Source organism: Zootoca vivipara, chromosome 10 (genome assembly GCF_965207765.1).
Source record: "Zootoca vivipara chromosome 10, rZooViv2.hap1.1, whole genome shotgun sequence".
Classification (NCBI taxonomy): Eukaryota; Metazoa; Chordata; class Lepidosauria; order Squamata; family Lacertidae; genus Zootoca; species Zootoca vivipara.
The window spans coordinates 40,030,977-40,103,065 of record NC_142593.1 but is presented as its reverse complement, the minus strand read 5'-3'; the positions used below and the strand labels follow the sequence as shown (position 1 = coordinate 40,103,065).

Here is a 72,089-nt window from a genome sequence, read left to right as displayed (position 1 = left end):
TCACTGTATCTGAAGAAGTGTGCATGCACACGAAAGCTCATACCAAAACAAAAACTTAGTTGGTCTTTAAGGTGCTACTGAAGGAATTTTTTTATTTTACTTTTTCCCTTTGTTATTTCCATCTTCTAAAGAGCATTCCTATAGTGTACAGCTTCATGATTTCCCCACATTGTGTTTTTTTACATAGCATACACACGCATCGTGATTCACAACATACCATCATGTTAAATATTATGAACCCATTAGCATGATGTGGACTTCAAACCAATTTTGGACAATGTATCGATACATTGACCACCCACTCTTAGGAAAATAGCAAGAATCCTCCAATTCCCACCAATGATATTCACAATGATAGATGTTATGAACTGTATACCATAACATGAATTGCATGTTACTTAGAGCTGAGTCCAAACTACTCAGAAGACCCTTTTTGGAGAATATCCCCCAGATATTTACTACTTGTGCCACCCTAGAAAAGGAGGCCACTTTACAGATTTTTTCTAATACTTTCCCCCACACCATTCCTACCCTGCTCCTTTAATACTCACAAGCAACACTAGATCTGGTGCATTGTGGGGGATGCAAAATGGCTTCCAGGCTGCCAAAGCAGCTGCAGTTGTTGCTATTTCAAGCACCATCAGCAACACACACAAAAACCTTAGTGCTTGGGATGTGGATTAAAGCACTCGTGCCAGTATTTATGGTGAACCCCTCATCCCCAAGAACCAGTGGATAACTTCTTCTAACCCTGAAGAAATTCAGTGAAATGGTCTTGCCCACAATTTCTCTGCCCAGAAACAGGGTGCAGACTTTCAGGATGCCATTTGTGAATTGTTCTATATGTTACATTGCACAGATTCTGGGCGCAGTGGAACCACTGAAACTCAGTTTTCTTACTTTGCACATGTGTTCTGTGCCTACATCTCTGTGATGATCTGACTATCAACAAGGATTTGCTTTGCCTGGATGAGAATCCATAGAAACATATGAATGTAAAGTAATAATCATCCCTATATTTAAATGCATGTACCTGCATGAATTGCACCAACCTGCATTTAAGAATCCATTTATGTTTCACTATGGTTTCTTCCTGCGTCATAGGCATGGTACATTTGTATCTGTAAGTCACTTTGAGTCATTACCATTAGTAATGTGACAAATTATTATTATTATTAATACTACTACTACTACTACTACTAGAATAATATATCTCTTTTCTAGCCCTTTGAAAGGAAATAATAAACAAAGCCACTGGTAAGATTAGAGGGATCAGAAAAGTCTATAAAGACATAATTCCTGGCTCTGTTATGTAGGAAACTCTTTCAATGTTAACCAAAGGTCATTTTCAGGACTGTAAGGGGCTGATAAGACTGGAGTTATATACCTGCGACATTTGCTGTCTCAAAACGTAACGTAATATCAGCAGTTGTGTACAGTTTGTTGAAGTAGGCTTTTTACGGGGATTCCCTAGAGTTGGTTGATTGATATAAGTACAGTCACAAATCACAGCACAGAAAAACCACCTTTGATCCAGCAAGAACAGCAATTAAAATGAGAGAAGGATGCTGCCCCTTTTAATTAACATAAAAATATATTTTCCCCCTTCAAACCTGGCTAATTAATTTATTTGACTTTTTTAATGGATTGAAATGTCAGGAATTTTTTTAAAAAAGAACTTATATTGTATGCACAGCGCAATTTTTTAAAATATATATTAAAAACACTCACACAAGCCTTCTGCCCACCATCTTCATATACCCCCCCTTCCACTCAGAAACACTGCCTTATCACATAGGTGACGTTAAGGTCAGCTTGCAGGCTGCTAGGCAGCAGAATATGGAAAGGGTAGCATGTTTGCACAGTGGAAAATGTAGTACAGGATCTGATCTGTTGACATGGTGAGGGTAAGCGCTGGAATGTAATCCTTTCTCTCTTCCTCCTACCCGTCACAGTTGTCCCAATAGAAAGCAACTGAGATTGATACTGCACATAGAGGAAGAATGTGTTTTCTTGTGATAAGAACCAGAGTTTGAACTATGGTCTATTGGTGGGTCAAAGCAAAACAACTACAACCACTTCTTTCCAACACTCCTGACAAACACACTTCATTCCACAGGGGCCAGGTCACACATTAAATTCTCTAACACCGTCATTCAGTGCATGTCTGCTCAGAAATACGACACATGGACTTCATTAGAGTGTACTCCCAGGAAATATTGCCCCCTTTATAATCTACATCCCAGTTAAGCCTTTCCAGCGTTCCTCATGTTTTTATTCTATTTTATATCCGCCTTTCAGTGCCATTTAAAATGTTGGTGCATTCTTAGCAGTCTGCGACTCGGGAAGCTTCGCAGGCTTTCCAAGCTGGAAGACAATTTACATAATCGTGTTGCAGATCTTCAAACATCACCCAGACAAACACGTTAGGATTCGATCATGATCACGGTGAATAGTCACTCAATATGAAGAGCAAGTTTCAACTCCATGTTTGAAACCAAGGAACCTCAACTGCCCATCAGGACCAGGCTCATGTGGAAGCATTTTACAGTATGTGAGAAAACTTGCGACTTGTATCCTGCAAAGATTTAGTGTTAGAAAAAGAAGAAGGGTATATGCATGTTCACTATTAATTGGTACTATGATGATCAATATTTCTTTGTACGGTAGTTGAAAAAAGTAAATTCCATTCATGGACGTTTCAGAGTAGTGAAATTAATACTGGAAAAATGAGAAACTGAGAGAAACCGAGCCCATCGCTACCTCTGACATATATCAGTTTATAAAGCGCTGGACCATAAAGAAGGCTGATCGACGAAGAATTGATGCTTTTGAATTCTGGTGCTGGAGGAGAACTCTTGAGAGTCCCATGGACTGCAAGATGATCAAACCTATCCATTCTGAAGGAAATCAGCCCTGAGTGCTCACTGGAAGGACAGATCCTGAAGCTGAGGCTCCAATACTTTGGCCACCTCATGAGAAGAGAAGACTCCCTGGAAAAGACCCTGATGTTGGGAAAGATTGAGGGCACAAGGAGAAGGGGATGACAGAGGACGAGATGGTTGGACAGTGTTCTTGAAGCCACCAACATGAGTCTGACCAAACTGCGGGAGGGAGTGGAAGAGAGTGCCTGGCGTGCTCTGGTCCATGGGGTCACGAAGAGTTGGACACGACTAAACAACAACAACAAAAGTGCTGAGATTCAAGAATGTGCTTATTATCACCCATAGGACTTAATAGAGTGGTAATGGGGCAAAGCTTTTCAGCAAGTATTTGGTTTAACACCCACCTTCCAGGGAAATGCTATGAGCATACTGATCCTAGCAGGCTCTTTTAATATCAAAGCAGGGCAACTTTTAGCTCTTGATAAATAATTCCCTGCTGTTGACTTTTAAAGAAATGAACAGCTAGCGAGTGAAAGGGAAACAAACGACGGACGTAAGTGAATAGAAAGCTGTTGGCACCCAGGCTCCCCTGTTGTATATCACTTGATAGTGTTATCAGCATGGAAGTGTTGGGGGAAATTTCTGCACAGTTCTCTCTTCCGCTTATGGCTACAGTAAACTTCCTTGCACAAATGGCATATGTGTGGCTTTTCCACCTGAGATTCCAGTAGAGACAAATTAAACAAGACTTGTGTTGCGATTTCAGTGCACAATAGCGGTTGTGACCCATCAAGCCAAATGCAATCTGGCAGGTATGTATGATGGTGCACAATGGGGGTTGATAAATCTCATAAGAATCCTCCCATTCAAGCATCCTCTTTTGGGCAATAGCCAACTGGGTGCTTGTGGGATGGGAGGGCAAAAGACCCTCTCTTAAAGCTGCTCCCCCGAAAGTGGTTTCCAGCAGCAAACTACCTCAGAACATGAAGCTTCCATATGACCATCATGGCTCCTACAGTCAATCTGCATGACAGTGGTGGGTGTAGCCAAAGGCAAAAGTGGGTGGAGCAACATATACGATTCTTACCTTGGTACAGTAGGTTGTACTCCATCCCTAGAAAAGTTAGAAGTTTCTGCAAACTCCATATACATCTTTCCATCATGCACCTCAGCAAGTAAGACTCTAGATGGGCACAGAATAAGATTGGTGAGGGGTGTGGACTGGGGAGAGTCTCAAGGCCCCCCAGAAGTAGCCTGGAGAGCTGCTTCCCCATCCATGATCTATTCCTAGCTGTCACCACACTTTACGGCAGTGACTCTGACAAGTGAAATATGTGCAGTATGAGTCATAGAATAGTAGAGTTGGAAGGGACTCTCAGGATCATCTAGTCCAACCCCCTGCAATGCAGGAATATGCAGCTGTCCCATACCAGGATCAAACCTGCAACCTTGGCGTTATCAGCACCATCCTCTAACCAACTGAGCTCTACCTTTCTGTCCTGAATGTCCCACTAACAACATTTATATTCCACTCATTAAAATAGTTCATTGGGCAGTTTACAACGTTGCCAGTCAATTTCATTAGACCAGGGGTAGGCAACCTAAGGCCCGTGGGCCGGATGCGGCCCAATTGCCTTCTCAATCTGGCTCGCGGACGGTCCGGGAATCAGCGTGTTTTTACATGAGTAGAATGTTTCCTTTTATTTAAAATGCATCTCTGGGTTTTTTGTGGGGCCTGCCTGGTGTTTGACGTAAGTAGAATGTGTGTGCTTTTATTTAAAATACATCTCTGGGTTATTTGTGGGGCATAGGAATTCATTCCATTTCCCCCCAAAATATAATCTGGCCCACCACATGGCCTGAGGTACAGTGGACCAGCCCACGGCTGAAAAAGGTTGCTGATCCCTGCATTAGACGACCCATCATTCTAGTATTATGAGACAGGAAGATAGAATGCTTAATTGTATCCAGTACTTTTCCCCCTCTAAAAATCGTTTAGGGGTACTCTCATTTTTATCGTTCAAATTGGGAAAAATAAATACAGTAAACGGACAAAATACAAAGATTCACAAAATGTTTAGGGGTATGCACCCCCCTGTGTCCCCCCCGAAAAAAGCACTGATTATATCTACTTCTATCTTGTCATCTTCACCAATATTTGCTCCCCTTTCTTTAACACATATTAGCTTTTCCTTGTAGGGAAAGTGCTCCAGCCTTTAGATAATTATCCTTGCCATTTTAAACCTCCTGCTTTTGCAGGGTTGCTCTTTTTGGGCATACATCAGGGCACAATATATGGTTGTTGGGCTGAGTTCAACTTGCCAGGCCATACCATACCATGCCCACATCTGCAATACACCATAGCACTGAGACATTATCACGCCTGTTTCATTCCTTGCTTGTCAACTTCATCAGACAACTGAATCAGTCTTAAGTACCACTTGCAACTGGATAAAGGATTTTCTCTGCAATGGAAATGACACGGTTCACGGTTTTTGCTGCCCTTCTTCAAACCCTTGCTTTGATTTCTCCTGTGTTCAATTGTTTCATCTTTTCTCCCTTTCCCCGAAGTCTGGCTTTGTAATTTCCCAGCCACAGAAATGCCTCCATAAATCTATTTCCAATATTCTTCCTTTCCCCTTCACTACAAAACACACAGATACACAAATGGTTATTCAGTCCAATAAATCTCTACACCTCATTATGAAGAAGCAAATAATCTCAGAAAGCAATCTAAGCCTCAACTGAGGCATCTTTAGGGCCCAAAGTGAGGATGGTATTCAGTGAAGTTTTATTCAGAGTAGAGTTATTGAAATTAATGGACCAGGATCAAACCATGGGTTCACTAACTCGAGTTAAACCACAGTTTCCCAAGTTGAGATGCCATGGGGAACTGTGACTTGTTTAACAGAAGAAGCTCTTTATGTCCTCTGCTGGCATGCAGAAGAGGAGGGGAGGGGAAACTAATGCAAGGTCCCAAGATACATCCTCATGATACAGGAAGCCCTTTGAATTTCTGGGAAAGTCCCTCCAGAAGAGCAGCAGCAAGCCTTATGAGGAACAGCTGATGAAGTTTGGTATGTTTAGCCTTAGTCTGGAAAAGAGGAGACAGAGAGGAGATAGGATAGCCACCTTCAGTTATCTCAAGGGCTGTTACATAGAAAATGGAGCAAGCTTGTTTTCTCCTGCTCTGGAAGGCAGAATTAGAACCAATGGATTCAAGTTACATGAAAGGAGATTCCAATTAAATATCAGGAAGAACTTTCTGATAGTAAGAGCTGTTCAACAGTGGAAAGGACTCCCTCAGGAGGTGGTGGAATCTCATTCCTTGGAGGTTTCCAAGCAGAAGTTGGATGACCATCTGTCATGGATGCTTTAGTTGAGATTCCTGCATTGCAGGGGATTTGACTAGATGACCCTTGGGATCCCTTCCAACTCTACGATTCTATGATAACCCCACAAATCACTGGCCCGTTCCCCCAGATCACCCTCCTCACCCCCCTTTCCTTTGCCCACACATCCCCTCGCTCCTTGGTCTCTTGAGAGGCCCCAACACGGGCTCACAACGTAAAAAGACATGACAGACAAGGAAAAAGGAGTAGGAGGGAGGGTGGGAAACCTAGCTCAAGCACTTGCTCCCCACAAGGTGAATGCAGCCAATTTAAGTAAAAGCGCAGGACACGTGGTGATTGCTAAACTGTGGTAGCTTGAGTACTTCTGAGGATGGGCCTCTTGTTTGGTTATTTTCCTGTGGTGCCGTTTGAAAACCCTGGTGTCTTCCATTGGTTTGGGCCTACTTCTCCCAACACCTCCAGCCAGAAAAGTTGTGCTGGCTGGAACTGACGGGGGTTGTAGGCCAAACCATCTGGAGGGAATCACATCGGGGTAGGATGCCCTAAGCAAATGCTCTCTGTAGCGAAATGCTCTGCTTCACAGAACGCCTCTCAGAATTCCCTGCTTGAAATGTCAGCCAAAAAGACTCTAATCACGAGAAAGCGTTATTTGGGCTTCTTTCGCATCCTGTTCTTAGTCAGCCTTGTGCTCTGGTATTCTTCAAGTCACTTCCCTTTATGGTCTGCTGCCCCTCTGTTCAATTTCCCAAATGTTCCTGCTGCATTCTTCTGTGTTCTGGCATTCAGGAGAGTTTGGAACAGTCTGCGATGCATTTTATTTCCTCCATTGTTTTCTGAAGGAATAGCTTTTAAAACTACTCCGCTTCTATCAACGATGCCCAAAATATTGCCTAAACAGAGGCAATTGAGGCTGTGAAATGTTGGCTTTAGGCTCCTTCATCTGGGCACTTCTAACAAGAGACAATTACCGGTAGTGGAATACAAGACACTGAAATCAATAAGTTTAGCCATTTTTAAATTCCCCCTCCTTTGGCCCATTTTTCAGAATTTCTTGCTAAAATGTAACATATAACCAGTGCTTTTTTTCCTGGTGGTTCGCAGGGGTACGCATACCCCTAAACATTTTGTGAATCTAAGTTTGGCCTCATTGAGGGGCAGTACTTCAATATGAGTAGGAAAATGTGAGTATCCCTAAACATTTTTAAAAGAAAAAAAGCACTGCATATAACTTTACATTTCCTTCAGGGACATAGTCATATCTGCTCAGTCAGGGCCATTTTAAGCGCCCCTGGCGCCGTGGAGCGACAGATCCCTCCGGCGCCCCCCCGCCCCGTTTCCCAGCGCAGTGGGTGGGCGGGCGGGCGCAGTGCGGCTGCTACAGGCGCTGCTGCGCGGCAGGCGGGCAGGCACAGCGGGGTTGCCGTGGGCGCAGCTGCGCGGTGGACTGGCCGGTCAGCGGGCTGGTGCCGTGGTGCCCTGCGCCACCCAGCCTGGCCGTAGGGCCGGCCCTGTGCTCAGTTCATATTTGATTTATGGACTTATTTGACATCATCATGTCAGACGAAGTCACCTGAGGTCATCTCATTGGCTACTTAATCCCTGGATGGGCGTGATGTGACTATTGTAATACAGAAATAAGGAAGAAAATGCAACAGCCAAGGGAAATAATAATACTGAATAAGGTTTTTGTTTTTAAAAGGGGGATATATTTGAAAAAACACACAGATGTTTTTCTTTCTCAGAAAAAAAATCCTGCTGAAATGGTTACTTTAAGGATCAGAATTAACACTGCAGAATATGCAGTGCACTTCTAATTCTCACGAGCAAGCCACTTTCCCAGGGGATGTGTCACGAACTTACACTGCATAAATTGATTACATCATTTTTGGCTTTTGAATCAAGGGAGAGCAGAATCTTGCTGCTACTGGTGAAGAGCCTTCAGCAACATGGAACAGTGGAGGGGATGGGGCTCACAAGGCGATTCTTGTTATGAAAATAGGGAAAAGGTGGGAAAGAGGATGTGGCCTGAGCAGCAGCACCCCACAGGCCACTTTGACAGGTGAGCGGGCTGCAACCTTGCCTGACACCACTCCCACTCCCAATGCTGCCTTTTCTTCCTTTGCGGCCACGGCTTGGAAGGTGGACGTGGCTGGGGGAAATGGTCTCATGTGCCAAATAAGGAAATCTGGCAGGCCTGATTTGGCCCATGGTCTAGAGCAGGCATCCCCCAACTTCGGCCCTCCAGATGTTTTGGACTACAGTTCCCATCTTCCCCGACTACTGGTCCTGTTAGCTAGGGATCATGGGAGTTGTAGGCCAAAACATCTGGAGGGCTGCAGTTTGGGGATGCCTGGTCTAGAGCTTTCTGATGCCTGGAACAGGGGGTCTCCCATCAAGCTGCTATTAGGAAGGCAAGCCTCTCTGTCTTTCCCTTGCTTGCTTTCTGCTATTACCTTGTAGCATCCATTTCATCAACAGAAGTATAGTGTCTAGATCAAGGGAAGTCATAGTCCTGCTTTATTATGCCTTGGTCAGACCATACCTAGAGTTCTGTGTCCAGTTCTGGGCACCACAGTTTAAGAAGGATATTGACAAGCTGGAACGTGTGCAGAGGAGGGTGACCAAGATGATCAAGGGTCTGGAAACCAAGCCTTATGAAGAATGGTTGAAGGAACTAGGTATGTTTAGCCTGGAAAAGATGAGCCTGAGATACGATCTTGTTTTCTTCTGCTCTGGAGGGTAGGACCCAAACCACTGGTTTCAAGTTACAAGAAAGGAGATTCTGACTAAACATCAGGAAGAATTTTCTGACAGCAAGAGCTGTTCAGCAGCAGAACAGTCTCCCTTGAGAGGTTATGGACTCTCCTTCCTTGGATATTTTTAAGCAAAGGTTGGAGGACCATCTGTCAAGTATGATCTAGTTGAGATTCCTGCATTGCAGGGGGGTTGGACAAGATTACCTTTGGGTCCCTTCCAAACTCTACAATTCACCCGGCTTAAGAACAGAGGGAGAGAACAGAAGCAGGGCTACTCCATGACCTCTGCAGCCTTATCCTGTTCCAGGGGATGCAGCTCCTGAATAGGCATTTAGGGGAAAAAGCATTTGCCAATTTCTTCTCAGGTATTGGAGGTAATGGTTGGGTTGGGAGAGCAAGGTGCAGGGCCAGGTGCTGAGGTATGGCCCCACCCCTTACTGCCTCCTTGGCAGTTGTCTTCTCAGCTCCCACCCTGCATCTCTGCTACTCTTCACAGGCTTTTAGCTAAGGGGTGAGGAAGGGGAAGACTATAGTTCAGTAGGGAAGAGGAACCTCCGAGATGCTGGTGGACTGCAGCTCCCACCATCCCTGACCATTAGCCATTCTGGCTGAATCTGAGGGGACTTGGATTCCACCAATGTCTAGAAGTCGGTAGGATCTCTGTCCTTGCTAGCTGATCACTCATAATCTTGAGGACTCTGTGACATCCTTCCCAGGGCCGTCTTAAGCATGTCGGACGCCCTGGTGCCGTGGTGCGGAGATCGCTCCAGTGCCCCTGCCCCGCCCCGTTTCTTGCCGCGGCTGGTGGGCGGGCACAGCACGCAGTGCGGCTGCCGCGCGGCGCCCCCTAGCGCCCTGGCTCCCCGCGCCACCCAGCCTTCCCCTAGAGCCGGCCCTGATCCTTCCTGCCCCAACCAATTCACAGAAGGAAACAGTTTCTCCTGCACTTTGGTTTACGGCAAAGCAATCCCTTTTGTATCCTCCAACTTTCCATATAAAATTCCCATCCTGGGCACTCAATTATCATAAGTATTATTATTATTTTCATTTACAAAGGAGGTCTCACATTGCATAGCAAGCCCTAACTGCAGTAACCAAAGAGCTCCAGGTTATCCATTTGTTTCCGTTCGTAGAATCCACAGGGAGGCCGAGAGCAGCGTGCATTTATTCTGGAGACAAAACATCTTGTAAAAGGAGCAGCCAGCCACCCCCTCCCCCCCACAGAAAGGCTGTCATTTATGGCAATGTGTTTTCTTATAAAACTCCAGTGCTGTTGATTTATTGGAGAGTAGTTTGTTTTATTAATGGCATCGGCTTGCAGAAACGTTGCAGTAATTTCATATCCTTTTAAAATGGCAAAAGAAATATGGAAGCTCATCAGTTCCAGGCAAGGGACTCTCTCTAAGCGAACAATCAGTCTGATATAGCATTTTCCAGACATGATATTATTCACTAACATTTGGTATTGGCTAGGTTATACCTGGGTATTTAATAATGACTAGTTTGGTTTGTCTGACTGCACCCTTATAAAGAGCTAAGATTACAAAGCGTAATTAATGGCTCCATTCCAGTAGGAATGTTGGAGAATTCCATCAGAAATGGAAACAGGAGCAGAAATGGCCACAATGCGCTTGCTTGTCAGAGGTCAGGAACAGGAATCATACAAGCAAATACAAGCAGCATTTGCTATGGTCGCTTTTCTTTTTAATCTTCAGGCATTATGTTAATAATTACTGTATTTTTCCATGTATAAGATGCCCCCTAATTTTTGACATTATTTTTTAGGACAAAAACCTAGTCTTATACACGGAAAAATACGGTATGTTGTTTCTTACCTTCCAAGTCCCGGACTGCAGAATTCGGGACCGGCAGCCGTGTGATACCGGAAGTTGCGTCGACGTAACTACCGGTGTCACTTTGCCCTTCTATGGGCACCAAAAATGGCTGAAAGTCGCTTGTACGCATGTCAGGAAGTGCGTTGACGCAACTTCCGGTGTCGCTCCGCCCATCTATGGGCACCAAAAATGGCCGCCACCGACACCGGAATTCGCGTCTATGCACTTCCGGACATGCGTAGATGCGACTTTTGAAGCCGGCGGCAGCCATTTTTTGTGCCCATAGAAGGGCAAATCGGAAAGAAAAAAATGGCCGCCGGCAGGAGAAAATAACGGAGAGAAACGGGAGACGAAGTGATACGGGGGACCACTGGGAAAAGGTAAGTAAAATTGGGGTTTTCCCAGAGAAAACGGGGTACTTGGCAGCTATGGTTGTTTTCTGCACCGAGTTTTATGTTTCCCTTCCATTAAAATTCATTATGTAATTAATCAGAGAATTAATTATGTTTGCTTTGTACATAGGCAACAGTGAGATGAACAATGTAGGGTTTAGTGAAAGCTGAACTATGGGCTCATCTCATACCCGCCAACATTTAACTGATGAAAATAGGATCAAATCAGAAAATCGGGTGGCTTCTGTATATCTGGGACTCATCCCTTTTCAATTCCCTTCTGGTTCTGGGAGACAGTGGTGCAGGAGAGGGCGGGGAAGCACCTGGCCTTTCAATTACCTGGCCTGCTTCTTCCTCCAGCTCTGAAATGTCCCTTGCCTTTGATTCTTGCCTCCTGGCTGGTACAGGTTCCCACCGCTCCACTCTCCCGAGTCAAGCAGAACATGACACAGCGCTCGCTCCACTTGCTGTGAGCAGCAATTGGTATTCAGGGGTAGCCTCCCTCACAGGGCCCCCGAGACCACATAACACCAGTCCCGAAAGACCTACATTGGCTCCCAGTATGTTTCCAAGCACAATTCAAAGTGTTGGTGCTGACCTTTAAAGCCCTAAATGGCCTCGGCCCAGTATACCTGAAGGAGCGTCTCCACCCCCATTGTTCTACCCGGACACTGAGGTCCAGCGCTGAGGGCCTTCTGGTGGTTCCCTCGTTGTGAGGTTACAGGGGACCAGGCAGAGGGCCTTCACGGTAGTGGCTCCCACCCTGTGGAACACCCTTCCATCAGATGTCAAGGAAATAAACAACTATCTGACTTTTAGAAGACACCTGAAGGCAGCCCTGTTTAGGGAAGTTTTTAATGTTTAAAGTTTTATTCTGTTTAATATTCTGTTGGGAGCTGTCCAGAGTGGCTGGGGAAACCCAGCCAAATGGGTGGAGTATAAATAATAAAATTACTACTACTACTACTACTACTACTACTACTACTACTACTACTACTGTAAGGATTAAAAAAGCGATGACTCTAATGTATTTTCTTTGGGGGAAAGGAAGGCTACCAAGATGTTAATCAGATGTGTTCTGGGGCGCTGTGCAAACACTCCCTTGGTATATGGAGGTCGTTTTCTTCCCCTGTTAGCACCCGCCCATCCATTAAGGCATTTCATCCCTCAATAATCTCTTGTGCAGATTCACTTCTGGCAATTGCAAGCGCTCCAGTGCCTATCCGAAAGATGAATTTCTTGTACCTGTCTTTGACAGCTGGAGTTTTTGCTCCTAAAGATGGGCAGAAGTCCAAATTCCTGTTTCTCTGGAAAGTTAATTAATGTGCTGTGAAACTGAAAGTCAAGCCTCTAGAGGTCACTGATGTATAAGAGCTTAAGCACAAAAAGGGAACAATGAAAATGCAGCGCATGTGTGGTATGCGAAAGTGAAATGATCGCAAATGGCCATTTTTCAATGGATTTGCCCCCCCAGTTTCAGAATACCTTGACTAAATCCAAGCGTAAGTTTCCCCCACAGCTAGCAAGTAGTCTACAAAGTCAATACAATAAGATAAAATAAAAAGGCAGCTGTTAGCTTGAAAGGTAGGCCAATCAGTAAAACAAATCTAACATGAATGTCAGATTAGAAAACTATGCTCTATGTCTTACTACCTCTGGTTCATATCCAAGATGTAAAACTATATTGTAGCTGCTGTTGCTACAATGAATTCTTAGTGTTGACTTTTTAATGCAATGCTGGTTTTTTGTTTTAAAAAAAACACATAGTTTTTTTTTAAAGTTTTGTATGTTAACCTTTTATGTTAATACGTCCATGCAAAGTGAGGTAGGATTGTACTCAATCAACAAGCCAAATGAATGAATGATAGATAAATAAACAAATAAATAAAACAAAGTTCATTCATATTCATATGAAGGCTGGTAATCCATTTGGCCAGCTGAGTTCCAGATCAGCTGAATTTGTTACTGCCAATTCTCAATGAATTACTGGCGGGGCCGGCTCTATGGGAAGGCTGGGTGGCGCGGGGCGCCAGGGCACCGGGCGGCACGCTGCGTCCACCCACCAGCAGCGGCAAGAAACGGGGCGGGGGTGCCGGAGCAATCTCCGCACCACGGTTCCCGGGCGCCTGACATGCTTAAGACGGCCCTGATTACTGGTATGTTGAATGTGTGTCTGTGCGTATGTGGGGGGGAGACATAAAGTAGCTAGAGATAAATCCTTCAATTTGGATTGCAAGCTTTTGTGGGCAGGGACCTCTTTCTCTGCTGCGTATGCAGGCAATGGAGGTAAGAGGGAAAGAAGCAGGAAAGGAATGTATATTGAGCCTTGCATTGGGGGGGGTCACCATTTGGGGCTCTGCTGAAGACCCCCCCCCCCAAAGGTCTTAGGCTTGCAGCAAAACGTCGCAACCAATTCCCTAAGGCAAATCAACCTCCCCGAGGTGCTTTTAACATACAGCATAGCATATATTAACAGGCAGGCATGATATGTGTGGGTGTTGAAATGGTCTCTCCTCTGTGGCAAATAGCAACCTTGGGGAGGGATTTGAAATTTGCATGAGAGATTCAGTCTGGGGAGAAGGGTTAAGCTGCGTCCCCCATCCATGCCCTCAATCCTCCCCAGAGCTGCTTTTAAAAGAAGAAAAATACATTGAATCCAATCATGGATTTCTCAGGTAGCAGTTGGGCTGGGGACCAGCAGCAGATTGATATCAGTCGAGTCATGGTAACAGACTTTCCTGGCTCATCTTGTGGGCCACTGGAGAAAACAGTGCAGAACTAGATTGACCTGCAACTTGACTCAGAATGGCTATGATGTTTCATAATCGTTTCCCCAAAGTTTGCATCGTTGACCCACTGCATCAAGGATTCCAGAGCAGGGTGTTTCCTCCTTCTCTTCCATTTTGAATTCATCTGTCCCTCCAATAGCAATCTCAGCCTACTAAGTGCTGGTAGGACTGTTGACAAAACACAGCCACCGAGAAACAAGAGTGTGCTTGGTGTGGGGAGAAGCTGCAGGATTTGCAGAAAAGAACTTCAACAGAACTGAGCATGCTCTGTTGCCACAGAATGCCGAGTGTCTGTTGGGCACAGGGCCATAGCTGCCAAGTTTTCCCTTTTCTCGCGAGGAAGCCTATTCAGCATAAGGGAAAATCCCTTTAAAAAAGGGATAACTTGGCAGCTATGCACAGGGCAGGAAATTGTTGGGCTGGGAAGAATGGAATGGAACATCATGGAAGAGGGTGAGTCTGGCTGGCTGGCTGGCTAACTGGAAAAAAGCGCTCACTCCACACTGCAGCCGTTGATTGCAGGTCCCACTTGTTTCTTGGACATGTTAGTCTTATATAATGACATCCCACACCTCTGTGAGTCTCTGTGTCTGTCTGTCTGATTTCTCCTGAATCACTGTGGTGGTGTGGGAGGAAGAGGTATCACCTGAAAACAGAGAGGGAGGCAGAGATAATAGGCTGGGGTGGGGTGGGTGGTGTGTGTCAGGTGACCTGTGACCTGGGGGTTCTGTGTTTGGAAGTCCCCATATCTTTTTAGTTTTTTTATAATTATTTTTATTAAAGATTTTCTTAGGTTACAAGTAGTGCAATGTCTCATTTTTTCATGCATCATTTTTACACATCAATTTTACTTGTTGAGACATTATAAGGAAGGGGGGAACCATATCTTTTTAGTTAAACAACAACAACAGGTGTGGTTTGTGTGCATGATTGGGATCTGAGCTGCAGTGTGTGTGTGTGTGGGGAGGGGAAACTCTTACCTTTAAGTTTCCCTCTCAGCGTTGGGATGGAGGTGATATTGATCAGGGTCAAGTTATTGGGGCATACGGTTAGGCTCACGTTGCAATCTCAATCCAAATCAGCTATCCCTTGTGAAATCAAGGCTTTTTAAAGATCAACCAGAAATAAACTGCAAGTGAAGAGACATGACCAGCTGAAGAAAGAAGGAGAAGGAGAGAACAAATTTTTAGCACTCTTGCACTAAAGCCAACAAAGCATTGTGCTAATATACAACAGTTTCCAGCATTGCTTCATGTTGAAAGAAATAGCAGTTTCCCCACAGCTGCTTTTTGTAGGAGGAGAAAATGTTGGGAGTTCCACTCTCCGGAATTCCCACACCATACATAGTCTGTTGTGATGCGTTGACATAATGTTCAATTGCTTTTGGGGAACCTACAACTTGAGCCTTGCAAATTTCCCTTCCCCAAAAGGAATGATGTAGAGGAAAAGCTTTGCTGTCTCCTTCTTGGGGAGGCACCCACTGGTTTCACTCCAGTCCCTCCCCTCAGACCTATTTGCATGTCCAGCACCCCAAACATTTCTCACTGGGGGAGGGGGGGGTAAAGAATGACCGACCTAAAGGAGATCTGGAAGCAAAAGACCAAGAATGAATGTGGGCATCAAAAGGTGAGCAATAACCAACAACATTAGTGCTTGAAACCACAGCAAGTGACTGTTGCATTACTTGGAGAATCAAGGGCAGTGGTGAAGGCCCCATGGGCCAGAGAGAGGAAGGGAACAGAGGCCAAGAGAAGGAAAGATGGGGGCAATACTAGCATTGAAGAGGAAGCTGGCGTTGGCCCTTGTCCGCTTGCTCAGTTGCTACAGCCCAAGATTATTATATTTCCATTCACATTCCCATCATTTGGCACTCACATCCCCGGTTTTATAATAAATTCGGTTTTAGGAGAATAATAATGAGGCATTTCATCGCAAAATTGCAGATTATTGAAAAAGCAGATATGTTTAAAACAAATGTGGAACGATTACGCCTGCCTTTCTCTCTCTCTCTCTCTCCCCCCCCCCCCGTCTCTGCTGACCTGGGCGTTTCCAGCTGGGTTTTCACAGAATTGTTCCTCTTCCAGTTTTGAGTTGTGTAAGAGAGGAATTCCTGCCTCCTGATTTTCCCACTGTTGAAATGGAATCTGCAGCTGATCAGTCAGGAACTCCCCCTTTCCCCTTGCCTCTTCCTGACAGCTCCTCCAAGAAAGGAAGCCCATCATTTTCAATCTAACAGGATTTTCTAAAGCAAAAAAAGAACAGAGCACATTTATGATTGATGCTGACATGTAAGTAACAGTGCTTACTTGTGTGGAATTCTAGGTCCATACATGTTCCATGTACCAGTGGACAAACAAAGGCCAATCCAGGCATGATGGCAGCAAAACACTGTTGTTCTCCTAGTACCCTCTAGATGTTTTGCTCTACAACTTCCATCATCCCCAGGCAGCACTGCTGAGATGTCCCTTGCCCTGGTGCCCATCCATATCACCACAATATGAAACCTGAAATCATCCTCTGACGTGGACCAACCTTATCAGGTTAGACCTGGTAATGAAAGACTCTGATAGGCTTTACTCTAAGTTGGGGCTGTTAACATGGTGCCCTGCAGATGGTAGACTACAGTTGCCACCATCCTTGACCAATGGCCACGTTGGCAGGGGCTGATGGGAGTTGGAATCCAGCAACTTCTGAAGGGTAGCACGTCAGCTGTCCATACTCAGTTGTATTATTACTGTTTTTCTGTTCTAACAGCATAGGGGCATAAGAACCCTGATGGATCAGGCCAATGACCCATCTAGTCCAGCATCCTGTTCTCACAGTAGCTGACTAGATGCCTTTGGAAAACCTGCAAACAGGACCCAAGCACAAGATGAGTCACTGCCACCAACCATGGAGCAGAGCCATCATGGCTAGTAGAGATCAATAGCCTTCTCCTCTATGAATTTGACTAATTCTTTCTTAAAGCCATCTAAGCTGTTTAAGCTTGCCTGGACATGCCAGCGCTAAGTCCCCGAAGGGTTTTGCACATTCCTATGTGCACTGACTTAGGAGGAAGTCCCACTGAATGCTACGAAACCAACTTTTGAATAAATAGGGATCAAATTCGGCTGCTTCATATGCTCGTGGTGGAAGCTCGGGTTCTGCACAGGTCTCTCTATATTGATTGCCTCACTTTACAACATCAGTTTTCTCTTGAAAACAAAACAAAACACAACACTGGGTGCACACCCTTCCTCACTGCTGCTGTTAGCCTTCTGAATAAGACTCTGCATTCTGTCTTTGCGGCATGTGCATCTATAAGCTGTGCTTTTGTGTGCGTTTTGTTTTGTTTTAAATAACTGCTTGTCTAGAGAAAGGAGGCTGATTCATATTCCTATGAGAAGTAGGGGCTCTGTGGTATCGTTGTAGGTGAACTGAATCCTGGGATTTGTAGTTAAGGTTCTGGGAGAAATAGGAATGAAAGGGTGGGGTTGAAGGGCTTGGAGAAGGGTGGAGGTTGGTGTTAGTTTCAGTTCCAAATGAGTCGCTGGAATAAAAACGATTGCAACATTTGTCCCTGGAATTTTGGATTTCTTACTTTGCAGTGAACCCTCCGGCTGCAATCCTAGACCCCAATTACTCATGGCTGGGGGGTGGTGGCAGCTAGCATGCAGTGCATTTGCCTCTCCAGTGCCCTCTACTTAGGTGCGCCAGTTCCAGGGGGCTGAGCCCTTTTGCCCCCTATTTTTTGGGGTTGGGGCTGGGCCCCCCAATGTTCCAAAAGCGCAGAGGTGAAGCACAGAGTTGACCGCAATGTGGCTCCAATGGCTGGCTCTTCCTCCTCCTCTGGCCATTGAAGCTGCAGGGCCACCTTGTTTAGCTCCTCCCCAGCTCCTCCCACCATCCTGACATCATGCGTGTGACTTTGCATCCCCCCTTGCCCTTGTAAGCTGGTGCCTCTGCCTGTGGAGAGGAGTGCTGCTGTTAGGACTGATGGGAGTTGGAGTTGTGAAACATCTGGAGAGCTCAGGTTCCCTACCCTTGTTCTAGAGACATCATCTGAAGACAAAATGATCTCTTTATGTGAAAGATTGATTGCTTGTTGCTCAAAACATGATTAAGCAATGTCATTAGGTAATGCTCCCACATTGACAAGTAAAGGATGTGCATGGGAAATTCAAAGAACACAGAAGTATTTATGTGGATCAGATAATGTATACTTAAAGTGCAGTAATGACAGCTTCCTTTTTATGGGTTCCCAGCCCATCTAGGCTGCTGAGGCCCAGACATTCAGCAAGGTCCAAGAGAGACTAGCTGTGCATTTTGCAGTGATTTACAAGACTGCTTCCTTGAAATCATAGTTTAGTTAATATGGCCATATTTTTTTGACCCAGATTTGTATCATATTGACCACACAATATCACTGCAATAGCAGTTTTACTTAGCAGACTTGAAAGTATCTGGCATCTGACCAGCGTACATGAAGCAATTTCCTTTCTTTCTTTAAAAAATGAGACTGTATGCTTGTGTGGTCATAAGTCTGTGTGGCATTCGGAGGAAGTTTGCAGATGAAACAGTGAGAAGGATTTTGGAGAGGCAGAAGCTGCCCTGTTCCGACAATGGCATGGCCATTCTGACAGTGCGCAAATAGGATGGTAGGTATCATAAATTAGCACTGTGGGGATTAAAAGTATATTTATACTCATACAAAGATCATGTCCACACATATGCAGAGTTGTGCTGTGCCTATTTTGCACCCTCATGGTCTGCATTCCAGCGGCTGGGGGCTCAAAAAGGCAGCTCCGATGTCAAAGGCTCATCCTTGTGGATTGCTGAATTTGGCTTGAATTGACGCGGCTGCTGTTACACGTTGGCAGTTTCTAGCAGTCACAAGCGAGAGCTGAGTGGGGACCAAAGGTGGACAAACTACCCCAGGAGGAGGACGGTGTGTTCCACACCTCCCCCAACACCCCATATACACCAACTATGTGTTACTAGCAATATATTGGAGTAAAAATCCCGCTATGCAATTCTGGCAGGCAATGAAATAATCAGAGCACTGTTGCATGATACAGATAGTTGGCAACATTGTGCAGTAAGGACAGACACCCCTTTCCTCCTCTTTGTTTCCTCTCAATAATGACATCATATATCAACATCTGATTGTCTGCGTGGGATCATCAAGTTCCCCCAAAATTATGTGAAAGGCAACAGCATAATTGGAGCTTTGGAGAGACATGAAATTGCCAGATACCATTATGAGAGGAAGGACTGCTAAAAACTTCCCTTTTTGTGTTAGAGAGTCAAACTGCACTTCCTGGTTCTGATCCCCCATCACTACCTCTGTTGGTAAGGCAGGGAAATTCTCAATGCAGTGATCTGAGTCAGGACACACATATATTTCGCCCTAGACATTATGGAGGAGGGATTAAGATTGTTGCAATAAGTGTCAGCTGTAGTTCGATTCGGATGTTTTATTCATACATTAGACCAGTGTGTGACTGGGGCTGTGCCAAGTAGCTACCCACCCACAATATCACATGCGCCAGCTATCTCTGCCCATTGGTGCCCATGTCTATAGCACAAATGTATTCAAGAAGGGATCCTTCAGGTGTACAGCTGCATCCTTGCTGATGTTTGTGCTGTTGATGCACATAATGTAGATGTGGTGACTCCACACTGCCCCATTCATGTATTGGTTTACAATAGGAGTAAAACGTCTTAGTGGGATTTGTGCGTTCTTAACGCATGTTATCCCATAGTCTTTGCCTTTGCCAAGCTAATGCAGCCCCGCTTCTAGGACATGTTTCATCTTTAAAAATGCCGACTTTACATAAAAAGGTTCAGCCAGGAGAGAGACGTCTGTTTGGTGTCTGGCTCTCAGAACTGCAGATGGATGGCTTTGCTGGGTTGCAAGCTCCCATGGCTGAGAATTAGTTTGCTTTCCAGAGGCAATGCCTTCAGCTAATTCATCATTGTAGGACATTAGTGCAAGCTGTTGAATACTATTACATGGAGACTTCAAACACAAATAAATAAATGGCAAGTGTCTGGCTAATGTACACCAGCCTAGGAGGGCCCCCCACTCTCTTGGGTTTTTCTGATTTGCTCCAAGGCTCCCTTGCTCTCTCTACCACATTTCGATAATTCGTTAAGCATGTGTGTGCATTACAGTAACATGTTGCAAAAGCAGAAGGGGATGTCTGTCACATCATGTAATGTATACCCGTTTCATCATGTAATCCCCACCCCACCCCGTGTTTCTATACTTTTTAGTGCCCCTCAAAGCACAATGCTACTACTGGTATACTTCCAACTGTTATTCATTGCATGAATATGATTTGATTCCCAGAAGCTGCATGGTTCATAGATTTACATCTGTGTGGTTCACCTACAAGGGAAAAAGTCAGGAGATTCTATTACTTGTCTGGGTGACTTTTTATTAGTCTGCCTATAGGTTCCTCTTGCAAGTGCCATCATTATGTGTGCTGCTGTTGACTTCTGGGGATATCCTTGTTAATTTACTTCCCCTTATTTGTACAGGAGAGGACACATGGCCAGCACAACCTTCTTTGAGAAACATTATCTTTGCCCGAGATGGGACAAGGGAGGATTTAAAGTCAATATTAATCCAGCTGCATTACCTCTCAAGGGGTTGTATGGCTGATACATTACAGGATTTCAAGATGCATTGAAAGCCTTGAGTCTTAAAGCATGTCAGTCTTAAAGGATATTAGAGGACTCGAATGAAAAAGGCTATTGGATTCCAGAATTCACTGTGCCTTGAACTTTCAGAGGGCCTTCTTTTTTTACTGTGACAAAGTAGAAGATTGAGAAATTCACAAATATCTCTGGATTTTTCAGACTCATTTTTTCTCTGCTTCAATGTATGTATATGGTGCTCAGGTTCGTTTTAAGGCTCCCTGAGAACGCCTGGAGCTGAACATCCATTTGAGCTCCTCAATTTCTTATTGCAATGTAATTCCTATCCCCCCGTTGCAACTAGGAGTGAATCTGTCAATTTTGGTTTCTCTCAGTTTCTCATTTTTCCATTCTTAAGTTCCACACATTGCCATGTCAATTTGTAATCTTTTTTTAAAAAAATTTTTATTAAAGATTTCTTAATTTACAAAAAATCGTGCATTGTCTCTTTTTTCATGTTGCGTTTTCTACAGATTTCATTCATTGTGAGACATTCATGTTACCTACAGTGCTAGTTTAGGAAGAAAAGGGGGAGGGGAGATGGTGGGTGGGGTGGGGTGGCAATGCTTCTATTAATTTGTAATCTTTTTAAATAAAAAAAGTTCTCATGAGAATTCACCAGCATTTTAGAGAGAATTGATCCAAATATACACAGTTTTGCCTTACTGTATATGATCCAAATATACACAGTTTTGCCTTACTGTATATGATTTTCCAAAGCAATTTCCCCTAATATAATGCTTTTTGGTATGTTATTTTCACGAATATATACATTTTAATGCATACTTTGACCTGGTAGATGCATTTTTGTACACATTACTTGGCAGGCGAACTGCATTGCAAAATTCAAAGGATGGCTGTGGTTTGGAACACATATTGTTTCAGAAAGGGCAAACTGGGCATGTTCACCTTTAAATGCAAAAGGAATTCAATTTCTCCCTCATCCTTAATTGGAATACATAGCTTAGTGAGTTGTGTGAACCAGGCTAAATGTTCCTCCCCCTGACCTTTTTGCAGCTGCGCTTCACTGAGCTAAGTTAGGGTTCTTCATCAAGTGCATAGCATAAAGGAGTGATCTAGAGGAAGCTTCTGTGTACAACATGGAACAATAATGCACATTTAATGGAGATGTGATCGGCACTTCCGGTTTTCGCCGCAGCCGCGATCGGACGCGCTCCGGGAGGTCTCCGACCCCCGGGGTATTTTGCTGGAAAAAAAAGGGGTAGCGGAAGGCTCAACGCACCCCCAAGAGAAGGGTCGGGAGGCGATCTCGACCTGAAAGCGTCGGTGGTGTTTGGAGGAGTCTCGGCACCCCTCGCCCTCCCGCTGGAGGAGCAGAGGTGGGGGAGAACCCAGAGCACTAAGACGACACGATCGACTTTTCCAGCAAGAAGCTGCGTCTCCGACGCGTTCCTGACGGTAAAATTTCATTACATTGTTACCTTGCCTTAACCCAGGGGCGTGAAATTAAGAAGGGAGAGAGACTGGAAAATCCCCCCCATCTGAACTGTGAGCTAAAACAGCGATAGAAACAGAGTTACTCGCTGAAGGGGGAGGACGGAAGTGCGGATACAAAAAAACCTTTTTTAACACTTTAAGAGACGCCGCCTGGAAAACAAAAGGAATGAGATAAAAGACATTAAATTAAGGACTTTATTTTTGAAACCATCCGCATTCTGATAAAAACAATACGCATACAATAAATTGCGCCTGTGATAAAAGATTAACTACTTGAGCAACCGCTTATGCGCTGCGACAGAGAGTCGAAGGGAAGAGACTAATTTTACCAATTAAACGCAAACCCGGTGAACGGCAGAACGATTTTAAAAACGGAGTGGGAGAGGGTGGAAGAGAGTAGGGCTATCTAAAATGGCGGGCACCCCCACCACAGAAATGATGAAGCAAAAATCCGAATGAAGAAGCCGGAAGTAAGGAGAGAAACATAGATAAAAGAAGCGAGTAAAGAGGGATCCAAGTCCGACGCAGAGGGAAAGAAGGACATCTAGTGGCAAAATAAAATACGGTTATAAGTCTACTCGAAATCTAGTGCAGCGCCATCGTGTGGTGAAGAAAAGATCCTGCAGCTCGGGAATACAACTGAATATAACTGACAACCATGAATGAGAGATTGAAAAGGACAGGGACAGGGAGTTCCCAGCAAAGAAGGAACTCCGCAATAGAAGAAATGGACTTAAAAGAACTTATTTGGAGTCTGAAAGGTGACATTGGGGAAGTAAAGAAAGAGCTGTCAGAGATTAAAAAAGAAATGAGCGATAGAGTGAAAAGAGTGGAAGACAAGATGGATAATATAGAGGAGAGGGTAGAGACTGGTGAGAAAGAAAGGAATGAAATGAAAACCCAGCTGGGGGAAATGGATGAAAGAAGTAAAGCAGCAGAATTGGAAATACAAGAAATGAAGGAAAAAATCCAGATGCTGGAAAACAACCTCAAAAAAGCAGCCAAGGAAAAAAGGGAAGAGAAAAAGGAAATGGATAGAATGAAAAAAGAATTAGAAGAACAAAGAATAATGCAAGAGGTGGCCCTTGATGCCCTCGCCATGTTACAACTTAAACTCCGGGAAAAGACGTTGAGGTTCCGGAACATTCCAGAAAAAGATAATGAAGATATAGAAAAATGGCTAATGGATGAATTAGCAAGATGGCTAGAGATGGAACCTGAAGAAATAGAAGGAGGAGTCGAAAAAATCTTTAGAGTAAATTCGAAAAAGGCGAGAGAAAACAACTGGCCTGGAGACTGCATAGTGAGCTTCAATACAAGCTGGCTGGTAGAGAAGATACTACAGACAAAAGGAAAAAAGAAATTGAGGATAGAAGGAGTAGAGATTTTCATATTAAAAGAAGTGCCACCAAGACTGATAAAAAAAAGACAGAGATATGGATTTCTTACTAAAATTCTAAATGCTAAAAAAATCCCCTTCCGCTGGGAATACCCAGAAGGCTTGTCTTTTTTCTATAAAGGGAGACGGAGGAAAATCGAGAACTTAGGCCAGGCTGATATATTTTGGAGAAAGTATTGGCAGGAACTGGGTGGTGAAAAAGTCCGGCCGATAGACGAACCACAGGACAGCAATCAAGAAGAAAACGATGACATTGATTTGGAAGAGAAAGAAGACGAGGAAAAAGAAGATCAAGATGTAGTAACAACATAAGAACTTTAAGTTAAACAAGGTGTAAATAAGGTTATAAGGGATAGACAGTGATTGTGATAGGAATGGGGTTATAGGATCTAAATGCTTCAATATGATTAGACAAAATGAAAAAGGACTCTCTCCTGAAACAGGCTTCCGATGTTCAGACACACCATATTTAGATTGTTTTTGTTTTGTTTTGTTTTGCAGTTGTGTATGATTAAAAATTCCTTTTTAAAAAGAAAACAAAATTCCTAATAAATTACAAATAAATCAAAATGAAATTAAAGATTATATCATGGAATGTGAATGGATTAAACAATAAGAAAAAAAGAAATAAATTAGGACACATTTTGAAAAAATCAAATTGGGATATAATTTGCCTTCAGGAAACCCATATAAATAATAAACATGAAAGAGTCTTAAAAAATGATAGATTGGGGAAAGAGTTTATATCTGCAGGTAAAAAGAAGAAGAGAGGAGTGGTGGTATATGTCAAAGGGAAATGGGAACCAAAGCTAATCTGGAAAGATACAGAGGGAAGGATAATGATGGTTGAAATAAAGGTGGAAGGAGAGTCGTGGTTACTTGTGGGGATATATGCGCCTAATGGGAGTAAAATGGAATTTTTTAAGGAATTAGAAGGAAAATTATTAGAACATATAGATAAGCAAATTTTAGTAATGGGAGATTTAAATGGAGTCTTAAACCCAGAATTAGATAAATCAGTAATTAGGAAGAATGAAAAGGGTCGCAAATTACCAAAAAGTTTTGAAGAGATGGTGGGAAATTTAGAATTGATTGACATTTGGAGATATAAACATCCGATACAAAAAGAATATACATTTTATTCTTCCATACATAAATCGGCCACTAGAATAGATGGAATTTGGATCTCAAAAAATTTGATAATAAGAACAGGGAAAACGGAAATACTACCCAGAACAATGACTGATCATAATCCCGTAATGTTAAACATAGAAAAAAAAGAACAGGATATAAAGAGAAGATGGAGAATGAATATATTTCTATTGAAAAATAAAAAAATCCTACAGGGGGCTCGCAAAATGGTACAAGAATATTTTGAACAAAATGATAATGGGGAGGTAGACCAAAAAACAGTGTGGGATGCGGGGAAGGCTGTGACAAGAGGATATTTTCTACAACAAAATAAGATCGATAAAATGGCCAAAGAGAAAAAGAAAAAACAGTTGGAAGACGAAATTAAGAGGAAGGAGAAGCTATTATATAAAACCAAGAAAGAGGAACTCAATAAAGAGATTAAAATTTTAAGGGGCGAATATGAGAGAATGGTGGAAGAAGAAATGGAAAGGGAGACCCGATTCTGGAAATATAAGAATTTCGAGTGGGCGAATAAGCCGGGAAAGATGCTAGCCTGGCAATTAAAAAAAAGGAAAAATGAGAGGTGGATAAATAGATTAAAAGTAGAAGGAAAATTGATTGAAAAACCTAAAGAAATTAGAGGAATATTTGAAAAATTTTATGCAAATTTATATCGAAATAAAGGGGAAAAAGAAGAAGAGATAGAGAATTTTTTAAATAAATATAAGTTACCCAGAATTTCGGATGATAAAATTACAGCATTAAATGAGATGATAACAGATAGAGAAATAAGAGAGGTAATACAAAAGATGAAAATTGGCAAATCGCCAGGCCCAGATGGGATCCCCATAGAGTTTTATAAAAGTATGGAAGATCTATTGTTAGCCCCATTGAAAAAAGTTATGAATGGAATATTAATGGGAGGAATGGTACCAGATTCTTGGAGAGAGGCCACAATAACCCTTTTACCTAAACAAGATGCCGACCCAGATCAACCCACAAATTACAGACCCATCTCCTTATTAAATTGTGATTATAAAATTTTCGCTGGCGTTTTGGCAAATAGATTCAATTAGTTCCTAAAAGAAATAATACATGAAAATCAATCTGGATTCGTTAAAGGGCGACAACTAAAAGATAACATAAGAAACATAATATATATAATTGAATGTCTTGAAAATAATAGAGGGAAGGAGGCAGCACTTCTGTCAATTGATGCCGAGAAGGCCTTCGACAATGTGTCGTGGGCCTTCTTGAAAAAAAACATTGCAACATCTAGAGATTGGAGAAAAAATGAATAGAGCAATCGAATCGATATATAGTAAACAAAAAGCTAAAATAATAATTAATGGAATAACAACAGAAGAAATTAATATAGAAAAAGGTACGAGACAGGGCTGCCCCCTGTCCCCTCTATTATTTATAATAGTATTAGAGATCCTGCTTAAAAATATTAGAGAGGATAAGGAAATCGAAGGGATAAAGATAGGGACCACAAGATATAAAGTCAGAGCCTTCGCTGACGATGTTATGATCACGACAGAAAACCCATTAAAAAGTGTTCCAAGAGCATTAGAAAGAATAAACGAATTTGGGAAATTAGCAGGGTTCAATTTAAATTATAAAAAAAGTAGTTTGTTAGTAAGAAATTTAGAAGAAAGAGATAAAAGAGAATTACAAGAAAAAACTGGTATTGAAATTAGAAAGAAAATAAAGTATTTGGGCATACAATTGACAAATAAAAACATTGACCTGTACCAAGAAAATTATGAAAAAAAGTGGAAGGAAATTAAACATAAATTGGAAATTTGGAAAAAACTAAAAATCTCTTTTATGGGTAGGATCTCAGTGATAAAAATGAGTGTCCTCCCAAAAATGATTTTTTTGTTTCAAAGCATTCCGATCTTGGGAGGTTCAAATTGTTTTGATTTATGGAGAAAAGACATAATGAAATTCATCTGGGATGATAAGAAGCCAAGAATCAAACACAAACTACTAATTGAAAAAAAAGAGAGAGGGGGGTTTAGTTTACCTGATCTTGAATTGTACCACGATGCGGCGGCCCTGTCATGGTTAAAAGACTGGATTGAATTGAAAAATATTGAAATTTTAGATTTAGAGGGATTTGGAATAGGGTTTGGTTGGCACCACTACTTAATGAAAGAAAAACCGGGGAAGCACAGCACCTTCTGGAACAGCATCGTGAGGAAATCCTTAATTAAAACATGGAAAAAACACCAGGGCGTCTTGGAACCAAAAGTACCATGGTGGTTGTCACCTAAAGAAGCAATAGCAGTCAAAAGGGTTAATATGGATAAAGATTGGCCGACATATAAAGATTTATTAAAAGAAGAAAATGGAAATTTAAAATTGAAAGAATATAATGAAGTCAAAAAGTATTGCAATGTCTGGTTGCAATACTTCCAAATAAATCAAAAATTCAGTGAAGATAAAAAAATTGGCTTCGAAAGAGAGATATCCAAATTCGGGAAAATATTATTGGAGGGGGAAAATAAATTTATTCGAAATTTGTATGAATTACTGTTGGATTGGGCTACAAAAGATGAATTAACCAAAGCTGTCATGATAAAGTGGGCACAAGATTTGGGAAAAACAATTACGGTTGAAAATTGGGAAAGTTTATGGATTAGAGACTCAAATTATATTTCAAATTATGATTTAAAAGAAAACGTGCTCAAGATGCAATTTAGGTGGCATCTCACGCCCTCGAAACTAGCTAAGATGTACGGAGGGGTCAGTAACACTTGTTGGAGGTGCAAGGAAGAAGTAGGTACTTTCCTACATATTTGGTGGTGCTGCAAATAAATTAAGAAGTTCTGGGACGAGATATATAAAGAATTAAAAAAAATAGTGAGATACTCCTTTAAAAAAGAGCCGGAAATCTTCCTCCTAAGCATGTTGAAGGAAGACATTAAACCAAGGGACAGATGCGTGCTAATGCACGCGACAACAGCGGGTAGACTCTTAATCGCTAAAAATTGGAAGAGTAAAAAAGTTCCAAATAAAGAAGAGTGGTTGACCAAATTAATAAATTATCAGAATTTAGCAATTAGAGTTGGAATATCTAAAGGTTTAAGTGAAGAAAAAGCAGGAGAAGAATGGAAACCGCTCAAGATTTATCTACAAAAACAAGTGGAAAAGGCGCAGTTAATAGCGGATTCATGAGGGGCACAATATTAAGAAAATAAATTAAACTAGAGAAAGGTATGCGGCATATCAGTGAAACCAAAATCAGAATACAGGAGTGGTTGGAAGTCTTAATACGGTGGAGGGGGGAAAGGGTGGGGGGACAGTAGGTTTTAGTAAGTGTAAATGCTAAAGTGTTTGAAATATATATGTTTTTCTTTGTTCGTTCTCTCCTTTTCTTCTCCTTTTTTTCTTTCTTTTCCTTAAATTGCATTTGTTAAGATATGTTGAGATTATATAAGTTATATTAGGTCATGCTAAATATTGTTATATGTTATGTTACGTTATGTTATGTTATGTTATGTTAGGTTTTTTAAGTTAAGTTTTTTTTTTCTTCCCCTTTTCTTTTCCTTTCCTTTCATTTCAAGTAATTTTGAATTGACATTGATTTCTGTTTGGTTATGTCTGTCATATTTGCTATTTATACTTTATTCTTTCTATATGTTGAATTTTAAAGATTTTCAATAAAGATTGTTTTTAAAACTAAAAAAAAAAATGGAGATGTGATCATTCCATTGCTACAGTGGTCTGGTAGTGGTCGACTTCACAGATGAGGTCATTGTGAATAAAACAAACCTGAATGTCAAATGAATAATTACATTACATGCTGGAAAAGGAAGTTGTGTTCCAACCTTGAAGAATCAAGTGGCTGCCAACATCTACCTAGTACAAATCCCGAACTGCCAGTAACGGTGCAGATGAGGAGATGAATCATACTTTTGCCTGTGAACTTCCCCGGGATGTTTTGCTGAATGATGAAATCAAGCACCGGATCAAATGGGCCTTTAGCTTGATCCAGCAAGGCAATTCTTCATATATTCTTATGACTGTCTTGGCTCGTCTTGCCTCCTGGACCAGCCTGCTCACATTCACAGTGACCGTGCTGCATGTCCAGTGTGAGTTTTCCTTCCCACACATCTGGTGGATTATGAAATCATTTCCTTTGGTAAGGAAATCTTGATTGATGGTGGATGTATGGGAAAGGTGGCAAGAGCAGCTGCAGCCAGTCAAGATATGATAAGTAAATATAATCAAGGCTTCCTATATAGGGATTGGGAAAAGTGTCTCTCTAGCCATCATTATAGTATCGCGTTCCTTGGAGGAAACAGGAGTATTAAAAATAGAAATGCAATAAAGCAAGTAATTGGGGAGTGGGGGATTAAATAGAAATCTGAAAGTGAACTGGAGAGTAACAACTATCTGAGCTCAAACATGTTTCTTTGTAATTCCTTTCCCACTCCACAAGGTTCCTAATTACAGTCATGTTAGGAAACAGATTCTGTCTGATGCCTTGAGGCCCAGCAGAACCTGAAGCATTGTGGGAATATGGCCTATACAGGCCAGAGGCCAAATCGCAGAAAGCTAACAGCTTTGCTTATAATGTAGTAGCATCTATAAGCCCAAGCCATACATAACATCAGAAACAAACTTAGCCATTGGTTTCGTGTCTTCTGCAGCCTGGAAAACCCGAGAAACAGTTGTGGGCTCCACAAAAATGGCCCTTTTTAAGAAGAAAAATGGGAGATGCACGAAAAACCTCCTTTTCCAGAACCCCCCTCCAAAATGAATAAAATATAGACGAAAGAGCAATTAAGCACCCATCAAAGAGGCAACAGCCCTCACCAAACAAAAGAAAAAGCAAGCAAAATATGTGGATTGGGATATGTGTGGATGGAAAAACCTGAGGTTCTTGCATTGCTGGCATGTGGCCTAATGTGAAAGTCATTGCTCCGCCCACTTTTTCCTCTGGCCCTGCCCACCCAAATGGCCCCTGATATGTTGCTCATGAGGGAATGTGGCCCCTGGGAAAACACCCACACCCTTGCCCTATGGCTTCTGCTTACCAAGGAGGAGTTGGGAGTTGGGGTGGAAAAGGGAAGATACTAGAAGATGTGCTCTCAGGATCCCTGGGTCCTAAAACAGATTTGCAGTCAGGCCCCTGCAGAGAGGGGTAGGCAGCTGGCTACACTTGCCCCAGGCCTTGGAGGGCTAAACTGGCCAGAGAGCCCTTTTTTTGTTGAAGTTCATAACCTTATTCTAACAAGACTCCTGCCCTGGGCTTCAGACAAGCTCTGCATGGGCCTGTCACATACCAATCCAATTAAGCTTTTCCTTCTCTCTTCCTACCAGACTTCTGATCTTACTTGGTAAGTAAACAGAATCAGTAGCTGCAGAGGCACCCCAGATCTTGAGTTGTCTCTTTCCCCTATGGTCTGGTCTGGTGCTGAGATGCACACATGCTCCCTTCCACATGCAAAGATTAGTTTGCATCTCTATCTCGGCAACATTGACCAAATGGCTTTCAAAGCATTGCCAATCTTTCTCCATTGTGTCTTCACCTAGCCGCTTCTGGCTTGAATTTGTACGCTGATCGTCCCGACTGGCCTTGTGGGTTTCTCTGCTTGGTTGCATTCGACAACCGTTGTGCAAAAACATCATTCCCCCCCCCCGTCCCAGTACAGAAAAAACTAATGCATTTGTGCAGTCCATGACTTCTTTGAAGGCCAGGCTATAAAAGGAATGATTGAAAATGTCTACTTTTTGGCCAATGGTCAGGGATGATGGGAGTTGTAGTTCAGCAACATCTGGAGGATGGAAGTTTCCGCACATCTGCAGGACAGGGAAGAGGAGACAGAATGTAAGGAAGATGAATTGTTTCAGTATTGAGGAAAGCAATATGGATTTAGGATTAACAAGTGGGTTGATTTAATGATGAATTAAGACAAGCTATATAATAGTTGTTGTGTATTGAGTCAAAGGATTTTATATCTGTATTATTATTGTCTGTATTTGCATTAGGATAAAGTAACTGCCTTTTGGTTCCAGAGGGTACAGCTACTATTGGTTCATTTAAGCTGCTGCATTTGGATCCTCTGTCTTACTGGTTCCCTCCAAAAGGCAGCACTGTGATTGCCTGATATTGTTCCCTCCAAAATGTATCCCTTCCTAGCTAGTCCCCTGTCCCTATAAATGTAGCCTTCCTGCCCTCACAGTCAGTCTTGTTCACTTTAATAAAGAGCTGTTACTAGAGAACTGTCTCCAGCATGTTATGTCAAGAGAGCTGAAATCACAAACCCCACGTCACAACAACTGGCGACGAGGATGGGATCCGGAATGCTGAGGAGCGGTTAAACACAGCCCTGCCTCAGAGTCCGGATTGCAGCTTAGAACAAGACTCACTGGCCAGCTGAGAAGACGACCCTGCCCGCTAGGACAATGGAGAGTCCAAGGGTATTGGAGCCCTTCCAGCCATCAGAGCCCCACACATGGGAAGACTACGTCGAACGCTTCGAGTTCTTTGCAGTGGCTCAAGGGATCACCGATGCCAGCAAAAGAAGGGCCACATTCCTGAGCTACTGTGGGCCCGAGACCTTCAAGCTGGCCAAGGCATTACTTGCTCCAGCGAAGCTGAGTGAGACATCTCTCAAAGATATTCTTGCCTGCCTAACAAGCCACTTGGCGCCTACTGAGACCAAGATGGCCCGGCGGATGGAGTTCCATAAGAGGCAGCAGCATGCTGGGGAGTCTGTATCCACATTTCTGGCTGAACTCCGGAAGCTCGCTCAGCACTGCGGCTTCCAAAATCTGGAAGAGACTCTCCTGGATCGGTTTATTGGTGGTCTGAGCAGCAAGAAAGCCAGAAGACGCATCGTGGCTAAAGAAGAGGTTACCCTTGCTTCAGCCTTGAAGGAGGCCACCGCCACGGAGAATTATGAAAGAGAGGAGCTTGATGCCAGTCGCAAGGCCACTAAGCCACAGATAGAAGTTGCGCATGCCATGGACGAGCTAGAGGCTACTCCGAGCCAGAGCCCAGTCCGTGGGGTCGAGTTGGTGCGTCAGGCCTGCACAGTGCACAAAGATCGCCGAGGCAGTTGCCCAGGTTGTGGCGGAAACCATGAGCGGAAGAGTTGTCGTTTCAGGGATGCTATGTGCCGGACGTGCGGAAAAACGGGTCACATCGCCAGGGTCTGTAGATCGGCGGCGTCGGGAGCAACAGGAGCACCTAGACTGGAGCATCGCAGACCGCCCACAGCAACTCGTTTTCTAAAGGACTGCCACTACGTAACGGAGATCAACGGGAGGGCCGTGCAGTTTCCAGCGCAAGGCAAGGCACACGTCAAGGTGAAGATTGAGGGTCAGCAGTGCGACATGGAGGTGGACTCCGGATCTGCATTCACCATCGTGTCGGACCAGACCGCGAAGACATTCTTCCCCAGGGGTAAGTTGCCCCCTCTGGAGCCCTTCCCGGCAACCTTGCAGTCGTACTCAGCAGGCCGCATCCATGTTATGGGAATGTGTGCCGTGAGAGTACAGTTCCGGGACAAACAGGCTGTACTCAAACTGGTGATTGCGAAGGGCAGTCGCCCCAGTCTCCTGGGCACTGACTGGTTCCCCGCCCTGGGACTGAGTATCTCAGGGCTTAATTCAATCCAAACCTGCGCTGAGATGAGCGAGGCATTATGCAAGGAATTTGCTGGTCTCTTTAATGGAAAACTGGGTTGTTATAAAGGGCCCCCAGTTGACTTCGAGTTGGACCCCGGTGTGGCCCCAATCCGACTCAAACCAAGGCGAGTGCCATTTGCACTGCAACCCAAGATCGAGGCAGAGCTGGATAAATTGGTCAAGCAGGGAGTTCTCTCACCCGTGGACTCTGCTAAGTGGGAGACTCCAATCGTCACGCCCCTTAAAGCAAATGGGGAAGTCAGGATATGTGCAGATTACAAATGTACTATCAATAAGGCACTCAGGGGAAACTCATACCCCATTCCAGTCGTATCACATCTGTTGGCTAAACTGGCTGGGGGCAAGGTGTTCGCCAAAATTGACCTGGCACAAGCTTACCAACAGCTGCCAGTAACCCCACAATCAGCGGAAGCACAGACTATTGTCACACATAAAGGGGCATTCAGAGTTAACAGATTACAGTTCGGAGTTTGTGTGGCCCCAGGGATTTTTCAAGGGCTCATGGAACGCCTGTTAAGAGGTCTGCCGGGGGTCTTGCCATTTTTTGATGACGTTTTGATTGCTGGAAAAGACCCACAGGAACTGGTTGCGCGTGTCCGTGCAGTGTTGCTCAAGTTCAAGGAGGTGGGGTTGCAACTGAAAAAAGAAAAATGCAGTTTTGGGGTGCCAACTGTGGATTTCTTGGGGTTTAAAATTGATGCATCAGGCATCCACCCCACAGATGCTAAGATTAAGGCCATCATCGAGGCACCACGACCACAGAACAAGACGGAGTTGCAGTCATTCCTGGGACTTATTAACTTTTATCATTCGTTCTTACCCCAGAAAGCTTCGGTAGCTGAACCATTACATAGACTATTGCAGAAAAAGAATGTGTGGCGATGGGGGCGGGAGCAGCAGAAGGCTTTTGACTCCTTGCGAGGAATGCTGAGTAGCAGGAGCGTCCTTGCTCATTATGATGAGTCAAAGCCGCTGGTCCTGGCATGTGATGCCTCTCAATACGGTCTGGGGGCTGTGCTGAGTCATAGGGAACCGGATGGGTCGGAAAAGCCCATCTCTTTCTATTCCCGTACGTTGTCGCCCACAGAGCGCAACTATGCTCAAATTGATAAAGAGGCACTGGCTATTGTGTCCGGAATCAAAAGGTTCTATGATTATTTGTACGGTCGCCATTTCTCCATTGAAACGGACCACAAACCACTGTTAGGGTTGTTCAACCCAAACAAACAAATGTTGAATGTTGCGTTGGTCAATATTCCTGAATGGGTTCCAGTACACCTTGACCCATGTGCCGGGGAAACAGTTGTGCCATGCTGATGCGCTGAGTCGATTGCCCCTTCCTGGCGGGAGCAATGAGGATCCTGCTCCGGCGGAGCACATTATGATGCTAGAAACACTTCCGGGGGCTCCTGTAACAGCTACGGATATAGCTGAGAAAACTAGGAAAGATGCTGTTCTCTCCCGTGTGCTCACTTGGGTGGGGAGGGGGTGGCCAGGTGGTCCGCATGAAGAAAAATTCAGGCCTTATGCGACAAGGCAGCACGAATTGTCCATGCATAAGGGTTGTCTCCTATGGGGAGATAGGGTGATCATCCCAGCACCACTGAGAAACAGGGTTCTTGAGACGCTTCACATGGGACACCCGGGAATGGTCAGAATGAAGTCGCTAGCCCGATGTTATGTGTGGTGGCCTGGAATGGACCAGAACATAGAACAATGGGTACGAACATGCAAGGCATGCCAAGAGGTGCGGCCAGAAGTGGCCAGAGCACCAGTCCACTGGTGGGAGCAGTCCAGGACTCCCTGGAGCCGGCTGCACATAGATTTTGCTGGGCCATTCCAAGGGAAGGTCTTTTTGGTTATCGTTGATGCATATTCCAAATGGTTAGAAGTGGCGATGGTCCCTAGCATGGCATCAGCTGCCGTAATCAAGGTGTTGAGGCAGCTGTTTGCTACCCACGGGTTACCTGAGACCATTGTATCAGATAATGGGGCAGCTTTTGTATCCCAAGAATTCAGGGCATTCTTGGCTGATAACTTTATAAGAGGGGTCACATCCGCGCCCTTTCACCCATCCTCCAATGGGCAGGCTGAGCGCATGGTAAGAACAGCCAAAGAATCCATTGCGCGCTTAATGGAGGGTAACTGGTCGGCTCGCATTGCGCGAATGTTATTTTTGCAGCATGCGACACCGTGTACTGCGACGGGCAAGTCGCCAGCCGAGCTGCTCTTAGGTAGAAGACTGGTAACGGTGCTAGATTATGTCCACCCAGATAAAATGCCAAACCGTAATTCAAGAGCAACCCCCCAGGCTGAGACTGACACAACAAGGTATCTCGCCCCTGAAGATCTGGTCTGGGTGAGGAACTATTCACGAGGTCCGCGGTGGGTGGCCGGTGTGATCACCCGGGCTAGTGGACCTGTGTCCTATTATGTGACCTTGGAAAATGGGCAAGTTTGGAAGAGACATATAGATCAGCTGAGGCGCCGGGCGCTCAGCAGGGAGGAGTCAGATAATTCATCCCTGGCTAATGACGCACAGCTGCGAGACCAGAGTGAAGATGGCCCAGAGGTGCAGTCACCAGGGGCTTCAGCAAATGAACCAGGGTCTGCTAGTCCTCAGGATGACGAGGTACAGGTCGGGGACCCTGAGATGTCTGGGACTCCATCTGTTCCTGATGAAACCCCTATAGCAGCCCCTCCACCACAGGTAACACCCAATCCAGAACCTGCAACACCTGTTGTCAGGAGATCAGGTAGAAGTTGTAGGACCCCACAGTACCTGAGGGATTACGTCTGCTGTGCTCACTAGGGGGGGAGGGGTGTTGTGTATTGAGTCAAAGGATTTTATATCTGTATTATTATTGTCTGTATTTGCATTAGGATAAAGTAACTGCCTTTTGGTTCCAGAGGGTACAGCTACTATTGGTTCATTTAAGCTGCTGCATTTGGATCCTCTGTCTTACTGGTTCCCTCCAAAAGGCAGCACTGTGATTGCCTGATATTGTTCCCTCCAAAATGTATCCCTTCCTAGCTAGTCCCCTGTCCCTATAAATGTAGCCTTCCTGCCCTCACAGTCAGTCTTGTTCACTTTAATAAAGAGCTGTTACTAGAGAACTGTCTCCAGCATGTTATGTCAAGAGAGCTGAAATCACAAACCCCACGTCACAACAATAGTTAACATTAATGAAGGTTTTATAGGTAATTAAACAGGGAAATATTGAAGTGGGGCTCATGTTTTTTAAAGATGTCATAATTTTAAACTAAGATATGAGTTGGGGATTTTAGAAGATTGATCCCTTCCAACTCAAATTCTATGGTTCTATCTTTAAAAAACCCCAACTCTGGTGGTTTAAAACCCACTCATATAATTGTGAGCTACATGATTGGACTCACATTTGGCCTGGTCCTTAGGATGAAATCCTGTATTTACCATAAGGCCGGCTGAGAGGCCTAAGTATGTGGTGTGCCACTCCACTGGCAGAGACAATGCCAGTGGGGTGATGGTTATGCCATTGGAAGTCCACCAGTACAGCGCTAGAAAATTCTAGTCACATGGTTATTTCACCAGGATTGTTCTCTTGGTGGGGGTGGGGGTGGGGAGGAGTTATTAGGACAGGCAAGGTGTGGATAAACTGCATCTAAGGCCCCATTTCCTTGGCATGCCCAGGAACCAATGCAACTCTCTATGCCAGCCTCTTTATTCTCCAACATCCCATTACAGTCAGTTAGACCGGAAAGAATTTCCCTCCCTACTTCCTTCCCCTGCCATTGGTGAAATGGCAGAGCGATGGCTCTTTGTGGTTGCTTCACCAGTAGAACACCTCCCCACCCGGCAACATAAAGTCGGATTGTTCTTCCAGTCTAGCTCAGGGATTGCACAGTTCTTGATTCACAGGCCAGGCAACTTCTTCCATGGGAGACTTCACAGGATACTTTATTATTGTGAGTTTTCTGCTGAATATATGAAATTTCTACAGAGTTGCCCTTTCAGGATTTGCTTATTTGACAGAGACCAGCTCGACGGCTGTTGTTGTTGCTTTTTTCTTTTTTAAAAAATTGTGTCCTCCCTCAAAGAGGGCACGTGTTGCGGTGAGACCTGGAGACCAACCTCCTGTGTTGTGGGTGGGTAAGATTGGTCAGCCACAACACCCGATTGGTAGGTCCCTCGATGTTGGGTTCAATCTGGCCAATGAGGTGCAGTTCAAATGGATTGAGGGACCTATATATATATACCCATGCACGTGACCCAGAGCTTCCTCTTTCAGTGTGTGCATTCGGAACACCCGCTCACCTCTCCTTACCTTTAGGGCCTTGTTGCGCTTGACCTTGCTATGCTGTTGTGTGTTGTCTGTCGTTGGGACATGGGCACGGCAGGAATTTTCCCCAATTGGCTGATTGGCTGTTGCCATTTGGATTTCGCCTGTCGCGTAGCAAATAGTCACAACTTGTAAGGTTGCGATTAGGCACTGGTTCAGGTGATAGGGATGGGAGAATGCTCTCGCCATCCCTATGTGAAGGGTATTCTGTTAAAGGAACTCAGGGACTCAAATGGTTTGGTCAACCCCTGAGAGGGGGTTGTGCCCGTGTCTGAGTCCAGGGGGACATCTGGGTAGTGGACATAGCTTGTTCCTGGCTTTCCGCCTATCCATGGGTTCACCCTTGGCTGACATCTGCTGGTGCCCTGGGTCAGCGCTACCTGCAAGGGTGCAGGGAGCTAGTCGAACCAGAGCCTATGTAACCACTCACTTTCAGTAATCAATAAAGTTGTGGCCTAAATTCTGCCAAAAACCAAACTAAAATTTGAGTCATGTGTGAATTTATTTAGGGGGGAGGTCTCTGGGTCTGAACAAACAAAAGGAAGCAAAACAATCCTTTGAGAATTTGTGTTTTAAACATTTGGATACGCCACCAGATACATTCTGGTTTATGCAACTCCCATCAGCTTTATGTAGCCCAAACAAGGTTGCATTTTGTTATGCCATAGCTGCCAAGTCTCCCGTTTTCCCCGGGAAAACCCCCTTTTTACTTACCTTTTCCCGGTGGTCCCCCGTATCACTTCGTCTCCCGTTTTTCTCCATTATTTTCTCCTGCCGGCGGCCATTTTTTCCTTTCCGATTTGCCCTTCTATGGGCACCAAAAATGGCCGCCGTCAGCTTCAAAAGCCGCATGTACGCATGTCCGGAAGTGCATAGACGTCACTTCCGGTGTTGGCGGCGGCCATTTTGGTGCCCATAGATGGGTGGAGCGTCACCGGAAGTTGCGTCGGAGCACTTCCTGACATGCGCACAAGTGATTTTCGAAGCCGGCGGCAGCCATTTTGGGTGCCCATAGAAGGGCAAAGCGACACCGGAAGTTACATCGACGCAACTTCCGGTGTCAAATGGCTGCCGGTCCCGGATTCTGCAGTCCGGAACTTGGAAGGTAAGTGTTATGCATTCATGAGGAATGCTGTCGCACAGGGTTCCAATCTGTATGTAAGGACTCTTTTCTTTTGCAGGGTGCAGAATTTCCTCGGAACTATGGCCTTATAACCATATCTCTTGCCCTTGAGCAGTGCTTTTTTCTGAGGGGACGCAGGGGTACACATAACCCTAAACATTTTGCAAATCTTAAGTTTGGCCTCATTGAGGGACAGTATTTCAATATGAGTAGGAAAATGAGAGTACCCCTAAACACTTTTTTAAAGAAAAAAAGCACTGCTCTTGGGGCTACATAGGATGAATTAGAATTAAAGTATTTAATTTACTAGACTGCAATCCTATGCACATTTACGTAGGAGTAAATTCCACTGAACAGACCTACACAGTATTTTCAGCTAATCGTGTTTTCTTGTTGAAACTGCCAGTGCATACGTTTATGCCACATAGCCAATATTTAATCAGGAGAATTTGCATTATGGTTAGGCATGTTAGCTTTGCAGAGAAACCAGGGAACTGTACAATAAATGACATAATCTTCATTCATTTGCAGTGACTCAGTAGCCAGCATGTCAGGTTTTATTTCTATCTCAGCAAGCAAACATCACTTCCTTTCTTTATATCCACCTGTATTCACAAATTGCATAAACATACTTATTCTGCCATTAAGAACCGAGAAATGCTTTTCTTTCTACACTGCACTGGGTCATGTTTTGCTGTAAATGGCCTTTTGGTCAAGATCAAGCACTGACTGAAGTAGCTATTTTTAAGCGAAAATGTTACCTAAGAGGGGCCTTTTAAAATGCACGAGCAATTAGGCAAAACTATTTTCTTTAAATAAGTCCTGTGGATTTTGATGGAGGTACCTTTCAAGTCGGCAATACGCTCTGGATTGTAGCCTTATTTTAACCCCCCATCTTACAATTCCTGTTATAATTTATACGTGAAAAGTGTCTTTCCGTAGAGCAACCTGAAGATCTAGGAACGAAGGGAGCGTGCTACTTCTCAGGGTGATTGAATTAATTTCCTCCCTGGCATCATTTATTCATTGTTTTAAAAATGGGGAGAAAGAATCCTATATCTCCCCATGTTAGAACAACTCTAATCTGATAAGGAGCAATACAAAATTCTTTTTCTTTTAAAAAAGAACCCTGAGAGTGGGTTCTTTGTTTCTGTTCTGCAGTCACAAGCAACTTCTTTTTCCCTGCCCCGGAAGCCTCTCCCCAAATCCCCTCAAATTTCAGAAGCGCTTTGTGAGGATGCTCGCTGAGAGGAGGGAGGGGGGCGAATCCTGAAACACCAGCCAACACAAACTTACTCTCCACAATTTATCATAGTTTCTGTGGATAGGAAATCTGACCCCCCCCCCTTTCAGCCATAAAGATAGCTTGATGCAAATTACCCTAGAGAATATCTATGTTCTTACTCTTGAGCTTTGCGGGGGTAGGGGGTCAACTATACAAGAACAGGCTTGGATTAAGAAAGGAAGGGCTGGTTTATGCAGAAACGTTAATCTTTGGAACCAAATTAAGAACTTCCTCTCCACTGGCACAATGTAGGACAGCTTCCTCCCCCCCCCTTTCCTTGACACAACTTGCTCAGGAGGAATGCCAGGGAAGGGTGTGATCTTCCCAGCTATTACAGTGAAAGGAAGGAACATACCAAGCAGATGAGGACGCGAGAAAAAAAATGCTGCTGACTCTTTAATTCTACCTCCACCCAACAGGTCACCGCTCAGCAATATTTTGAAAGGCTCAGTCAATAATAATAATTAAAAATAATCTAGGGGATTAAAAGCAGTGAAAGAGAGAAGAACAAATTAATGCCTGGGTTGATATCCATCAAATTCCCATTGACTTCTCTACTGTGTCTGTTTCACCTGGTGATCTAGTATCGTTCTATGTGCATTTTGTCAAAGCTGAAATGAAAGCCATGTTTTGTCGTGTGTACAGAAGTTGCCTGCAGCTTGATATCCTCCGTAGGATGAAACTAGTTGCAAATGTACTATTTGTCCAACAGACAATTATTGTGTTGTTTTTTAAATCTGTTCACCATTACAAACTTCCAGGCACCACAGTGCCCTCAAAAATATACACCAAGTAGCATACAGTGGTGCCTCGCTTAACGAATGCCCTGCTTAACGAAATTTCCGCCTAACCTAACGAAAGGATTTTTCGAGCGGAGGTTGCCTCGCTAGACGAATTCGTTTTATGAAAAATTTGTCTAGCGAATCGTGGTTTCCCATAGGAATGCATTGAAATTCAATTAATGCGTTCCTATGGGCAAAATAATAATAATAAAATAATAAAAATTCAATGCATTCCTATGGGATTCGCTAGACAAATTTTTCGTTATAAGAAACGACCCGTGGAACGAATTAAATTCGTCTAGCGAGGCACCACTGTACGAATATTTGTGATGTGTTGGGATGTAAAAAGGCAGTGATTTCTGTTGTGATCTGAATTTGTCACAGCCAGCGTTTCCATTCCATTGCGAGTCAGTTTCCACCAAATACTAGGTTATTTGTCTTGCCGTCTGCAATTTACCATAAGTCATGTAACTTACATAACTGTTGACTTAACTTATGTAACATGTATTCATTTCAATGTAAAGGAAAGACCAAAACAATGTTTTAAAAGTCATTAATTATCATTAATTTATGTCCATATCATTTATGGACTTAAAAATGACAATGAAAACTATCTGAATGAATACATTTGCTTGACTGATTAATGTGTCTGACCATGGACAAATGTGCAAACTGCAGCAATGTCTGCTTTCTTTTCTGCTTTTGTCTGAATTCTCTGATATCCCTAGTGATAAGTGACTTCTCGGCTCATTTAAACATTAATTCATTTATTGATAATTCTTTTTTAATACTGTTTTTATTTATTTTCATGGTAGAGAAGATAAATTTTGAGAAAACAATTGTTACAACAGTAAACAACAAGTAACTTGGCCCGATAAAATGACAGACTTTTAGCATGCCATGTGTTAAAGTTTCATTTGACTACTCTGAGAGATCATGCCACATTTTCCCATGGGGAGAGGGGCAGATGGGGCCTTTCCATTGTGTCCTCAAGAAAGCACAGAAAAACAAAGCCCAGGGTGAACTTGTCTCCAGTCCTCCCTCCCTGTTGGTCTCCTCCTTTCAATGGATGGCATATGGAGAGCTGACTGGACACATGAAAGGTCTTATAGGGCTTATAAGGGCTTGGGTGGTCAGTGTCATCATTATTTGCCCTAGCTACTTGTGAGCTGTAGTTTCATACTCCTTTCCCAGTTTAATGAACCAGGCAGGGAGGCAGACAAAACTACGAAGCCCATGCATCCCAGCAGGAAATGGTTCCTGACTTCTGGTTGATCGCAAAGCCGTGAGCAAGCGGGATTCAGCCCTTTGGGGAGAATCCAGCTTTTGGGGAGAAAAGGGGGGCATTGCGTGGGCGTCACAAGCCCCCCCCCAAAAAACTTCAGGAGGAAGATTCTGAGGGCAGGCACCCAGCGGCACCGAAAAGCGGTCTCTCTGCCGACTAAAACGCTCCTCTCTGGAGCAAGAAGATCGGCGAGATTGAGATGCCAGCGCAGGACGCCATTTTCTACTCCCAAGAAGCGCAGCCTCGAGCTTACCTGGCATAGTGATCGATTCCAAAAGAAGAAGGAATTCGGATTAATTTGGTGAGGTCGAAAATATAAATTTTTTAGCGATTAAAGGCTGGACTAGATGAATCCCAAGCCGGAATTAAGATTGCCGGAAGAAATATCAACAACCTCAGATATGCAGATGACACAACCTTGATGGCAGAAAGTGAGGAGGAATTATGGTCTGAAGCTCAACATCAAAAAAACCAAGATCATGGCCACTGGTCCCATCACCTCCTGGCAAATAGAAGGGGAGGAAATGGAGGCAGTGAGAGATTTTACTTTCTTGGGCTCCTTGATCACTGCAGATGGTGACAGCAGTCACAAAATTAAAAGATGCCTGCTTCTTGGGAGAAAAGCAATGACAAACCTAGACAGCATCTTAAAAAGCAGAGACATCACCTTGCCGACAAAGGTCCGTATAGTTAAAGCTATGGTTTTCCCAGTAGTGATGTATGGAAGTGAGAGCTGGACCATAAAGAAGGCTGATCGCCGAAGAATTGATGCTTTTGAATTATGGTGCTGGAGGAGACTCTTGAGAGTCCCATGGACTGCAAGAAGATCAAACCTATCCATTCTTAAGGAAATCAGCCCTGAGTGCTCACTAGAAGGACAGATCGTGAAGCTGAGGCTCCAATACTTTGGCCACCTCATGAGAAGAGAAGAATCCTTGGAAAAGACCCTGATGTTGGGAAAGATTGAGGGCACTAGGAGAAGGGGACGACAGAGGACGAGATGGTTGGACAGTGTTCTCGAGGCTACGAACATGAGTTTGACCAAACTGCGGGAGGCAGTGGAAGACAGGAGTGCCTGGCGTGCTATGGTCCATGGGGTCACGAAGAGTCGGACACAACTAAACAACAAATAATTCGGAGGACAGCGAGGTGGAAAAAAGGTCAGCCCCAGCTGGGATTGGACAGTGGATGTATAATTTGCCTACGGAACAATTAATTAATTAATTTGCCTGCGGTGGGATTATTAACTTTATAAACACAGTAGTTTTGAGTGGGAAAAGCATATAACAATATAAAAAAGGGAGGGGAATCCCTTATCTTAAGATTATTGGTTACTTTCTTTTGAAAGTACCGTGGCGGAGAGCTTCCTGAAAAACTTTTACTTTCGTTTTTGTATGAACTGTGTAGCTGAAAATTAAGGAGATATTATAATTAAGAGGAAGCCAGACTATAGCGCTTGCAGTTAAGAACTTGAAAAGTCTGAATTGAGGATCTATTTGATTATCCCTGGAAAAGACCCTGATGTTGGGAAAGATGGAGGGCACAAGGAGAAGGGGACGACAGAGGACGAGATGGTTGGACAACGTTCTCGAAGCTACGAACATGAGTCTGACCAAACTGCGGGAGGCAGTGGAAGACAGGAGTGCCTGGCGTGCTAAGGTCCATGGGGTCACAAAGAGTCGGACACGACTAAACGACCAACAACAATACCTCTTGACCCCTTAGAGCTTCCCCTTAGTACCCCATACAAGCACTAAGCACACTTTTCACCTTCCTAAACACATATCTGAAGCCACTTCTCTCTTTTATGCTGCAATTGTTTTAAACTACTTGTTCCCTTGCCATGGCCACTGCTGTTGTGCAACCTGCCTTCACTGTCTCCACTTTCACCCTGATTTCATGCAAATCCAGGTTTCTGATGTGGCACTTCAAATCCCTTCCAAGGGGCTGTGCAGTGACAGTCTTACATTTTTATTATATAGGAAGATACACCCACACATATACCCACCCCTCACTTATATACTTGTATAATATACATGGATACATGTGTGTGAGAGAGTTATCCTTTGATGTAGCAAATGATGGGGCAGGATTCCTTGTTTCTGAACCGTTTGAACTCACAGTGGTGGTGCAATGAGATATCTTATAATACTTTTGCCTGCTGAATCTGTGGGAAAAGAGCTGAGCCATAACGTGCCATTACACAGCTTTGATGTGTGGAATGTTAGACAAGTTTTGCATATCTGATTCAACATCAATGTCACCTTGATACACGGCACTTCTGATCTTAATCAAATAGATGTACTCAGGGGGAAGTGTGTGTTTATTTTCAACAGCTTTATCAAGTACTCTTTGCTATGGTTGGGGAAAAAAGAAAGCACATCAAGGTGTTATTTTGTTCAGCTCTGGCCCCATGAATCACCTTTGCCTCTTGCCATCATCATTCCAGCTACCCATAATGGTTTCTGAACAAATATTTATTTCTGATATCATTTCATATTTTCAAAAGGATGCCTCATTTTCACACGTTCAGACATGCATATAGTATCTGGGTTGTGCAGGAATCTTCACACAGTGTGGAATCTTCACAAACAAACAAACACACATCACTGCACCATTCATGTACAGTATTTGAAAACCTGTTGCCGCAAGTGAGTGTAAAGACACTGGGAAGGGAAACAGCGGAAGGAAAATGCAACATTTCCTACTTTTAAATGAAGTTGATGATAGGCACCGCCCACCCTCCCGCCATGTGCATAGCTTTGCCTGTGCAAGAGAGAATCCCCACAGGGAACCTAGAGATCTCTTTGTCCTTCATCAACGTCTGTCTGGGTCCAAACTGTGCTGGGTGCATTTCTACTCACTGAACTATTACATTAATCGCAAACCTTTCCACTACTCATATAAGAGTATTCAGTGACCCATTGCCCTTCAGAAATACAAGGCCCTTTTGCAGCTTCCAAAGAAACATCACACTCCTATCTGGGCTCCTGATGCACAAACTGGACATTGCATGGTTGGCACTAACTCATGACAGGGCCTTCTTGGTGGGATTCCTCTTCCTGGAAACTCAGCCAGATGGGCGGGGTATAAATAAATAAATAAATAAATAAATAATGATTTTATGAAATGCCCTTCCTGGTGAACTGCTTGCCCTTATTATTAACATTCAGGAGGAATTTGAAAACATCCCAGTGTTGGATGGCTGAAAGACACTGTTCCTGGCAACCTCAAAATTATCAGCTGTGAGGATATGAGACCATTTCAAAATGTTCCTAGATGTATGTATGTATGTATGTATGTATGTATGTATGTATGTATGTATGTTGTTGTTGTTGCTGCTGCTGTTGCTGTTGTTTTAAGTGATTTGTTCTTCCACTGTGCCATTTACCATGCTGGACTCCTTTGGGAAGCAGAGTAGGGTAGAAATTTAATAAACCTAAATAGAACAAATTACATGGAACTATTTAGTTGTATACCAAAGCAGCTTACATAAAATAAGCATAGCACCAGTATTTACAAAATCCATCAACTACAATCAAAACCAGCAATAAAAATTTGACATCCAGCACAAGAACCTAAGGGGACTAGAGCAGGCATAGGCAACCTTGGCTCTCCAGATGTTTTGGAACTACAACTCCCATGATCCCTGACCACTGGTCCTGTTAGCTAGGGATCATGGGAGTTGTAGTTCTAAAACATCTGGAGAGCCAGGGTTGCCTATGCCTGGACTAGAGGCTGAAGTTAATCTACACATGGGCTGCAGAAGCTTGGGAAAACAGCTTTTGCTCATTTTGAACAGGACCTGAAACACCAGAGGCCTCATTTCCAGAGGGGGAGCCATGCTAGTCTGTTGCAGCAAAAAAGACCAAAGAGTCTTCCTATTACTTGGAGATTGAATCAAGGCAAAGGGCTTTCAGCACATTTTGTGTTGGCTTTCTTTCCCTGAGTCATGCAGTGGCTTCACCCTTGAAGCACTACTGATGAAGTAGACTCCACACACAAGACTTCAAAGATGACTTTTTACTTGTGCAATGGCAACTATTAATAAGCGGTAGCATTTATGCATATCAAAACCAATACAATGCATTTCTCAACCCTTGAGCCCAAGAGAGGGTCTTCTTGCTTTTTGCTTCCCAAACTCATTCATAGCAATGCATAAGTTACCTGTCCATTTTGCTTGCCTTCCCTCGCAAACTCCTTCGGACACAGTGTCTTAAAGTTTCTACTTTCAGCAAAACAGTGGTGAAGCTGCCAGCCAGCCTCTAACTCCCACTCCTCCTATCTAAGAAGAGCCTGTTGCATCGGGCCAAAGGCCCATTTAGGTCAGCATCCTTTTCCCACAGTTGGAAACCATATGCCTGCAGGACACCCACCTGAGAAAAAGAGAACTATCCCTTCCTGTTGTTTCCAGCAACTGGTACTCAGAAGCATTGCAGCATCTGACTGTGGAGGCAGAACATAGCCATCACAGTTAGCAGTCATTGATAACCTTATCCTCCATGAAATTGTTCAACTTCCCTACGGACATTGCTTCCCATGCACATTGCTGTTCAAGATAAGTCCTGCAAGTCAGCTCCGAGTCTTCTCCTCGTGACATTTCCCCCCTTTAGAATATTGCACTGTACTCCAAGGCAAAATGACGAGCCCCTGCACTGTTTAAAAAACATACAGACATAAGCCACTCAGGGCTGCCGCAGAGATCACAAATAACCAGGCTGCTTTAGGAAGTAACAGCAACTTCTAGCACATGTTTGGGATTGCCCATTTTGCCAGGACTTTCTGTGGCACCCATGCAGAACTCTGCAGATGCGATCAGTGCTTGGTTGCCCAATTTCTGTGCAAGCAGCACTGTGCTTTTTTCTAATCACCAGCTTCTCATCTCATCTCATCATTGGGAAATCTGGGAACTCCTCTACTGTATGAAAATGAAACAGATAAGAGAGTCTGAGAAGGTCAAAGAGGCAAAATGTCAGCCAGGCTTAGATGATGTTGCACAAGCATTGGGTGTCTATCAGTTTTCAGATCACAAATATACTTACAAATGTATATTTCCCTATCACCCCCTTTCTGGTCACTTTACAGCGTAGCTTTGCTAACAGATTGTCAAACTGCTGTCTGGTGGAAACACACTACTCATTTGGTGTATTTTTTACCATTTTACCTACATATTTCCCTGATGTATCATGTCTCAACATATAATAAATATTATTAATGAGAAAGGAAAGGAAATCCTATGTATGATTTTTACCACTAAAGGATATACAAGACTGACCCAAGACGTTTTGCTGTCTGAGGCTCCACGAAAGCATCCCCACCCCAAGTCAAGGTCCATAGTACTCAAGGCCTGTCAAGTTACTTTAACATAGCCTTCATCACTTTGGTGCTCCCAAATGTGTTGGACTACAACTCTCATCAGCCCTCTAACTGATGGGAATTGTAGTCTGAAACATCCAGAGGGCACCAGGGTGGTAAAGGCTGCTTTGGTAAAGGTAAAGGGACCCCTGACCATTAGGTTCAGTCGTGACCGACTCTGGGGTTGCGGCGCTCATCTTGCGTTATTGGCCGAGGGAGCCAGCGCACACCTTCCAGGTCATGTGGCCAGCATGACAAAGCCGCTTCTGGTGAACCAGAGCAGCGGACGGAAATGCCATTTACCTTCCTGCTGTAGCGGTACCTATTTATCTACTTGCACTTTGACATGCTTTCGAACTGCTAGGTTGGCAGGAGCTGGGACTGAGCAACGGGAGCTCACCCCATCACAGGGATTCTAACCGCCGACCTTCTGATTGGCAAGCCCTAGGCTCTGTGGTTTAACTCACAGCGCCACCTGCGTCCCACAGGTGCACATGTAGAAATTAGTAAATATAGAGTTAAATATTGTCCCCAGTGTTGTCTCTATTATGGGTTAGATCCAAGACACCACCATGCAACTTGCTAGAGTACCGGTAGTTACTTTCATTATCCTGCACTGTGGTGGTGCTAGCCTGTTCAGTTTCTCACTCTGGACCTAAGATTATAAAGTAACCTTACTTTATATTATGCTCTTTTCAGCCAATTAAACAGAGAAGGGGGAGGCACGTCACAGAGTGCTTTGCCAAACAATAATGTATTAAGGTCAACATTTTGCTGCTCTTTCATGACACTAAGAATCTGCTGTCTCGTTCTGCCTAATGGTAGGGCTTGGCTTGGCAATACGGAGCAAAACTAGCAAGAAAACTATGCATTCCTTTATGCCTCCACTTCCATCCCAATACATGCACCCTTGAGGAGTGTCTCTCTTTTATAGGTCCCAGCCAGAGTTTGCAGTGAGGAATTGTGGGCCTCTAGCTGTGTGTCTTTCAAATTCTCATCCTGGGGCCCAAATCCAGCAACCTGCTTAGGCACCAAGACCATTTAGTCATCTCCAGAAAGCAAGGTTCGACAAATGTCTGCTATCACAGAGCAAAAAGAAGAAGAAAAGAAACCCCCTTGATGTGCCATAAGTTGTTGGCCAAAGGACCATAGTTAATGCTCAGCCCACTTCCTAAAGAGAGGAGGGAAATATTTATCTTTAGCCCCTTGTATTTTAGAGAGCAGCCTTTGAGAGAATTCCAAGGCGACAGAGTTCTTAATTATTTTTTTAAGAGTGCCGTATCTGTATCTCAAGAGGTCTCTGTTTCCGAGAATCATCAAAGTTCTTTGCTCTTATGCAAACACAAGAAGACTTTCTTCCATTGGCAAACATTTGGGACTTTCCTTGTCGTAAGAGCTGTGAGAACATGGAGCAAACTGCCTTGAGAGATGGCGGCCTCTCTTTTGCTAGAGGTATTGCCACAGACACTGGGCAGCCATCTCTCAGAGATGCTGTAGTTGAACCCTGCGCTGAGCAAGAGGACCACCAAGGTCCCATCACCCAACTTCATGATGTTAAAAACTGGCATTCCAGAAGTGCACAAGTCCACATTTCCGCTTATTATGAATGGTGAAGCATTTGCATGGAGACATGGGCCCTGGAGCTCTTTCCCCATTCTGTCAACAGCAACGAATTGAGGGCAACTTCAGCTCCTGGGTCAAGTCTGCAGCAAAACCGGTTTGTGTAGCAAAATAGATTGTCTCACGTGAAGCTGTGCAGGTGCAGGGACGCTAATCCTCCGCCTTGCCACAGGGCTAGTCCTTCGGGTGCCTGGCTGCCCAGGTGAATGCAGCCACATGAAAAGGAGGAGAGGAACATTCCTCCCACCCTCCCTCACCCAAGGCTGGTGCCGTTGTGCAGCTACTGGTTTCAGTGCAGCAGAACTTTCCCAGCTCTTAACCGAGCCTGGCATTAACCAAAAGGCCACACCTTTGCTGTGCAATGGTATGTAGGCTTTCGCCGCCTTCCTAGCAGCGTCCTCCCTGTTCTCTTTTCTGGGAAGGTCCACTGGTGCTCTGCTGGTTAGCCATGTGCTAGAGGCAGCCCATAAGTTTCATAGGTTTATGGACATGCAGGGAACGTGTGTGTCCTAAGGGTGAAAGAATCTATTCCAAGGCACATTCTTTTTGTGTTTGCTATGAGCATGCTAAGGACTCAGCCCTGCCCGACTCTGACTTTTAAAATTATACTTCTGGTTTATTCATTGCTCCATGCAAGTAGCTAATGCTTTATGAGCTGGGAAAGCCGCCTTCTGCACAATCAACCGTGGGTGTCGGCGGCTCCAGAGGTTGTCCATGGACGAGGGTTTCGTCACTCAGGCACGTTGCAGGAGCAAAGGTGTTGAGCCCAACACTGGGTGCCCTGGAGGCTGAAAGAAGGCAAGAGACTATCAGAATTTGCAAATGATCTAGCCTGGGTGAATTACTCAATGCAGGACCTGTGGTTCACACCAGCTGGGAAAAAATGCAGGTGAACCAGAATTCATTGGGGCTTGCCTGCTGTCAAGTCACTCGGCCAAGAGGTAACAGCTTAGAGCTAGGGATGGAGAAGTCGTTTGGTCTAATTTTTGCAGTGAACTGAACCAATTTGATGGTCCCAAACTCAGCTCCTGATTAGATTACATGCTTCTCTGGATTTTGCAAGGCAGTTATGGTACGCAAGCAGCAGGCACATAAATACGGATTTTACAATCCAAAGGCGTATTTTATGGAAATGCATATAGCAGGCACCCCCAAACTTCGGCCCTCCAGATGTTTTGGACTACAATTCCCATCTTCCCCAACCACTGGTCCCGTTAGCTAGGGATCATGGGAGTTGTAGGCCAAAACATCTGGAGGGCCGCAGTTTGGGGATGCCTGGCATATAGGCATTGAACACCATTGAAAAAGCCTGAAAACACCCCCATTCCACCCCCGCCCTGCCCCGTGCCACCCCTTTTTTGCGCACAAAATAGAGTTAGGCAGTCCTCCAGTGAAAATGCAACAGGGTGGATTTAGGCTGATCTGGGCACATTGATCCCATTGTCAAATGTTGTTTTGTGGCCCTCCAGATGTTGTTGGACTCCAACTCCCATCAGCCTTTGCTAACGTGGCCCATAGTGAGGGATGGTGGGAGTTGTAGTCAAGCAACACCTCCAGGGCCACAATTCCCTTCTTATAAGCAGTAATGGGTGGTGGCACTTTTCCTTCTCCACCGGATTTCTTTGGGGAAACCCTTTCTATAGGGTGCCTCAAAGCACTCTTTTGGAAGCCAATTGTTCAGAACGTCCAATTGTTTTCCTTGAAATGGGGTTCCACCAAATGTATTCAGTGACTAATCTAAACAGCGTCCCCACCCCCCGGCAATGCAGATAATAGTGCTTGTAGCTTTTATTCGTTGAAATAAGTGGAAGCTTTCTAGTTTTCCCACGATGTAATTGTACAGATGCACAACAATGAAATGCACATATATATTCCAAGAGAAGCATGGGATCCCCTAGTTATTAGGCTCATGAGCCATTCACACAGACCCTACTGCTTCCTCTGTGCATTGTTCAGCAAGCAAATCACACAATAGTCACAAAACAGTTGTAGAGAAAGGAGGAAAATGTAATCTAAAAGCAGATAAGGACTAAATAGCACCACCTAAGGTATCAGCAGATTCCCTGGCTCCATACTTTCCTACTGGGGTCAGCTGCCTACACTGATGCACATAATCTGATACGATTTTATCCTTTTTAAAAAGCTCATGGATGCTGTTGAATGGGTCTTGCATGTTCTCTGCTGTATATCAGGGACAGCTATAGAAGGCTCTGGAGGAAAAAGTTCAACTCACCACACCATATCCTAGTGTTGATTTGCAAAGTGCTAAGTTTTTATCATGATTACTCTGCAGCAGCGATCTTGCTTTTGGGATTTCCTTCATGTTTGTTTCTGGAAGTCTCATTAATTCAGTGTTTCATTCATCAAAATCTGTTTTTATTTCATGTTTTATCTGTTGGTAATGATTTTGCTATGATAAGTTTGGGTGTTTTCCACCCTCCTTTTCCCCACTTTTCCTTCCTTCCTTCCTTCCTTCCTTCCTTCCTTCCTTCCTTCCTTCCTTCCTTCCTTCCTTCCTTCCTTCCCTCCTTCCCTCCTTCCCTCCTTCCCTCCTTCCCTCCTTCCCTCCTTCCCTCCTTCCCTTTTCACTAAATTCTACTGTCACTAATGGGAGGAGCTGGCTTTTGCAGAAGATGGTTTTCCCATAATTCTCCTGGATGTCATGCATTCTGGGTAAAATAAAATAGAGATTGCAGCCCTCGGTGGGAGCCCCACCTCTCCTGGAATGCCATGAAACAACAGAAAGCCCCGGGAAGAAATATTCAGATTGAATGGGACTCTCACTTAGGCTTTGCCTGTCAATTTTGGTTTCTCCATCTTATGTTCAGTTCTTTGCATTTCCAGATCAGTCTGCAATATATAGAGAGCTGGTGTGAACTTCGAAGGGTGGCTGCGCTACAGTTCGCATATTGTTTCAGAAAGTGCAGGTTAGATAGATCCAGTTCCCATCGCTACCCACAGTTCACTGTTTCATTCATCTGAAAAACAAATGAGCATTCCCATTTTGATGCCGTTCTTGTGGCAAGTTTGACAGCTTTATGGAATCAGGTCACATGGTGGATTAGCTACATAGCATAAAGCAGCCTTTCTCAACCTTAGGTTCCCAAATGTTGTTGGACTACCACTCCCATCACCCCTGACTGCTGCCCCTGCTGGCTGTAGATGATAGGAGTTGTAGTCCAACAACATCTGGGAACCCAAGGATGAAAAAGGCTGGTGAAAAGGATAGTCTCTAAACATGGGCACATGAAAAAGTGTGGGAGAGTTTATGGAGTCAGCTATGTAGTCAGAGTTATGTGGCACAACATGTAATTAATCACCAGGGTTACTTAAAAAAAGACAGGCACCAAGGGTGATTGCAAAAGCTGGACTCCTTCAAATGAGTGTCTGGGTGCCATGCTGTGTTGAAATGAAGTCTAAACAGACAGAGCAATCTCTTGGTGAGTAAAATGGGTATATAGGGAAGTGTGCTTTTCAGCAGGGCTGGCCCACCCATGAAGCAAGGTGTACTGGCCTGGCCCAGATAAGGAAGCCTGATAGTTAACTCTTTATTGGCAAGAGAAAGACAACAGCTTCTACAGTGCTCTGGATAAACATACAAACACACACACGCTTCTGGCCTCTAGGCAGCTGTCCATAGGTCTGGGCTCTATGGAGCAGTTGTCGCAAGAGTGGGGCCCCTCTCCTTCTCTGGCTTATATCCCCTCCTCTGATAGGTTGTGTGCTCGCAACCTGAGACTTCTCCTGCACATAGCTGCCAAGTTTTCCCTTTTCTCACGAGGAAGCCTATTCAGCATAAGAGAATTTCCCTTAAAAAAAGGGATAACTTGGCAGCTATGCTCCTGCCATAGCTGCCAAGCTATCCCTTTTTTAAAGGGATTTTCCATTATGCTGAATAGGCTTCCTCGCGAGAAAAGGGAAAACTTGGCAGCTATGGCTCCTGCATGGAAGTCGCTGCTGCTCTTCATATGAGATAACTGGGCATGGATACTCCAGTTTACTAAACTGATTACAAGCTATGTAATGCCATTAGCACATTCCACAGTGTTGCAAGAATGTATAGATGCAAAGGCTATACCAGGAATTAGAAGGGATCTAATTTTATTATGCTTAACACCTCCTAAATTGCAAGCTGTGGCTAAATCCACCACTTATTACTGATTGGATTGATAAAAACATGGGGAATTTGGGTTGTGGGAAAGATTTCATTTGAAATTAAAGGCACATGTAACCTGTTGCTTGTGGATGTACTGATAGAAGAGTGGCCACCATTTTATTATGTATGTCGATTCAATAAGAACAATGCAGAAAGGCTCAGCTTCCGTTTTTTATTTCAAAATATTGAAGGAGGGAAGGTGCAGCATGAAGAGAAAAACCAAAACAAAGAAATCATTTTGAAATTGCAATCTTTGCTTATCTCTGATTTTTCTCATTCTGTTTATATCTTGAAATGCACACTAGATATTGTCTGTTTTGAGTGCCTGTGTGTGCATAAATACATTCAGATCTAAAATAAAATTGGCCCAAATTGTCTTTATATGCACTGTATTGCTTTAGCCTTTTAACTGCACACCATCATGCCCCAAAAAGTGAGTGCCACATGTTTACTTACCTCTGCACACATAAATCTGAAAGCGGTTGGGTACCATATAGGAGACATCCCCTGTGAACAGTTACTGAAAGTGTTTCAGAGAGGGGCGAGTAGCTGCATGATATCACATCATATTATTTATTGCCCAGCATAGGGACCTGGAGTTTTATGAAATTTGCAATGTAAACAACTAAAATGAGAGAGGAGGGTGATATCCAACAATAGCCATACTCTATGGACCTCCTCTGACTGTGACTAACATTAGAGGTAACCCATAGAGCAGTGAACACAACCATTTTGAACATTAACATCAATTATTCTAAGGCTTTTTAGAAACACTTTACTGAAAGTAAGCCCTTCTGCAGTCAATGAGACTTATTTTACTGTAGGGTTCCACTGTAAAGGGAGTTCTGGACATTTGTTGAAAAATTCAGCCCCTCCAAAAGGGAATTTTCATCTTAATACTTGAACACCACCAAAACTCATTACAGCACTGCTTCAAATGCTTAGTCTCCCAAGAAACAAAGAATGCAGGTATCTTAATGCACTGGAAGTTTAGCTCTTTGTGCCACTACTGTTTCACTCACATTCAGAAACATCTTCCTGATGGTGTTGGAGGACATTTCATTTTTGGGATTGTGCATGTCCATATAATTGTGCATTTCGACACACCACCATAATTATTACCATAGATTATAGGGAGGAACAAGTCTGAGGTCTGGCCAATTTTTAATAAGATGTATTAAATGCAACCTTGAATAGTTCACATACTGTTGCTGGTTCCGCCGTCGGTGCTTTGATTGTTAGCAAATGTTTAATTCTCACTTCATTTTCTGCCTTAATCTTCAGAGTTACAGCAGAAAGGGTAAACAACACACACTTTTCTGTCTCTGCACTCCCGGGACAAATTTCCACAGGTTGCAATTATGCTAAAATAAGCCAGGGGAAGGGTGACTACATTCTCAACTTGCATAAATCACCATAGACCTGGAGTCCAGATTTCAGCTGTTCAAAAAATAATGTCATGAATATTTGAGTCCATAGCAAGTCTTGAACTGGTGACCTAAAGGATGTCAGGCAATGTTTAAGCATGTGCTCTTCCACCCAGCAATACACTAAGGATGGAACTTTAGGGGACCATCTGATAAAGCTTCATTCCACCAAAAGGCTAGAGTGGATCAGGTAACACTCACTCTCCTCTTTAAAGGCTCCCAAGTCAGACTTGCTCACTCGTCTATGTAGCTACGACATCTGCTCCTGCCTTCAGCCTTTGCTTTACCCCACCTCTGCCTTTGCCTCACCCAACCTTTGCTAGGAGCCAGGTTTTACACTAAGCAGTGTTTCCTCAAACTTAGACCTCCAGCTTTTGCTTGCACTACAACTCCCACCCCCCTGACCACTGGGTCCTGCTAGCCAGGGATGATGGGAGTTGTAGTCTAACAACAGCGGGAGACGCAAGTCTGTGAAATGCTGCACTAAGGCACCAGCCAAAATAAACAAGCCAAACTTTCCCAACCAAATACATGTGTGCCTCTTTAACTTTTCTCATTCATCAAGATCATTGTTTGGCTTCTGATCACATGCAGTAACCTATATGTCATAGCCTACAAGTAAAGCTGTGACAATTATGGCACTATGGCCAGAGGCTGTACTTGCTTAATTGAGATTGAAAACCAGCCACACCACCTCCTATTCTCAGGAAAACAGGGACTGCACCTGCTTCTGATGCTTGGATGCTAAGCTCTTTAGCAATGGACAAGTTTGTCAATTTCATTTTTTTTCTGCTTTTCATTTTTCCAATCTTAAGTTCAGTTTTCCCCATTTCTGATTTGTTCACAATTTATTTAACAAAAGTCAGTGCAACCATTTTATCTGCATTTTCACACGACTTTTCAGACACCTTTCCCTCCCTCCCCCCAAATTTGCCTAACATGCACATTTTTGCAAGCAATTCCCCCCAATACAATGTATGACGCTTGTACAATAGTACCTCTGGTTAAGAACTTAATTTGTTCTGGAGGTCCGTTGTTAACCTGAAACTGTTCTTAACCTGAGGTACCACTTTAGCTAATGGGGCCTCCCGCTGCTACTGCGCCGCCGGCGGATGATTTCTGTTCTCATCCTGAAGCAAAGTTCTTAACCCGAGGTACTATTTCTGGGTTAGCGGAGTCTGTAAACTGAAGCGTCTGTAACCTGAAGAATCTGTAACCCAAGGTACCACTGTATATTGTTTTCACTACTATATACATTTTAGCACACTTTCCTCTTATATACATCTTTGTATACTCTTTTGGGTTGGTGAATTGCATCACAAAATTAGTACAAATTTTGGAGGATAACTATGATTTGGTTTGTGTTCAGAAAGTACAAATTAGGTAAGTCCATATCAGTGCCGGATTTACATATAAGGTAAACAAGCTATAACTTAGGGCCCCACTCTCTTGGGCACCCCAAAAAATGTAAAGGAAAAAAACACCTGGATGTATATTTCCAAAATATAAGATAAAAAATAAATAAAATAAAACCTACATACAGCAACAGTGTTTGGTCCATAAGTTACCATACAACACAAAAAAACAGTGGCAATTTGTTGTTGACAAAGGACAGCTGGACATATAAAGGGCCCCATTACTTTCAGTAGCTTAGGGCCTCACCAAATCTAAATCCAGCCCTGGTCCGTATTAAAATGCAAGCTGAACAAATTTTCCCCACCCTTGTCATCCTGTTGACCTCTTTAAACTTTATGGCTACTATTGCATACTATGTTTCAGCTAGTCCTATTCTCTATGTACCATTTTCTCTGAAGCATTTTTCTCAAGGAAGTCTGTTCTTATCAGCTTGATATCTGATATGCTCTTGATCTAGGAGCTGCATGTTAAAATGACTGATGGAACAGGATCAACAAGGAAATGGCTTTGGAGCTTCTGCGGTCCACAGCTCACATTTCCCTCGGATTTTTTGTTCTTCCAAAACTGGCATGCTTCCTTGCAGAGGGTTCCTCTTTGCAAGAATGCCAAAGACAGAACTGAATCAATTGAATGAATGAATTCTGGTCCTTTCCAGCTCTGTGGTTGCTCTAATCAACCAGCCAGAGATGCTTTAAGGAACATCTGGACAGGTAAAAGCTAAACTCCATGGTCAAAGTGATATTTATCAGAGGAAAGGAAGAAAGACCGGTTGTCAAAGTTTGCTGGTGCTTTTAATCTTCACAAGATACATCTACTCTTAAAAAGCTGGTTCACACAACTGAGTTACTGGAGCCTGATAATCAACATACTGGGAATTTTGATGCTCAGGCATGTCGTGTGAGCATCAACATGCAATGAGTTGCTATGCACTGATTCAAATTGATCTGACACAGAACAAGCCCAGTTAAACATTCATTGGCCCTCACCTAAGAAATGTAAGCTGCAGGTGTCCATCACATGTGTGTAGCAATTTTCAAAGTGGTGAGACCAGTAAAATAGATTCCAAAGGATTAGCTGGATCCAGGGGTGAAGGAAGGTGTCATGACACCCGGGGTGGTCGTTGCTATGTAGGGTGCATGTGTGGCGTCGCTATGTATGATGCATGAGCCATACGTAGCAACGCCACACATGTGCTGTATAGTGGTTTGCCACTGTCGCTGCTCCAGCACCGTAAGGACAGTGCCAGGATCCCTCCGTTGCCGCTACAGCAGAGGATCCTCCGTTCGTGGCTGCAGCCGCAAGCAGAGGATCCCGGCACCACCCATACAGCGCTTGGATTCAAACTACAAGAAAGAAGATTCCACCTAAACATTAGGAAGAACTTCCTGACAGTAAGAGCTGTTCGACATTGGAATTTGCTGCCAAGGAGTGTGGTGGCGTCTCCTTCTTTGGAGGTCTTTAAGCAGAGGCTTGACAACCATCTGTCAGGAATGCTTTGATGGTGTTTCCTGCTTGGCAGGGGGTTGGACTGGATGGTCCTTGTGGTCTCTTCCAACTCTATGATTCTGTGATTCTAACCCTTCCTCACTTTCTCTTTTCATTTATTCCTTTTTTTCCTTCTCTCATCTGACTCAAGGCCAAAGTAGATGTGATGTCAGTCATATCATTAGCCCTGTATATTTTTAAAGAGAGGGTTTGTCCGTCCATCCTAGAATTGGATCATAATCACGTGAGGGATGGCAAAAGGAACAAGCGCACTAACTCTGCCCCCTTTTAGTCACCATCATCATTGCCCTACATGAGTTGGAGGCAGGGGGCCCAACTTGAGTAAAATATTGGAGGGCAGGTAAGTCCTACCCTACATGATCACAAGGCTCACACACTATTTGAATGGTTATGCCCATCAACTTGGGAGCAACAGCCTTCTCAAATATTTTTTGGGGGGCTGAAGGGGCCTCGGCTCCTAATGGTTGGAGGGCAACTTTGCGAAGCAGGGAGCCTCCTGTGCTTCTGGTGGGTCTCTGCACATTTGAGAACCCTGCAGAAGTTCATAATGCTTCACAGTTGCCCTCCAACTTGTGGAGGGCAATGTGAATACAACGGAGAACAGAGCTCATCTCTACTGACCCCTCACCTATGTGATTACTATGAACAGTCCCAGAGTGTCTGAAGGCAGCTAATGAATCAAGATATTCTTAAGGGGCAGACTTCCAGAAATACACTCCAAAGCTTTCTCAAAATGTTGAGACAATTTCAATGTCTCCCTTCACTTGGAACAAGAAAGACCTACCTCACTTTGTTTGGGATTTGAAGCCACCTGGAGGTCCACGTTCTGTTTGACTGGAGATTTTAGTGCTAATAGTTATCTGTGCTTGCTCAATGAGCGCAATAAGTTATTCCTAGCCTTCTCTGCGTCAGCACAAAATAAAGCTCCTGGAGATGACATGTGGGTGGTAATTTACTCTACATCTTCCCATGGCCTATTTTCATTGTGTATAATGCAATTCATATTTTTCTATAATTTTACTCTTCCCAGGCAGGAAATGCTTTTTCTAAAATAAAAACAACTACACTTGTCGGAGACAAAAACAGCTTGTGTCCGAAGGTTTCTGTATTTCAGAAGTGGCCATGCTGCTGTTATTCTCTAAACAAGCTATATGTGTGTATGAGCAGCAGCAGTGGCCATGGTGCTGCTGAAATGAGTGTCATTGAAGCCCTGCCCCATCTTAGTAAGCTGCAAAGAATCCAGGTTTAGGAGGGTACCTTGGCAGCTCTGCCACACCACAACAGCCACAACAGTGTATGAGAGATAAGCTAAACATATGTGAAGAAGAGAGGTGTCTTTGCTTCTTCACATAGAATCATAGAATTACTCTCTCCAGTTCTGGGCACCACAATTTAAGAAGGATGTTGACAAGTTGGAACATGTGCAAAGGAGGGCAACCAAGATGATCGAGGGTCTGGAACCCAAGCCTTATTAAGGATGGTTGAAGGAGCTGAGTATGTTTAGCTTGGAAAAGAGGAGACTGAGAGGAGATATGATAGGCATCTTCAAATATCTCAAAGGCTTTCACATGGAAGATGGAGCAAGCTTGTTTTCTCCTGCTCTGAGGTGTGTGTGTATAGGACTCGAGCCAATGGTTTCAAGTTATGGAGATTATGACTAAACATCAGGGAAAAACCTTCTGAAGTAAGAGCTGCATGACCGTGAAATGGATTCCCTCAGGAGGTTGTGGACTCTCATTTAATTGAGATTCCTGCATTGCACTAGGTTGGACTAGATATCTGCCCTGTTCACATATAAAGTGTGTGTGTGTGTGTGTGTGTGTGTGTGTGTGTGTGTGTAGGCTAAAACTTAAACTAAAAGGAAGATGCAGGGCAGAGAAGATAAACACTGCCCCTTTCTGCATCTCATCTCAACTAATTCCATTATTTTCTGTCATTTGCTTTAGCCTAGTTAATTCCGGTATCAGATTTAGGCTGAAGAAAAGTACCTGCAACCACTGTGAATTAAAGCATTTATGTATTTATGATATTTGTATGTTGAAAATGGCCGTTCTTGGTTTGAGTGATTGGTGCTCTCCCTGCCTGCCTGCCTGCTTCCTATAGTTTCTATGTCTTTCAGGTCTCTCTGACTGGCAATTCCTTCTGCAGATCTTCTCTGCTGCAAATACGGCACCGTTGCCCCATTCAAGAACTGTAGCTAATTAATCATATGCCTCCTAATTGAATGGCTGGAAAACTAAGCAAGTAAATCCATGTATATTTGCATGTGAGAAAAAGCAACCATATCCTAAAGAGGAAAAAGGAGCAGATTTAATTTGGGTGGAATCCAAAGAATTAAGGGAAGGGATATTGCATGCAACAATTTATATTGCATGAGAAACGTTCTAGGTTCAATACGTGGCATCTTCACGTAGGGCTGGGAATGTCTTCTATCCAAAACCCTGCAGAGAAACAGTCCATTACTGTAGATAATACTGGCTAGAGGGACCAGTTACCTGACTCAGTATAAGGGAGCTTCCTATCTGTCTTGGGCAGAAGATTGGGGGGGGGGGAGTGCAGTGGTGCATCACATACCTGTGATGTCATGGGCATGACACATGTCACACATGTATCATCAGGAGGAGGAGCATCATCAGGAGGAGGCCTTGCTTAGTGCTGCACAGATTCAATGGCTGCTCTCATGCTCAGGAGCACCCTGCCTTTGATGTTGCACTGCACACGGCTTGGTGGTCCAGCCGCCTTGCCCCCTCAATATTGGGAGGGGGCTGAGCCCCCTGCTAAGGAAAAGGGAGGGGGCTGGTAACAGCTCTGCCCCCTAGAGCTGATGCACCTGCTTTCTATGCTATCCAGTTGATGCCTTTGTGATTTTGAAAGGGATTTTGATTGACTGGAAGCATCTTCTAATGGAAGAGGAGGGAAGGGGAAATTTATAAATTAATGACCTCATCTCTGAGTGGTGTTACAAAAGATAAAATCAGTTAAAATTAAGCATAACATCAGAAAGACTTATTTTAAATGCTTGCTGATTACACACACACACACACACACACACACACACAAAGACAGACACAGACACACAGACACACACAGACACACTGAGAAGGGGTCTGTCTGATTTCAGCTGGCAGGGAGTTCTGTAGAATTGTAGTCATGTCTTTTCATTGTTTCTAGAAATCTAGAAAAGTTTCATTCATCTGGAAATGAAACATTTCTAGATAAATGTAGACAACATTTCTGAGAAAGTTATTGAAAGAACAACCCCCATATATCCTGAAAACAGACAACACTTTTCACTATTGATGTAAATGATCAGGAAAAGAAATGGGGAATCTTTTTGGTGCATCCCCACTTCCAGCACAGAAAGAGAGGCCTCCATCAGATCACATAGCTACCTGTTGACTGTTGTGTAGGTATTATGATTACTGGGCCATTTTGTGATGAGGATATAACATTGCCAATGGCCCTTGAGCAAAGGTGGAGTTGCCAGTCAAAGGAAAATGAGTCTGTGAACATTCCTCTCTCTCAAACAAATTGAAGTTGATCCAAGAAGGTGTGTTGTGAGAAAGCTAAAGAGGAGGGAGGAATTCTTATGCCTCCGAGCCATGGCAGAGACATGACAGGGATGGGATGCAAAATGCAGTTTGAAATATTTAATAACATCCCTATTGACAAACAGGAAAAGCAGCTTCCTGCTTTGAAATAAAGGTCACAAGTTGTTCACACGGGAGATTAAACAGTAACACAAAAGGCCTGGATAAATTGCAAAAAAAGTAAAACCAGTAATCTTCTACTGGAGGGTATGTAGCTGAGCTGCAACAGAAGCATGGGGTGATCATTGGGGCGTGCATCGGTTCTGTGTGCGAGACGAGGGGTGATTTGGTGAGGTTTTGGTGAGCATTCCAAGATGGAATTGAGCATTCCAAGATGGAATGCTGCCATTAACAAGGAATCTCAAGCCAAATCAGAGACCCTCTAAAATATTGAATTGCTCTGTGGCCTCAGCTGATCCCCAAATGCTGCATTTTGCGACCACCAACCAGATGTCCGTAGAAAGCCCATAAGCAGGACACAAGCACAACAGCACTCTCCACACTTGAGATTTCCAGCAACTGGTATTTAGATACATATTTATTGCCTCTGACGCTGGACACATTCCTGTAATTCTTGGCCTGACTTCTGACTTGCTCCCCAGTCCCGCCCTTTGGTTCATCCTCATGACTTCTTGACTTCTTGACTAAATCCCTCTAATAAATAATACAACTACTAAGAAATAAAGTGTGGTGGAGTGGTTAGAGTGTCAGACCAGGATCTGGGAGACCTGGGTTCAAATCCCCACTCAACCATGAAGCTCACCTTGGGCCAGTCACTTTCTTTCAGCCCCTAACCTATCTCATGGGGTAAGGACAATATGAAGAAGGGACACACCACCTATGCCATTTTGAGTCCCTTGGAGGAAATGCGAGATTTAAAGGCAATCTAAAAATAAAATAATTCCACACCATGTCAATTGCAGCATTAGGGATGAGGGAGAAACTTGATTCAGTTCACATTGGAAGGAGAATCGACTTTGAAAATCACCCAAATTTTGCAATGCAGATCTCCAACCAAGTAATGTAGACAGAAATGCATATACTGTACCAGGTTAAAGTGTGCATAAGAGGCATATCATCTGAAATGAATTACATTATGGAAGATTACTATGCAAAAATGTGCACCATAGGCAAAATCGCACACAATCATTTCTATATTACAGTAGAAGAAATGTGCTGATTAATTTTCAGGATGATTTTTTAAAAATCACAAACTGATATGGAAATGTGGAGAACTCAGCATAAGTATGGAAAAATGAGAAACCTAGAGAAACTGAAATTGACAGATGCTTCCATCCCTACTCGGTGTGCAATTTCACCCTACAAAGCTTAAAGATGTTGCAAAATTTCCTATAGCAGATGGAATAGAACGTCCCACTAATCAAAATTCTGGATTCAGTTGCCAACTGACCAGGAAAACAGGCATGGTCTGTTCCTGTGTCTTTAACAGCTTGTTCTACAGAAATAAGCTGGTGAAATCTTTCACATTGTGGAGACAAGTGTTCTCACTTCTTAAAGGCACAAGAGCCTTATAAAATCACCGACGACCCTGCTTCTCAAATCCAAGATGACTGCAGAGTTTATGTTTGGGAGTAGCATGCTAGAAGGAGAGATCTAAGAGTTTTTAGATCTGCAGCAGAAATTCTCAAGATGTGACTTGACCTTGAACCCTTTAATTTAGGGCAGGTTCAGGCATATCTGATCTATGAACTCCAAGACAGGAGAACAAAAGTGGATGACAATTTAATAATCTGATCTGATAGCTGATTGATTATCATGGAGAATGCCTTCCTGGAGTAAAATTGACATGTGATGTGTGAATCTGCCAGATGTAAGTATGAAGTAACCAGCCTTTATTGGATTGTTTTTGTAACTTTCATAACTATTCCCAGAAGTCATTCTATCAAATATTTGCATTTCTCGTAATCTGTTTGGTAAATAATGTCTGAAATGTAAATTGATTTTAAAAAGTATTATGTTTTCAGTTGTTGTTGTTCTTTTAATATATCAGTCAACCTTTTATCATGTATTTTGTACTGACATTGTCCTTTGTTAATTATGTTTTTCAGTGCTGCTTGCTCAAGTGCAATTTTAAAAAACTTCCATTTCCTCTTGTGCAAGATTTAAATGTATGTTTGAATAAAAGCCAATTTTTAATAATTGCTAATGAAAGTGACATCTTCTTTGGTAACCACTATTGAAAGAAACAGTAGAAAGATGTGAATTTATTTATTGAATGGTGTATAGCCGGCGTTTCCATTTCAGATAAGACCCACAAGGTGGCTGTCAACCAAATACAGCAAAAGAAACTCTAACACATTAAAAAAAAACACCTTAAATAATGCCACAAACTAGTAGAATATTTAAATCAGCAAAAATAAACCTCCATCCATTTCACACTATTTCAGTTAGTGCCCCTTTCAAATGCCCATGTGAACAGCACTGTTTTAACTTGCAGGCAGATAGGTCATCAGTTTCTCATCACTGAGAAGGTCCTGCATAGCGTACTTTACCTACCATACCTTAGATGGCAATGGGACATTAAACAGGCCCTCTCCTAGCAATCAAAGGGTATAGACATCTCTCAAACTGCTACAACCCATGAAGCCAAATTCAGGCTTCAATTTAGGGATGCGTGAGAGGGGCAGGTTCCCTGGGTAGAGGGCAGGGGAACAGAAAACTGCATCCTGCTTTGATGGTGCAGCAGGAGAAACCATACTGCAAGGCACATTGGCAGCCCTAAATCTGGTGCTTTGAAGCTCTGAGCATAGGGCTGGCAGACCTCTCATTTCTCCTGGAGAGAGCCAGTGTGGTGTAGTGGCTAAGAGTGGTAGACTCGTAATCTGGGGAACCGGGTTCGTGTCTCCACTCCTCCACATGCAGCTGCTGGGTGACCTTGGGCTAGTCACACTTCTCTGAAATCTCTCAGCCCCACTCACCTCACAGAGTGTTTGTTGTGGGGGAGGAAGGGAAAGGAGAATGTTAGCCACTTTGAGACTCCTTCGGGTAGTGATAAAGCAAGATATCAAATCCAAACTCTTCTTCCCTGTCCTGCCATTGACAGGGAGGGGAGGAACAGGGGTGGAGTTTGCAAATGGCAGCAGCAAGCAGAGCTTCTCCAGTTTGCCTCCCTTGTTTGCAAAACATGGATTTGTTTCTCTCCTCGCCACAGCTTGATGGGATGGGAGGAAAAGCAAGCAAAGGCAGTCCCCACTTGCTGCTATAGCTTGCAAACACCCAAACCAAGCAGGACCACTCTCTTTGCGAGCATGGAGGCTGCCTTAAAGTGCTTTTCAAAAGCTCTGCTTGAAGCAACTTTTGTGAGACTCTTCTCCCCTACCCTGCTGCTGTCCACCTGCAGGAGAAGCATGTGAACTGCTTCAAGCCGTGCTCTCGAGCAGGATTTAATAGCGGCTCATCTACTGATGAGCGGAGATTAAATCCTGCTGCATAGAAGATGAACCATTAGAGACGTATGCTTCCTCTTCCTATTCATTTACAAAAAAACAAACAAAAAACAATCCTTGGTATTTATTCTATAGACACACAATTTATTAAATTTGTACACCACCCTTCATCTGAAGATCTCACAGCATACTGTTATTCTAACCAAATTTAGATCTGCATTGTGACAGCTAGGTGCTCCTACCCCAATATCCTGCTTCCCACCAATTCCTCTGTCACTCTTGTTCATCAAGAGCCATGTGCCTTTTGTTTTTCCTTTGGACTTTGAGAGTCTAGTTAGGAGGTCCATCCATCCATGCCCTCTTCCAGGATATTGCATCCCACCATATTGTTGATCTCACAAGCATGATTGACAACTCCACCACTGTTTTCTGTAGGCAGCTAAAACAGGAAGTCTATCAACCCCATGTTGGGCTGCCACATATGGCTGGTGGGCTGGATTGGGCTTGGCACAGGCCTGAATAAGGAAGAACATACCCCAAATGTAACACATATGCGGCACTGGCTCACACACCACATCGCCTACCAATTCCAGATGCTCTCTTCCAATGTGTGGTCTCCTGCAGCTCCGTTCGGGAAGCTTCAAAGCGAGCAGCCAGCTGAACTGTTTTGCTGTGGGTCAGTTTAAGCTTCTCCTTTGATGTCATTCCCCTGCCCTTTTCTTTCTCTGTGTTAACGAGGGATAGGCTTTCATCAGCCAACTGTTTTGATTTTAATTATTTTGAAATCCGCAGCTGAGATTACACTGAGTAATGCAGCCCATTATAATAAAAAAGGGAAAGGGATGTTTACAGGAGTTTGTGCTGCTAGTGCAGGGGAATCAAAACGCCTTCATCCAGGCTGAAAAGTTGGACACCCCGCCAGTTCTGCCAGCAGCTTGCGCACTCCGAAAGGAAACCCTGCCCACTCAGGGGGATTGGCAGGGAGCCCAAAGGCATGGCTTTTGTTTGTGAGGAGGAAGGCTGACCTGCACAGAGTGGTTATAAGCACACGGCCGTTTTGTTTTGTGCTGGTTCAGGACCCAAACAAAGCAAAGCAGAAATGGGCACAGGCATCGTGTGACATTTGCCCTGCTGTATCCTATGGAATTCGGACCCACGCCTTTAATGGGCATCAGTAGAAGAGCATGTTTTCCAGAGTGCACTCTTTTGCGTGGAAGATTCCACTTCCTCTTTTGAAATGAACGGCTGTAAGAGCTTCCTGTGGGCAGACAAGCCATTAAATGTACAGTTGTAAGAGCTTCGTGCATGCAGAGTATCTATAGGTCTATGGTTAGGGTGCATAACTGGGACAGGGTTTCAGCCTGAAAGTATGTGTGTGTGTGTGGAGGGGGGGGGGAGCTGTAGAGTAGGGCATAATTTCCCCCAGGATATACCTTTCTAGGCAATGAGAAAAACATGATAGGATGGTCCAGTGTGTACAGAACATAGATGGGGACACAGAAGGGAAGTTTTCATTGTGTTCTGAACTTAAACAACGGAATGAAAGCATACATAGAGTTGGTGTAATTTTGTAAGCAGTATCAAACCACTTCAAACAGAATCCTGGGTACCAGGTATGCCATCTGGTGGGAGGGGTTGCCCCCCCCAAATTCAACGAAGGGGCTGGGCCCCCTCACAGTTAAGGGATGCCTGTGTGTGCACGCCGTAGGACAGGCATACGTCATACGTATGAGCTGCAGGGCATCTGCACGACATGTCAGCACACCCCTCAATCACCCTAAAATCACACCTTTCAGTATATTGCACTGCTTTGTAATTGGAAGCTAATAGGTCCTAGCTTTTAATAATCCATCTGGAGAGCTTTCTTCACAATCCATTTCCACCTTGCTCAATGAAAGAACCCCGTGTGTACTAAAGCATGCAGGTTTCTCTTTTTAAAAAAGGGAAGAAGCTTTTCTTGCATATCGGTTGTCATTCTGCCTGCACAGTAATATATCTTACAGGGATATACAAGTTACAGGGAACCAGGCAGAGGGCCTTCTCGGTAGTGGCACCCACCCTGTGGAATGCCCTCCCACTAGAGGTCAAAGAGAACAACAATTACCAGACCTTTAGAAGGCATCTCAAGGCAGCCCTGTTTAGGGAAGCTTTTAAGGTTTGATGGATTTTTGTATTTTAATATTTTGTTGGAAGCCACACAGAGTGGCTGGGGGAACCCGGCCAGATGGGCGGGGTATAAATAAATTATTATTATTATTATTATTATTATTATTATTATTATTATTATTATTATTATTATTATTATTTCTACTGATGCGGCTTTGTTTTGGTTTCCATAAATCTCCCACAAGTTGTTCAACTTATCTCATGCCAAAATGAGCAAAAATGACTGCTGCATAACCTTGTATCTCTACCAGCCTGGTCTCAAAACCCATACTCTTAACAAAGTGCTCTTAACAAAGATCTGAGCAAGGACAGGAGGAATTCTTCTCCCTCACCATATCATTGCAGCCCATCTGCACCACCACTTCTTGGGTCAGGCTATGCCAGCCCCACTTGTGGGCCCCAGCCCAGTCACTGAAGACCAGTGGTGTGGATGGGCCTTGCTTCCCTAGTGCATTTGCAGCAACATTCAGTCAAGCAGAGCTGTATGTAAGATGTGCTTAGAGAAAAACCAACCAAAATCCTACGTTACGCTACATCACAGAAGGACTTCTGCGAACTGTTTAAAATTATGCAAATGATTAGTACAGGTGAAACTCGGAAAATTAGAATATCGTCAAAAAGTGCATTTATTTCAGTAATGCAACTTATTGTTTTTTATTTTAATTTTAATTTTTACAAACACTTTCTTTTGGAAATTCCACAGTAATACAACAAATAGCTGCAATAATACAAAAATAAACATCACTATTACATTTCATTAATTACATTCCATCTATAATTGACCCGCCTAATGACAAATAATTACAATTACAACAAATAAAGGCTTGACATATCTTGCTTTGCATGTCATGCATCTATCTCATATATTGGTCTCACCTTTTAAGTTGCATTACCGAAACAAATGCACTTTTCGACGATATTCTAATTTTCCGAGTTTCACCTGTATATTTTTTGCATAATCTGCATATGTTAATCATCCTGAAAGACCCTGTTTGGCCCAGCATTCTGTCCTCATAATGGCCACAAGAACTCTTCCAGAAACTGGTATTCAGAAGCAAACTGCCTCTGACAAGGGACGTAGAACACAGCTTAAATGGTTAGTAGCTATTGTCCTCCATGAATTGGTCCAATCCTCGTTCAACACCATCCAAGTTGGTGGCCATCATTGCCTCTTGTGGGAGTGAATTCCTTCATGAAGCTATGCACTGCGTGTAAAAGTGCTGTTGCAAAAGTTGGGTGTCACCCCCACTCTCTGCAAGATTCCAGGGGGTTCCAGGCACTCACCCAGGCAGTCTGTTTAATCAGAGAAAAGCCATTGTCAACCTTTACTCAAGATTGCAAATCTCTCATAGACTTCTTGCATGAAAACGAAAACGAAAAGTAACATTTGGGTTTGAAGGCTGAAGATAATGTTGGTTTATAAAAAGTAGTTGTGCTGGGTGTTATATTGTAGTAGATGTCTTGAATAAAGTTTATAAATAGCTGACAGAAGTTCATGATTATATATAGCTGCCTGAATTGGAAGTTTCTTAACTTTATTTTTTCTTTCTTTCTTTTAATTCTTTGCTCACTTGCTTTCTTTGTTTTCCCTTCCTCTTTCTTGTCCTCTGGATCCATGTTTCTCTTTTACTTAGATTAATGTTTTAGTTTGTAAAAAAATATATATATTTGATAATAATATTTGTATCTCTTTTTATAAAATCAATAAAATTTATTCAAAAACCCCCCAGTAACAACCACACCCATCCTTTATGGTAAAAACCTCAGGGTCCTAATTAAATAACAATTCAGAGGGAGCCCTTGCCTGTCATTTTAGATAATTGAAAGCAATTCAGCACAAATGTTCTCACTGTTGCCTGGAAAATGCCTTCTTCCACCAACAAATCCATGCAACTCGAGTAGGAAGAAAATTAATTCATTCGACCACAAAGAACGAGTCAAAATGCCCTACGTGACTGGGAATTTCTCAGACTGGAATGGGTTTCCGAATGAAATGCAAGTAGCGGGTGTTTGCAAATGAGACAACTCATCCAGGGATTTCAATAAAAGACGTCTTTATATCTAACTTGCAACTGAGATCATGAATCTTTGTAGATAGAGGACACTGGCCTTTTTTTTTTAAAGTGCTGTTCTGCATTGATGGAATATACTCTCTAAGGAAGCTCATCTAGCGACATTCTTTTTTAAAAATGAAAAATTGAAACACCTGTTTTTACTGGGCCTTCAGTTTATCTGTTTTTTTAAAATGTGATTATTGCTAATGTGCAGTTTTCAATTATTCTGAGTTAAAAGGAAATTAATGAATCATTCTTATATCTATGCTTTATTCAGGGACAATAGCTCAGTGGTTGAACACGTGTCAGGCAAGCCGAGGGTTCCAGGTTCAATCCCTGGCATCTCCACTTAAAAAAGATTCAGTTGCAAAACCATGGACAACTGCTGCTCATCAATCTGGACAATGCTGTGTTATTGGGGCAAATAGTCTGACTTGGTATAAAGCAGTGTTTTCTGTCTCTGATTAAAGCTGAAATTCACTGGGCAGCATCTGCAACCTTGGGGGGGGGGGGAACCAGGCATTTCCCCAGACATAGCTGGCAATTGGCCATCAGAAGCTTTGTCCAGGAAACTGAAAGGTCCGGGAAAATCTGGACATATGGCAACCCATGTTTTCAACAACCTTGACCCCCCCCAAAAAGCTCAACTTTTTTGTCCAGATTCTCGCTTTTTGAAACATGGCGACCCTAGATAAACACATATCTGAAAGACACACAATTGTGCATGCTTGCACAGAGCCAAACCTGTGCAAGTGACCGAAAATGTCCTAAAACATGTCACTGAAAGGGTAGAACGGGGGTGGGGAGGAACGGGGCAGGGTGCACTTATGTACAAATAGGTATTCATCTCTGCTGATGTGTGCAGGGGCTGGGAACAGAGCCCCATGTGAAATGGCCGTCGACAGTATTTTTAGGAGGCTGAACAAGCATGGATTCAAAAATACACATTGACCCCTGTAGTCATTCAGAGGGGCTGCTTTCTTCTTGGCACGAGACAGCAGTCATACCTATTTGCGATGCAGTAAACAAGGTCCAGCAATCCAACCCCAATGGAAGCATTCTGGGAAATCCTTGGTAGTTGAATCTTGCCTTCTTATCTTCACAGTCAGGTGGCTACAGACCCCTTATATTTTGTGGTAGAGCAAAATGGGCATCTGGTTGGCCACTATGGGAACAGAATGCCGAACGAGGTGCAGCCTTTGGTCTTATCCAATGGAGCTCTTCTTCTTATGTTCTTATGATGCCTTAACTCATATTTGACCTCACTTGTTGGTAAAAACTTCCATCACCCTGATCCTTTTTTTAAATAGTAAATTCCCTGTTCACTTCCACTTCGGCTTCATCCTCCCCTCCAGTTCATGGCTTCCACCTCTATCTTCTGCACTTCCAGATGCTAATGCTCAGGCTGTTTCTCCTGCTTGTCCTGCACCTTCTGAACTTCTATCTCTTAGCTGTTTTCTGGGGGCCCTAGTGCCAGCCTGCCTCTCCTGTTCATCAGTGGTACCTCCAAGCGCCAAATCTTCCCTCTACAGTGTGGGCACACCACAAATGCTTAAGGGCGGTCATATAAAACAGCTCCGCGTTACAGTTTGGCCTTTGCCTGTTGCTGAGCTTTCTGTGTGCAAATGTCACTGAGTTAATTTGTGGAGTGTTCCATCTCCCTTTATGGATTCAGCCGACTCCTTAAACCAAACAGTTTATATTTGCTGAAACAACAGGCCACTGTGCATAATCTCATCCTACTCATCAGAGAATTAAGATGGTTTACAGTTGGACTGTCATCAGCCAGTTGAATATGCAGGTGAATGTACTACCCTAAATGACTGTATTAGGTTATATGAATGCACAGCTTAATGGAATTGTGGGTAATAGAGGAAATAAACTCTGACCAAAATATGTAATTGACATTTGCCATTTGAAGCAAAAATCTCAGCTGAACAGGATTGAAAGACAGGGAAAAACAACAACAGACTAAATGCTGAGAGCCAAATTTGATTTCCTGTTTGACAATTGCTTGTACTTTTACAAAAGGGTATTAATTTCCTGCAGTCCACGCAAACCATCCAAACTCTTCATGACCCGTTTGCGGCACTTTCAGAATGTATATGCCAAATAAATCATTAAACGCCTTCAAACCTTTGACCATTGATAGTTGGACATTTGTAATAGGTCTCCGCCTTCAATATAATAATAATAATGATAATAATTTATTATTTATACCCCACCCATCTGGCTGGGTTTCCCCAGCCACTCTGGGCGACTTCCAACAGAAGAATAAAATAATCAATTAAAGATTAAAAGCTTCTCTAAACAGGGCTGCCTTCAGATGTCTTCTAAAAATCTGGTAGCTGCTTTTCTCTTTGACATCTAATGGGAGGGCTTTCCATAGGGCAGGCGCCACTACCGAGAAGGCCTTCTGCCTGGTTCCCTGCAACTTGGCTTCTTGCAACAAGGGAACCGCCAGAAGGCCCTCGGTACTGGACCTCAGTGGAGACGCTCCTTCAGGTATACTGGACCGAGGCAGTTTAGGGCTTTAAAGGTCAGCACCAACACTTTGAATTGTGCTATGAAACATACTGGGAGCCAATGTAGATCTTTCAAGACCGGTGTTATGTGGACTCGGTGGCTGCTCCCAGTCACCAGTCTAGCTGCCACATTCTGGATTAGTTGTAGTTTCTGGGTCACCTTCAAAGGTAGCCCCACGTAGAGCGCATTGCAGTAGTCCAAGCGGGAGATAACTAGAGCATGCACCACTCTGGTGAGACAGTCTGCAGGCAGGTAGGGTCTCAGCCTGTGTACCAGATGGAGCTGAAAGACAGCTGCCCTGGACACAGTATTAATCTTCACCTCCATGGACAGCTGTGAGTCCAAAATGACTCCCAGGCTGCACACCTGGTCCTTCAGGTGCACAGTTACCCCATTCAGGACCAGGGAGTCCTCCACACCTGCCCGCCTCCTGTCCCCCACAAACAGTACTTCTGTCTTGTCAGGATTCAACCTCAATCTGTTAGCCGCCATCCATTCTCCAACTGCCTCCAGGCACTCACACAGGACCTTCACCGCCTTCACTGGTTCTGATTTGAAAGAGAGGTAGAGCTGGGTACCATCCGCATACTGATGGACACCCAGCGCAAACGCCCTGATGATCTCTCCCAGCGGCTGCATGTAGATGTTAAAAAGCAATGATATTAAGATAAACAATTGTATTTTATACTTGGTATGTTGCCAAAATAGAGCAACTGAAACGAAGAAATAAATGACACTGGATTTGAATAATAACTTGTCAAAATGCCAATGTAATTCTTAGGAATCTTGGAGGTGTAACTGTAAAGCTTTACCCCACCAAGTGAGCACAGAGCTTATGCATATAAATAAGCCATACGACAGTTTTCATTTTAAGCATGACTTGCGAATGTGATCTGCAAGTCATTGGCGCTGGCTTGTACAGTGGTGTAATCTCCACACCAGCCTGCACCAAAAAACCTTCTAGCATCACAGCTGTGCTTGGTAGCTCTCCTTACTAGGAGCACTATCTAGAAAGGGCAGATTTCTCCCCACCCTCCTTATTTAAGACCATACCTGATTATTCCTCAGGGCGTACTGACACAGATAACAAACCGTGCAATATTAAAATCACAATCATGTGGGAAGATAAAAGCAGCTGAGGAATGGCAGTATAACATCAAGGTGAAAAGAAATGTAAGCCACACCATAGGCCAGTGATAGCCAACGTTATACATTCCAGATGTTGTGGGCTAGAACTCCTTTCAGTATCCAGCCAGCATGACCACCTAATGTGGTCACCACTTTGGCTACTCTTACCATAAGCCCACAGGAACGAAACCTGAAATTGACAGATTTGGTCATCCCTAAAGAAGATATCATAAAATCGTAGAATTGCAGAGTTGGAAGGGATCCCAAGGGTCATTAGTTCAGCCCCCTGCAATGCAGGAATCTAAATGCAATGCATGGAAACTAAAGCATCCATGACAGATGGCCATCCAATCTCGGCCTAAAAACCTCCTGAGGGAGTCTGTTCCACTGTCAAACAGCTCTTACTGTCAGAAAGTTCTTCCTGATATTTAGTCGGAATCGCCTTTCTTGTAAATTGAATCCATTGGTTCAAGTCCTCCCCTCCAGAGTAGGAGGAAAGAAGCATGTTCCCTGTTCCATGTGACAACCCTTGAGATATTTGGAGATGGCTATCATATCTCCTCTCAGTCTCCTCTTCTCCAGGCTAAA

At 43.7% G+C, this 72,089-nt stretch overlaps 1 long non-coding RNA gene across 1 annotated transcript; it reads right to left on the bottom strand.

The window, feature by feature from the left end:
- Nucleotides 1-26,023: 26,023 nt before the first annotated feature.
- On the bottom strand, nt 26,024-64,491 carry LOC148684447 (uncharacterized). The gene is made up of 2 exons (XR_015946006.1): nt 64,212-64,491; nt 26,024-30,502 (listed from the first exon to the last, which is right to left on the bottom strand). It is a non-coding gene; the product is annotated as an uncharacterized LOC148684447 (long non-coding RNA).
- Nucleotides 64,492-72,089: the final 7,598 nt, after the last annotated feature.